Here is a 72,089-nt window from a genome sequence, read left to right on the forward strand (position 1 = left end):
CCTTTCTTCAGTTGATGGACATTTGGGTTGTTTCCACCTTTTGGCTATTACAAATAATGCTACTATGAACATTCATGTACAAGTTTTTGTGTAGACATATATTTTCAATTACTCCAGGTATTTACTTAGGAGTAGAATTGTTGGGTCATATGATAACTATTTAACTTTTAAAGGAACTGCCAAAGTGTTATCCAAAAGGACTGTGTCAATTTACATTCCCACGAGCAGTGTATGTGCATTCCAACTTCTTCACATCCTTGTCCACACTTGTTATTATCTGTACATCTTATTATGCTCATCCTAGTGAGTACAAAGTGGTTTTAACTGTGGTTTTAACTTGCATTTTCCGGATAACTAATAATTTTGTGTGTATATACATGGGCTTATTGGCCATTTGTATATTTTCTTTGGAGAAATGTGTATTCATGTCCTTTGCTCATTTATAATTGGGTTAGTTGGGGGGTTTTTTGAGTTGTTCTTTATTTGGGATTAAGTCTTTTATCAAATATATGATTTGCAAATATTTCCTCCCATTCTCTAGGTTGTCTTTCCACTTTCTTGATATGTCTTTTGATGCACAAAAGTTTTAATTTTGATGAAGTATAATTTATCTATTTTTCTTTCATTACTCATGCTTTTGTTGTTATATCTAAGAATCCATTGCTAAGTCCAAGGTCATTAACAGTCATTCCTATGTTTTTTTCGAAGAATTTTATAGATTTACTGCTTATATTTAGGTCATTGATCCATTTTTAGTTAATTTTTGTATAGTGTCAGATAAGATTCAGCTTTATTCATTTGCATGTAAATATTCAGTTGTCCCAGCACCATTGTTGAAGAGATTATTATTTCCCACACTGAATGGTCTTAGCACCCTTGTTGCACATCAACTGACCAGAGAAGTACGTATTTATTTCTGGAGTCTATATTCCACTGATCTATATGTCTATACTTATGACAGCACCACACGATTTTGATTGGTATAGCTTTGTAGTAAGTTTTAAAATCAGTAAGTGCTGGTCCTTCAATTTTATTCTTCCTTTTCAAGATTGTTTTGGCTACTTAGGACCCCTTGTAATTCCATATAAATGTTAGAATCAGCTTGTCAATTTTTACAAAGAACCCAACTGAGGTTTTGATAGAGATTGCATTGAATCTGTAGATGAGTTAGGGGATTATTGCCATCTTAACAATGTCAATACATTTTTCAGTTCCAGAATTTCTGCTTGGCTTCCTATGATGGTTTCTATCTCTTCCTTGATATTTTCTATTTGTTCATACAGAATTATTTTGGTTTGCTTTAGCTTTTTGCGCATATTTAAGACTTTTGATTTATAGTCTTTGTCTAGTAAGTTCAATGTCTGTGCTTCCTCAGCAATAGTTTGTGTTAATTTCTTCTGTAAATGAACCATACTTCCTTGTTTCTTTACATGCTTCATACCTTTTTGTTTAAAACAGAATCTTTAACTCTGGAAATCAGATTCTTCCCCCTACTCAGGATTTATTTTCATTGCTTGCTATGGGTTGTATCTATTCATTTGCTTAGTGACTTTTCTAAACTATCTTTGTAAAGCCTGTATTCTTTGTCATATGTGATCTCTGAGATCTCTGTTCCTTCAGCTTGTAATCAGCTAGTGTCTTGACAGAGATCCCCTTGAACACCAGAAGCCAAAAATAGAAAAGAAAAGGAGTGGGGGGAAACTCTCCTAGTCATTGCAATGGGGCTCTGTGTTGGGATCCTCCTTCAATGCTTAGCCATGTTATTTACAACGCTGCCTTAGCCTTCACTTCCTGCTGGTTCCAAGTCTAAAGACCAGCCAGAGCTGAAAACATAAGGTCTTCTCAGATGTTTTGTGAGCATTTATCCTGTCCTGGACGTGCAGGTGGCTTTCTAAATTCACAGTGGACACAGTTCAATGCCCTCATTTCCCAATAAAACTCTCTCCCAACTTTTCCTCCCAGCTTTTGGTGATCAGTTGCTTACCTTAATTGTAATCTTTTGGCCCAGGCAGTAGAGGATTGTTCATTTTTCCAGCAATGTTTTCCAGGAATTCCCTGCATATAGATGCTCCTTCACAACGAATAAGTTCTGAGTTAGGTGAAACAAACACAAGAGCTTCGCATTAGTCCTTTAGGTAGCCCATAGACAGGTTAGAACATACAAACACAAAATTCTTTGAGAATAAGCCTTGCTCTTCTCCCTCCAGAATCAGGGACCAAGATCCACACTTGGAATGCAGGCTGCAGTCTTCAGGACTGCTGCCTTGCTGAGGAGGCGGGTGAGACAAGGGTAGGTAAGAATATGGCAAAGCTCTTCTACCATTTTTAAGGTTTTTTTTTTTAAATTTATTTATTCATTGTTTGGTTGCTATAAACCAGTGACTGTTTTCAGAGTTTTGACAAAATTAATACTGACAGTTTTTGCTGCAGTTTTCCATGTTCCTGTGGAGGGACAGACCCTTGGAGCTACCTACTCTTCCACTTTTGCTGGTGAACCTTACTTATTTTTAACTTTAAAATATTCCCATCCTCCTCATTCTATACACTGTGTTGTTTCCTCACGCCACGGGTTTGAGTGACTTCTGTGGTTTTGCCTGTTACTAGAATCTGATCTGAGCAATGCCTACCATATCACTTGAGCTCTAAAAATAAAATGCTTTTTGTTTCCCAAAAGAACCAGGAAAAACAAGAATCCTGTTGATGACCCTAAGACTTGGAATAGAAATAAATTAGTGCAAGGAGAGAAGTCAGCAGAGTTCATTCTCTTGGACCATTTACATTTACCACACTTCACTTTTGTTGTTTTAATTAATTACTCCTTACCTTTCCTAAGGGAATTTGGAGACCATTTATTAAATCATTATTAGAGCATTTACCTGTTATACATGAGAGCCAAAATTCCAGAACAAAATAAAAGAAAATTACCATCACATGGATAACACATTATCATTCAGATATTACATCCACAGTCAGATGTTCACAACTGTCCCACCTTCCCTGTGGTGGCCAGACCCGATGCGCCAGCATCTTCCCCTGGCCTTCGTGTACCACGAAGTGTCACTCCTCAGCAGTGTCAGCCAATTCTGCCTTCATGGAGTCTGGGCAAAGCCACCATGAGTTGCTGAGAAATCATGTACACATCTTCAGGCTGGAATGATCCAAGGCCTGTAACATCCTGCAGAAAGTTCAAGCTCATTCTGCAAGCACCAGCTGAGTATTCTTCCAGAGTCTTTTATTTATGGAATAATTTGCACATCTTTAGAGCTCAGGTGAATCTTCTTATACTAGTTAATACCATAGTAACACTTCCTGATTTTGCACAGATTAGGACCAGTGACTCCTTAGCGCCTCTAGGCTTGTTTAGTCCTGGCTCAGGGAACGTTACATTGATCGTTTGTCTTTCTTTTCCTCTAATGGTGATTAGGATTCTGATGAGTGCATTCCAGCAGGTGCAGGCTCTTGCTGGGTCTTCCTTGCCAGTCGCCTCCAGTCATGTTTGTCCATTTCTGTACCTCTCTTTTATTCTCACACACCCATACTTATCTGTGCACAAGCTTTTAGCTTATCTTTGCACACTGTTAAAAATGGTTTGAGTACGGTAAATATTTCTACCATACCATGGACTGAATTCTTGGTAGACTACTAACTCCTTGATGGAAAAGTGTCTGAATTACTATATAAAATTACAGTTTTAAAAATATTCGGTTGGACTTATATTCAGCCAAAATGCTGTGGACTTCAGCCTTAATGAAGTACACTGATGATGACAGACAGAGAAGAGAATGGAGTGGAGAGGTCCTCGCTTATTTATCATGATGTGCAAAGCTGGAGTGCACTTCCTTGAAGATGGTCTTCATGTAATCCAAACTTTCTCCAGAGTAAAGCATATAGATAGGGATGTCATCTGATTTCCTGGACTCTTTGCATTCTGAGGGGAAGCAGGAGGTGTAGTCTGAGAGGAAGCCACCCACAGCAGGTAGCAATGACTGGAAACAAGAGCCAGGTCCCCACTGCACAACAAGGGAGTGTAGCCAGAGGGAGGATGGGCAGGGTGCAGCCATTTAGCCAGTGGGGCCAGCATCCCCCGTCAGGAGCCCAGCTCTGGGCAGAGCATAGTAGCAGCTACCGTGAGTAAGGCCAGGAGGCAGAACAGGAGCTCTCCAACAAACCTCTTGGCAATTGTTTACACAGGGACTAAGGGGAAACTTCCTATCCCCCTCTGAAAGTTAGCTGGAAATCACTGACAAAAGGTAGATTGATATAAGAAAAGACATACAAATTTATTGGATCACAGTTTTACATGATGCAGGAGTCTTCAGAATAAAGACCCAAAGATACAGGGGAAACTGTTCATTTTTATACTTAGATTCAGTAAAGTACAGACAGCCTTGTAGAAATATGATTGGACAAAAAGGGTAGGATTAATGCTAATAGAATGAATGGGGAGCTCATGCCTGTAATCCCAGCACTTTGGGAGGCCAAGGCGGGTGGATCACCTGAGGTCAGGAGTTCGAGACCAGCCTAGCCAACATGGCAAAACCCCGTCTCTACTAAAAATACAAAAATTAGCCAGGTGCAGTGGCAGGCACCTGTAATCCCAGCTACTCAGGAGGCTGAGGCCAGAGAATTGCTTGAACCTGGGAGGTGGAGGTTGCAGTGAGCCGAGATTACACCATTGCACTCCAGCCTGGGCAACAGAGCAAGACTCATCTCAAAAAAAAAAAAAAATTAAAAATAAAAAAGCAATGAATGGGGAAACCCAGCAAGTCCTGTCTGGATTCTTCTTGGCATCTCTGTGCAGCATGTCTTCCTTCTGGGTTGGGCAGGACCCTCTCTGGAATGGGGGTGTTATGACCCAAAGATGCAGCGGAAACTGTTCATTTTTATGCTTAGATTCAACCAAGTATGAACAGCCATGTAGAAATATGACTGGACAAGGTAGGTCAGATGATTCCTTTATGGCCAGTTCTTACACAGACAGGCAAAGGGGAAATTCAAGTAGTATATGATATCTTTCGGTTTCATGCCTGGCTTTGGGGGAAAGGGGTTCTGGTTTCTATGACCCGCCTTGGGGAAGAGGGAGTCTAGTTTGCATGGCTAGGCTTGGGGGAGAATGAGAGGCCAGAGATAGGAGGGCAGGAGGGCAGACAGAGCTGATTCTGAGACCTTCATTTTGGGGTTTTGTTTTCTGAGACCCTCGGATGTGGCCTGTGGCCTGACCATATGGGAAACAGTGGCAGTGCCTGGGGAACCAGAATTCAGCATACCACCCTTCTGGCAACACCGTTTACAAGAGGCCACCTCTCAGGGTCCAGACTACCTGTGCTTGTGAGGGATTCTCTGATGGGCGGGTGGAGGTAGGAAAGACAATGTCTCCTGATAATAAGCTCAGGTAAGCACAGAGCAGCTCTGGTCTGTCTTACAAGGTGGGAGGAGCATTACATGACCTAGCAGACCCTGCTAATTGAAGAGTGCGTGCCAGATGCTGCCCTGCCCCTCCCCCCGCCACCAGTGTCTCTCCCCTCACTAAGCAAATGTTGAAGAAATATTTTAAATATGGGTCTGAATGCAATACAATTCATTATCCTGCCTCACTCTATATTCAGTACGACACAGTGATTAAAAACAACAGATTTGGAGTCAGAGGACCTGGGCTCAATTGCTAACCGCCACTTACATTGGCTAAGTCTTGGCGTTTCAGCCTCTCCAAGACTCTGTTTCCCATTTGAAATAAAGGAAAGAAAAACTGGCCTCACACCAGTACAGTGAGGACTAAATGTGACAGGCCTGAAAAGGGCCTGGTTTCATGACTTCCAGAACTTTCTGAGCCTACCTGATAGCTGGAGCGTGTCCAGGACTCAGTTCATAGATTCCTCCTCCTTGCACCTCCTGTTTCCGTAGCTGCTCCCCTTTCCAGGTGGCGCCCCTTCCTATCACAGGAGGAGATTCTGCTTGTAAAACATCCCCAGGCCATTCTTCAGGAATGTGTGTGATACTAGTTGTCCCCAGAGAGCCAGTTGGGCAAGTTTGGAAATCTTGGCAACTTCCAATCTGCCACCAGCCTGACGCACTAGAGAGATTATTTCTTCACTGTCCATTTTCTTATGAGAAAGTGTTGAAATGGATGCTCTCCCAAAGAAAGCAGGCGGCCCCCACCTCATAACAGATGAATATCCAAATTTCTTCCCCAAGGCAGGTCATAGAAACCAGAACCCCTTTCCCCCAAAGCCAGGCATGAAACCTAAAGATATGATATACTACTCAAATTTCCCCTATGCCTGTCTGTGTAAGAGCTGGCCATGAAGGACTCATCTGACCTACCTTGTCCAATCATATTTCTACGTGAGAGGAGAGAGAGACTCACTAGAGGAGTCATCAGAAAGGCAGATTCTTGCAGTACTTGTAAGGGAAGGATACAGCTCAGGCTTTAGTATCCATGAAACCAAGTTTAAATCCAAGTTTTTTCACTAAGATGCCTAGTACCTGCCACTTACCTCCTTGCACTCAGCGTTCTCCTCTGCCAAGGACAAATACCTACCATATAGATTATTGTAAAGGTGAAATGAGGGAACATAGGTGAAAGGACTTTATAATACAATTAATGTATTCATCATTATTTTACAATTAAATTTACAAAAATATATATGTAAGTATCTCTGCTGTATAAAGTGAAGCTCACCGACATGAGGAAGCCCAAGACTGTTCGTTTTAAAACTTTTTTAGAGACAGAGTCTTGCGATATTGCTCAGGCTGGTCTTGAGCCGCTGGGCTCATGCTATCCTCCTGCCTCAGCATCCCAAGTAGCTGGGAGGGTAGTCATGAGCCACCATGCTTGGCCAGCCCAAGTCTTTTTTTGAAGGCACTATTCTAACTTAAAAAAGGTGGGGCACATACCCTTGGGACAGAATAGGACAAGATTTATGTCAAGGTGGAAGACACAATTTTGGTTAATGTCTGTGGCAAAGAAGAGCAATCAGGAAACACATCTGTTAGATCTTGTTCGCCCACCCCTTGGTTCTGTTCACTCTGGGTTTCATCAACATCCATAGGTGAATAAAAATGTGTGAATACCATAACGTTCAATCTGATAGTACCTCTGGTACAATTTCCTCTGACTTCTCATCTCCCACCTCTGCCCCCATTGAACAGGAATTGAGGAAAGCTACAAAGTCGTCTTCTCTACCTTCCTCATCAGGGCTCCCCTCCAATGCTGTGATCCCCTGTTCCCAGTGGGTGAGCCTCTGTTCAGCTTCCCTTGGCCCTATACAGAAAGTCTCCCTCTTTCCCTCTCTCTCCTCATTGTGTCATCCAGGTCCCTGACACGCTGAGAAAGCAGAAGCCTGCCAGGTGCTTTCTCCCCCTCCCACTGTCAGGTGGATTCACTCAGTGATGTGAGGTGTGAGAGGGAAAGCCCCTTGGACTAAGGCAAGTGACTTGGACTCTACGCCATCTGGGGCCACTGACAAACTGCCTTTCTGTTTTTCCCATCTCTCATACCTGAGCCTCCCAGGCTGCCTGAAGATTGATAGTTACAATCCTTTAATTAATTAGTTAATAATCCTTGCATTATTTGCAAACTGATTAGGAAATAATCATCTGTCTTAGGTTGGATTCCCCAGGAATTACTGTCTGAGATGGAGATTTGCATGCAGAAGTTTACTGGGATGAGTTCTCAGGACAAACACCTGGTTGGTGTGACCCACCTCCCCTAGCCCCTCCCCACCAACCAGGTGTTTGTCTTTGTGAACTTCTTACAGATGATACTAAAAGCAACATCTCTAAAAGGACAAATGGATAAATTATATTTCATCAAAATGTAAAACTTCCACTCTTTAAAAGACACTAATGTGAGAATGAAATGACAAATAATGAACTGGGAGAAAGCATTTCCAAAGCACTTATCTGATAAAGAACTTATGTCCAGAACTTATATCCATTACATAAAGAATGCCCAACACTCAATAAGAAGCAAACAACCTCCCTCAAAATGGACAAAAGATTTGAACTGATACTTCACCAAAGAAAATATGTCAATGGCAAATAAATACATTAAAATATACTCAGCATCATTAGTCATTAGGTAAATGCAAGTTAAAATACAATGAGGTACCGTGATATATCTGTTAGCATGACTAAAATTGAAAAGACCGACGATATCAAATGTTGGAGAGAATACAGGACAACTGGAATTCTCATACATTGTTGGTGGCAATGTAATATGGTACAACCACTTTGGAAAACAGTTTGGCAGTTTATTTAAAAGTTAAATATACATTCCTTATGATTTAAAAGTTAAATATATATTCCATATACATTATTTAAAAGTTAAATATATATTCCATGTGATCCAGCTATCCTACTCCCAAAAGAAATGAAACTGCATGTCCATACAAAGATTCATATGCAAATGTTCATAGTAGCGTTACTCATAATAACTCAAAACTGGAAACAACTTAAAGTTCATCAACAAGTAAATAGATAAACAAAATGTTATTTATACAGTGGAATACTGCTTAGCAATAAAATGGAATAGATGACTGATCCATGCAAAGACATGGATGAATCTCAAAATAATTATGCTGAGTACAAAAAGCAGACACAAAGGAGAACATACTGTAGATACACTCCACTTATACAAAATTCTAGAAAATGCAACTAATCTACAAGGACAAAAAGCAGATCAGGGACAACCTGGGGAGAGGGGAGTGGGAAGAATTACAAAGGGGCACAAGAAAACTTCTGGTGGTGGTATGTTCACAATCTCGATGTGGTAATGCTTTTAGTTTCGTGATGATTTCCTGTACCAAAATGTCAAATTATGTGATTTACCCATGTGCAGTTTATTGTGTGCCTGTTATAACTCAATAAGAAGCTGTGAGAAGAAGAAGGAGAAGGAGAAGAGGAGGAGGAGGGGAGAAGGAGAAAGAAGCAGGGAGAAGGGGAAGGAAAGAGGAAGTCTACCTTGAAGGAGAGAGAGGCAGCATGGCCAGGCCCGATGGCTCATGCCTCTAATCCCAGCACTTTGGGAGGCCAAGGTGGGTGGATTGCTTGAGCCCAGGAGTTTGAGACCAACCTGAGCAACATGGCAAAACCCCATCTCTACAAAAAATTCAAAATTTAGCCAGGCATAGTGGAGTACACCTGTAGTCCCAGCTATTTGGGAGGCTGAAGTGGGAGGATTGCTTGAGCCCAGGAGGTCGAGGCTACAGTGAGCAGTGATGGCGCCACCACACTCCAGCCTGGGCCACACAGCCATACCCTGTCTCCAAAAAAAATTTAAAAAGAGAGAGAGAGAGGCAGCAGCCAGGGAAACAAACCCCAGGGTTGTGAAGCCACATTTCCAGGACCTTTTTTTGGCTAATATATATTCTTCAAAAATAATCCTATATGGAATTTGGGGCAGCCTAAGCAGGAGGAAGAAGCTCTGTGTATCTAATAGAGGATACAGGACGAATAGTAAGACTGACATCTCTGGCAGGAAAATGAAAATGAAAATGAATTATTGAGGTCATTATGGAATGCTCTCTCTCACAATAAATAGTTGAGGTTTTGACTTCAAAACAAGCCCACTGAAGTTGCCTTGGGAAAATAACCAGGGCAGAAGTAAAGATAATGTCATTTTAGCTTCTCCATTCCGGTGAGATAACCCTGCCTCTGTTCCTGGCCTCAGCCCTTTCTCATGTGGCATCTGTCCATTGCCTCTGGCTATGAACAATTCTTGTGAGTCCAAAACCATCTGCCTCTGGTGAAGGTATTAAACCACATAGCGTGCAGACTCGTCTGGGCTGAGATAATTAGCAAATGGCCCAGATAACTCTGTTCCCTGCTGCCCCAGCTGGCCTCTGGGCCTGAGCCCTCACCTGCTCAGACCTGTCCTAGCTTCCAGAGTCTTCTTGCAGCCCTTCCCCTCTGCACACACACACGCACCCGTATGATTTAAGGAAAGTCAAGGTTAAATGGTATGGATAACCACAGAGGTTTAGGAAAACAAATGACTTGAGCCCTGATTTATATCTGTTTGATTCTTATTCCTTTCATTTACATATTAATCTTTTTTAGGAGAGGCCACCCCCAATTTATAGATAACCCACAGTTACAAAAGAGGGCACCAACACGTCTCTTCACCTCTCTATGGCAACCGTTGCTGCCATGGAAACCACTGGGCATACGCGGGGAGGGACAAATACTGGTGTTTACCGAAAGGCTCTGTAAGTTCAGGAGGGAAGGAATGAAATCAACTGTGAAAATCAGGAATATTTTAGGGGCCTCAATTAGAAGAAAGATTCCCAAGCAGATCTAGCCCAAGAAGATCTAGTAAGGTGGCCGCCCTGCTCCACTGTTTCCCTACCCCAGCAGGAACCTTTCCTTTTGTTTCTTGCTGTTTGTTTGTTTGTTTGTTTCTGAGTTTGCTTGCTAGGGAGAGGAAACTTTCCTTTTGATTTGGTCTACCGCCTCCATGCAAATCAAAGATTAATTTGTATTAACAAATATCTTCTTTAAACAATGCAGACAACTCTGGGCCAGGTAAAGGTCTACTAGCCATTGACAATGTGCATGACTTCAGTTCAGTTACAAGCTCCCAACAGATCCTTCGTGGAAGTCAGCTACACAGAATACCAGAGAGCTGGGGCTAAGGGAGTAGGAAGTCAAATGCATTTGGAAAATGGAGCACTTGAGGGATATGAGGGGGGGAAATGCTTGGAGCCACATGACAATATGTCACAGGGGCCAGGAAAGGGGGCACCAGGGGGCACCAGGGCGGACAGAAAAGAAATGTGGATCTGATGGTCAGCAACAGAGGAACGGCTGACAAAAGGGTAATTGTCCACCTGCTGGATGGACATTTCTGTGGCCTTTTTTTTTTTTTTGAGATAGAATTTTGCTCTTGTTGCCCAGGCTGGAGTACAGTGCCATTATTTAGGCTCACTGCAACCTCTGCCTTCTGGGTTCAAGTGATTCTCCTGCCTCAGCCTCCCAAGTAGCTGGGATTACAGGTGCCCACCACCACGCCCAGCTAACTTTTTGTATTTTTAGTAGAGACAGGGTTTGACCACACTGGCCAGGCTGGTCTCAAACTCCTGACCTCAGGTGATCCACCCACCTCGTCCTCCCAAAGTGCTGGGATTACAGGCATGAGCCACCGTGCCCGGCCCTAAGGAGTACATTTTATTAGCATTTAAATTTATTTAATATTCATTGTTCTATTGAAATTTTCTTATTCTAATTGTGACATTTTTCATTTTTTCAGTTTCTATACAGGTTTTGAATTTATATTTCATAATATCTATTAGCATGATGACTTTCACATGTATACCTTTTATTCAGGTGGAATTCATTTTTGTTTTGGGGGGGTTGATGGTTTTTTTAACTTTTATTTTAGGTTCAGGGGTACGTATGCAGGTTTGTTATATAGTTAAATGGTGTGTCACAGGAGTTTGCTGTACCGATTATTTCATCACTCAGGTAATAAGCATAGTACCCAATAGGTATTTTGGGATTCATCTTTGTTGCATGTTAAAATAGGAATCTAATTTTGTTTCCCTTTATCGGATGAGCCTACTTTCTCATCATCCATCCATTCCTTTCCCAAAGATTAATAGGCCCCTTTTATCATACATAAAATTTCCGCATATATGTGGAAAGGATTTTATTTTATCCTATTCTATTTTATTTTATTTTATTTTGAGATGGAGTCTCACTCTGTTGCCCAGGCTGGAGTGCAGTGGCGTGATCTCAGCTCACTGCAAACTCCATCTCCCAGGTTCAAGCGATTCTTCTGCCTCACCCTCCAGAGTAGCTGGGACTACAGGCACGTGCCACCACACCCAGCTAATTTTTGTATTTTTAGCAGAGATGGGGTTTCACCATATTGGCCAGGCTGGTCTCGAACTCCTGACCTCGTGATCCTCCCACCTCACCCTCCCAAAGTGCTGAGATTACAGGGGTGAGCCACCGCGCCCAGCCAGGATTTTATCTTTGTCTCACGCTGTCCTCTTATCAATTCAAATGTTTACAAAACACGAATACTTTCTTTTTTACCATGTACCTTTAACATTCACAACAACCCTGAGCAGTATTGTCTCTCTTTCTTAAATGAGCAGATAGAGACTCAGAAAGGCTGTGTTTAGCCTTAAGCTCACATAATGGTGGATGACACGCCAAGAATTCTAATGCCAAACTAACTGCTCTTTTCCCAGATTACCTCCTGCATGTTTAAGGACCTAGTTTCTTATATCTAATTTCATCTATTTATTTAAATATTCATTGAACACCCATGATGTTCCAGACACTATTCTAGCTTCTAAGATAATGGCAGAAATCAAGTCAGATAAAAATCTGTGCCATCAGAGAGCTTACATGGCAGAGGGCTCAGGGTAGCTCTGAACACAGAGGTGACACCTGAGAAATACCATATTGGATGACAAAGACTGTTCTAGTACCTACTTTGTATCCATCCTTCCAAGGGGTCTGGGGCTTCAGCTTGTTTGGAGAGTCAAAGGAAGTCCTGTGGAAGTTCCCCTGACTCTAATTAGTAACTGAACCCCCAAGTCAAACAAGGCACTTGAAGTCAACCAGGCTATGACCCTTCCTTTGGGAAATTTCAACAATTTTCTTTAGTATGCCAGAGACACCATTTTCTGCTTTCCTCTGACATCTGAACCAAGTTAAGAACTTACCTCTTATTGTCTAACCCAATTCCCTACAGCCATTATCAAGCCTGGTTTCAGAATGTCCTTGGTAGAGATGGACAGTGGAGTTTCCACCATCTTTAAAGCCCCTTACAAAGAACTTCCTTGTCATTTAAAAATGTTTTCACACTTAAGACCAGAAATAAAGTGAAACTGATGTAATGCATTATACTTCATAGTCATAGATCAATTTAAGATTACTAAAAATTGACTACAGGATTTAATCATTTAGAGGGTACTCTGGTCTATCTCGCTGGCTTTAGCAGAGGAAAATTAATTCCTGATAAATGGATGGCAAGATCCAATTTCCCTTTTAATAAATAGTAATTGGTAGGGGGAAAGGGGAAATAGGGACAGAATTGTTAAAAGATACAAAATTACACCTAGTGGCTTGGTGCGGTGGCTCACACCTGTAATCCCGACAGTTTGGAAGGCCAAGGTAGGTGGATCACTTGAAGTCAGGAGTTCAAGACCAGCCTGGCCAACATGGTGAAACCCTGTCTCTGCTAAAAATATAAAAATTAGCTGGGCGTGGTGGTGCATGCCTGTAATCCCAGCTACTTGGGAGGCTGAGGCAGGAGAATCACTTGAACCCAGGAGGCGGAGGTTGCAGTGGGCCAAGATCATGCCATTGCACTCCAGCCTGGGCTACAGAGCAAGACTCCATCCCCCAAAAAAACAATAAAACAAAAAACACCAAACAAAACAAACAAGATTACAGCTAGACAGGAGGAATAAATTCTAGTGTCCTATACCACTGTAGGGTAAAACTAGAGTTAATAAAATATGGTTTCAAGTAACTAGAAGGAGGATATTGAATGTTCCCAACACAAAGAAATGATACATGTTTGAGAGGATGGATAAGCTAATTATTCCAATATGATCACTATACCTTATATGTATCGAAACATCACTATTTTCCCCACAAATATGTATAATTATTATATGTCAATTTTAAATAAATAAATAGTAATTGAATCTTCAGCAGGGCCCATGGGCACCCTAAAGACTGTATTTCCCAGCCTGTCATGTGACCATGGATTTCTGGCCAATAGAATGTAGGCAACTTCTCAGTCATGTCTGTAAGAGGAGATTGTTCATCGTTTCCCTTTTCTGGCTTTCCATTGGCTGGTAGGGGACCCCTGGGCTGTGGGGATGCAAGGAATACCCTATGAATGGCACAGTGAAAAACTAAGAACCTGCACCCCTCTTGGCCTATAGAATAGAACCTTACTACCAGCTGGGACTTTAACCAATAGAGAAATCAGCTTCCCTCTGGTCTGAGTCACTGATATCTAGTTCCAATTCAACCAAACCTAATAATCTCACTAATGCTCCCCAGTGTTCAGCCATGCTCCCTGTTCTTCCTAACATCCACCTTCAGGCCTTCAAGCTGCTACAACTGAAATAATTTTTCTTCTCGTCTTTAGTGAAATGATGTTCTTGCTCTGGTTCTTTAGTGAATTGCTGTCCACTTCTGCCAACGATGAGTGTCAAGTAAAGAATATGCCTTATATTAGAGTAACTTTTTGTCAGGCTCTAGGTTGGGGCAGCTATAATTCTTTCAAACTTTAAGAATTGGCCAGGCACAGTGGCTCATACCTATAATCCCAGAACTTTCAGAGGCCGAGGCAGGCAGATCACTTGAGGCCAGGAGTTCGAACCCAGCCTGACCAGCCTGGCCAACATGATGAAACCCCATCTCTACTAAAAATACAAAAATTAGCCAGGCATGGTGATGCATCTCTGTAATCCCAGCTACTCAGGAGGCTGAGGTGGGAGGACCACCTGAGCCCAGGAGGCAGAGGTTGTAGTGAGCCAAGACTGCCACTGCACTCCAGCCTGGGCAACAGAGAGAGGCTCTATCTCAAAAAAAAAAAGGAAAGAAAAGAAAAAAAGAATTGAGTTGCCAGACCATTAAGAACTTTATAATTTTTTATTATTTTACTATTTAAAAATTTTAATCCTGAAATTGGTTAACCTTAAGTAAAAACTAACCATATATTTGTTTTTGTACATTATATACACTTGAGAAATAAATAGTCTTCTAAATAGCTTTTTTTAAAAAGCATCATTATATACAATTAAGGCTTCAAGCCAGGTGTATAAATATACAGCCCACTGAAAATTCAGTTCACAAAGCTTCCATTGGTAAAAACAGAAGTCAGAAGTGACCAGGATGTACAGCCAATAATATGAGTTGAGCATCCCTAATCCAAAAATCCAAAATCCGAAATGCTCCAAAATCCAAAACTTTTTGAGCACCAACAAGACAACAAATGGGAAAACCCCTCACATAAGTTACTCACCACAAACTATGCTTCATGTACATAACTATTTAAAATATCGTATAAAATTACCCTCAGGCTATGTGGATAAGGTGTAAATGACACATAAATTAATTTTGTGTTTAGGCTTGGGTCCTATTCCCAAAATATCTCATTATGTATATGCAAATATTCCAAAATCTGAAAATAATCTAAAATTTGAAACACTACTGGTTCCAAGCATTTTGGATAAGGGATACTCAACCTGTACAAGCTTCGCTTTGGCTAGAAAGCAATCACAGAAACAAGAGAAGCACACAATTGGCTTGAGAACATATCTTGAATTAAGACTCAACTGGTTATGTCTTCAGAAGTTTAACAGTGATACAACTTTGGCATGATACAGATTAAAACAATGTCCTTAGAAAACCTAGGTACAAAGAAAATCATTCTTCCTCTCCTGCTTGGTGTCACACTTCTTCCCGAATCTCAGCCATAAAAAGTCCAACCGTTGGCACAGATGTTCTCCTGGTTATACATTAATAAAAGGGCTTAGGATTTTATGGATGGCTCTATAAAAAAAAAAAAAAGTCCTTGTTTGTCTCATGTCTGGGGCATATTGGTGGGAATTGTCTGCAAAAGTCTTCATGGAGTTTCAGAGATAAACTTTGCCTCCAGGAAATCTGAGTCCTCTCCCTGGCTGCACCACTAACTAGTATATAAGTCTAGGCATGTGGCTGAACCTCTCTAAGCCTCAGTTTTGTAAAGTAGGGATAATAATAGCTGCCCTTCTCCCCCTACTCTAATTAGGTAATGCATACACAAATCTTTTGAAAAGTATAAGTGTCTCAGATATTGTGTGTATTAATCCAAATCAAGATCTAGAATTGGTGGCTTTTCCAAGAAGTTCAACAAGAAAAGGCACTGGTATTAAAGCAAAATATTTAAAAGAGGAAAAAAAGCATTGTATTAAATCTTAGAACCAGCTCTGTCTGGCAGGTGCTGGTTTCTGTGTACACAGATGTGTATTACATATGTCATACCTTCTATCACCCTAAACAGAAGAGATTTGCTCCAAAGCAGTTATACCTGGCAACCGGCCATCATTCTGGCCCCAGCATGAATGATACTCTGCTCGCTATTCTGCTAGTGATCAAACATGTCACTCCTAGGGGAGGTGGCACATAATAACTAAGAAGAAATAGAAACCACTTAAAGCCTCAGGGTCCCTGATGCTTATATCCTATAGCCTCCCCCAGGCCCCAAGTGCCTTTCCCCATGCATATACACATATACCATCCAAACAGAAAGAGGGTCTAGAAACCCCAACTCCACTGGGTTCCAAATGGAGAGGCTCAGTAATATGTCCACTGCCACATTCTAATTAATTTTAAGTGTTCAATGGGCATTTGCTCAATTAAAAAATGAACAACAGAAAAATAAGAAAACCAATGATGTGTGCTTCAGAGAGAGAGCTGGGGAGCAGGACGGAATGGCTAAGATGTAAGCAGTATGGTCAGTGCAACCCATGAGAACCCCAACAGCCACGGCCCGAGCAAGGTACCAGGCCTGCCATCCTGACATGAGTCAGCTCCTATCGGAAGGACTTCTCACTAAGGCTCAAAGCAGGCTGAGCAGCTGACAGCCTTCTACACAGGGCCTCTTTGGAGCCAGCATTCCTGGTCAGGCAGAGTACAGGCTCGCCCAGCAACTGAGAAACCAACCCAGTGTGCACGAGAGGCCCCGGGCACCCAGCTGCTTACACACAAATCTGGACTTGGTGCTCTGGAGGTGTGGACAGAGGTTTGGAGTTAGAGCTATTCAAGAGAGGCAGCAAGAGCTATAGCAGCGCACAGTCCCCTCCCGCGAGGAGTCCCGGCCATCACAGGAGACCAGTTGTTCCCGGTGCTCCAGGGTCAAGGCTGAGAAGAATCCTTCCATCGGGTGGGTCCTCAGCAGTAACTTTCCTCCATGTGCTTGGATAGCAGGAAGTCTTGGGGCCTTGCTGGCAAGACTTGCCCAGGCACCCTCAGGGAAGCTCCACAGTGGGACTGAAGGAAACCGTGTGAGAGGGGCATTCGTTAGCTCACGCACCAGCAAACGTGCAAACCTGTATTCAGGGTGTGCTCTGTTGACCTCGAGACAAAGCTTTCTGACACCCCTATGGGATTATTTTACCTGCATTCCTTTCAGAATAAATGGACAAGGTCCCGAGTGCTGCCTTCTCTCCCTAACCTGACAAGCCACAGATGCACTTTGAGAAACACCACACTGCAGCATCCTCTGGACCCTGAGTTGAGTACATCACAGTTCTTGCATTTACATATTATCCACCCACAACATACACACACACACACACAAAATCACGGACACACAAGTGTGGGGAGAACTATCAAAGTGTCCTCTTTGCCTTGATCTAGAAATACAAGACAGACAATGTATTGGCAGAAAGGGGGCAAGACTGAGAGTTAGGAGACGTGGATTCTAGTCTCAGCTACGTGAACACACCACTGAACCTCTCTGAATCTCAGGCTCCTTATCAGTGAACATGTGAACAGCATCCATGTCAGGAGGGAGGATGCTGAACATGTTACATATGATGCTATGACTTCCTAGTATTCATTTATTACTTGGACTCCTATTGTTTTTGAGGGAAAGGAAAAGGACAGCTTGTTTTCTAAAATTAGTAGTGAGAGGGTGAGTCATAGCATTCTCAGGTATATGAATTCCAAAGCGGGAAAGAAGAATAAATACCTTAGCCTTTATCATAAGAATAGCCATCCTGACTGGGCACGGTGGCTCATGCCTGCAAACCCAGCACTGGGAGGCTGAGGCAGGCGGATCACTTGAGCCCAGGAGATAGAGACCAGCCTGGGCAACACGGTGAAACCTCATCTCTACAAAAAATACAAAAATTAGCCAGGCATAGTGGCACATTGCTGTAATCCAAGCTATTCAGGAGGCTGAGGTAGGAGGATCATCTGAGCTCAGGGAGGTCGAGGCTGCAATGAGCTGTGATCATGCCACTGTACTCCAGCCTGGGTGACAGAGCAAGACCCTGTCTCAATAAAAAAGAATAGCCTTCCTTAGCCATCTTTCCTGGGTGTGTCCAATCTACATGGTTGTCTGGAGGATCAATGAAGTTAATACATGTGGAAACACTTTGAAACGTATACATTTAAATACACAAAGATTTACAATTCTTATAATGGTAGAAAATCATACGAGCCTATGCTAGACCAAGTCCCTTAATTAGACGGCACGAGTCCTGTGATGATGGTGCCTGTGGTTGTGTTGAACTCCTAACCAGGAGACAGAGCAGCTGGGGATGCAGCCCAGCCTTGGGGGTGGCAAACGGTTAATCACAGGGGACCCCAGAGCATGGGCACAGCTGCCTGATAAATGATACCCAGACAGACGTGAGGTGATTCATCTGAGCACTTGGAGCTTCGGTGCTCAAGAACACAGGCTTTGGGGTAGACCGACCTGCTTCAACTCCCTCTGCCATTGCTGGGGGCCTTGGGAGAGAAACTTCATCTCCCTGAGCCTCGGTTCCTCATCTGTACACGGGGATAACAACCCCTGCCTAGTGGGGTTGATGATAAACACCATTATGTAAGTCCCTGGTTGCAGGCTGGGCCCAAGCCAAGCGCTAGGTGTGTACCACAGCAGTATTATTACCTAGTACCCTGGTTAGAGCAAAGGGTGGGGACAGGCATGGTGTGAGGAGACAGTCTCCTTCCTCCTCAGCAGGTGTTTTGGCTTAGAGGGCGTGTGGCTATTCCCCAGGATGAGCCCACTGCCTCACACCACAAGATGGGCCTTCCTCACGTCTGAAATAACGGATTGCAGCATGGGACAAGGGGATAGTGAAGCATGACAACCCCTCTGTCTCACTTAGCTCCACATGCATGGGCATTTCTGTTTCCCAAAAATGGGGAGGATTGGGGTCGGGCACTGTGGCTCAAACCTATAATGCCAGCACTTTTGAAGGCCAAGGTGGGCAGATCACTTGAGATCAAGAGTTTGAGACCAACTTGGCCAACATGGTAACTTGGCCAACACGGCGAAAACCCATCTCTACTAAAAATACAAAAATTAGCCGGGCGTGGTAGCAGGCACCTGTAATCCCAGCTACTCGGGAGGCTGAGGAAGGAGAATCACTTAGACCCAGGAGGCGGAGGTTGTAGTAAGCCAAGATCACTCCACTGCACTCCAGCCTGGGCGATAGAGCTTTGCCTCAAAAAAAAAAAAAAAAAAAAAAAAAGTGTGTGGGAGAATTAGGCCCACACTCACCTGCATTCTAGAAAACCTAAGAAAGAACATGCTTTGTGCTTCTCTTTATCTCCCACCCCATTCCCAAACCTGACCTGGTGGCCAGAAGGAAGCTAGGAGCCCTTAGGCACCTTCCCACAGCTCTAGTTATTATAGAGAAGATGTCAATCAAAGATGGCAGGGGCCAGGCACAGTGGCTCACACCTGTAATCCCAGCACTCTGGGAGGCCGAGGCAGGCGGATCACTTGAGCCATGGAGTTCAAGACCAGACTGGGCAACATGGTGAAACCCCGTCTCTGCAAAAAAAATACACAAATTAGCTCAGCGTGGTGGCACGTGCCTGCGGTCCCAGCTATTCAGGAGGCAAAGGCGGAAGGATCACCCAAGCCTAGGGAGGTCGAGGCTGCAGTGAGCCAGGATCATTCCACTGCACTCCAGCCTGAGTAACAGAGTAAGACCATGTCTCAAAGGGAAAAAAAAAAGATACTTCAAAGATGGCAGGCATGGGCACCAACCTGGGGACTTAGTTACAGAGAAGATCTCATGCCAGTAGGGTCATGTGCAATGAACCCCTACAGGTTGAGGCAGGACAAAGAGCAGAAGAGACATTAACACTTCCAACATCCTATCTACAGTATTTCACTTGCTTCTTTATCTCCTAGCAGAAGGTCAGCTTCTTTCTTTCTTTTTTTTTCTTTTTTTTTTTTGAGATGGAGTCTCACTCTGTCACCGAGGCTGGAGTGCAGTCATGCAATCTCAGCTCACTGCAAGCTCTGCCTCCCGGGTTCACACCATTCTCCTGCCTCAGCCTCCCGAGTAGCTGGGACTGCAGGCACCCGCCACCATGCCGTCTAATTTTTTATATTTTTAGTAGAGACGGGGTTTCACTGTGTTAGCCAGGATGGTGTCGATCTCCTGACCTCGTGATCCACCTGCCTCAGCCTCCCAAAGTGCTGGGATTACAGGCGTGAGCCACCGCGCCTGGCCCTTTCTTTTTGAGACAGAGCTTCATTCTTGTCACCCAGGCTGGAGTGCAATATTGCGGTCTCAGCTCACTGCAGCCTCCACCTCTCAGGTTCAAGTGATTTTCCTGCCTCAACCTCCCAAGTAGCTGGGATTACAGGCACGCACCACCATGCCCGGCATTCTTTTTTTTTTTTTAGTAGAGATGGGGTTTCACTATGTTAGCCAGGCTGGTCTCAAACTTCTGACTTCAGGTGATCTGCCTGCCTTGGCCTCCCAAAGCACTGGGATTACAAGCTTGAGCCACCGCGCCCAGCCCAACTTCTTAAAGGAAGAGATTTTTATCTGTTTTGTTCATGCTATGTCCCTTGCACCCAGATCCATCCCCAGCACATGCTAGGAGATCATCATGTCAACATGCCCCGGGTGGAACGTGTGAGAAAGTCCTGGTTACCTGGTTTCATTTTTCATCCTCCAGCCATCCCGACACTTGCGAAACCAGAGCTCCCGGCCTGGGGATATGCTGGTGTTCTCAGGGTCTTCTGCACAAAACGTCAGTCTAGGAGGGAAAAGAAACCACTGATGTAGGCAGAAGTTTAGGGGGAATCCAGCTGTGCTTTCTGGATTCAAGGCAGGTGTGTGAGGAGGCAGGGGTGAAATTTTCATGCCATGCCTCGACTCAAAAGCCTTCAGAATTCCCCATCACTACTGCAGGGACTCTAACCTGTATCTCACTTTGAGGCTTCCATGATTCAGCCTCATGCAGCCTCCGCCAGACCTCTCCCACCTGCTTCCCTCTGTCTATCCAAAAGGCCACCTGCCTCTCAAGGCCATAGCCTCTCAGAAGCCTTCCTGACTGCCTGAGCCCTCATTAACCTAACCCTCCCTTGGCCTTTCAACTGGTTACAAAGTATGTCCTTATATAAATATTGCTTTTGTTAGTGTTGCTACTTCTTGCAACATGGAGTTAAAAAAGATGTTTTATTTTAAAACGTTATGCCCTATGTGAAAATGCTTGTTGATTTCTGTGGTTGACTTCTCCATAAGCTTGAACGGAGTGATTCAAAGTACCTCTAGTCCAGTGCTCTGTAAATATCCACTGACAAGAGCAACTGCAACTCAGCTGCAAGTCAAAACCAAAGATTCAGCAAATGGACAGCCAAGACCACAAGAAAGAATCAGGGCCTAATAGCCATTTCCATGTAACTTATGGCTGCCCCACGCAGCCTCAGGGGCATGTGATTAGCGTGACCACGTAATCCTTAAGGGTGTGGGGCACCTGACCCTGGAGCCGAGGCAGGACAAAAGCCCCATTCAGAACAGTTTAAGAACCTTTCCCAGGAAGCCCTAAGGACCTTAGGACCTATATGTTTATACACATATAAAAACATGACCTATCTCACGCACAATCAGGAAATGCAAATTCAAACAACAGCAGGGGGCCCATTCACACCTAACAAAATGACAAGAATGTCCCACCAGACATGGGTGAAAAGGAGGAAAAAGGGAACTCTTCATCCATTGTTAAGATGGAAGATTAGTTCAACCACTCTGGAGAGAGATTTAATAATATCTGTTCAGGCTGGAGAATGCATATACTACAACCCAGCAATTCCACTTTTTAGAACACATGCTGAAAAACAGCCCTTACACACATGTGCATAAGGAAAATGCAGAGGATGTTCATCTCAGCATCATTTGTAACTACAAAAAAGCAACAACAACTTAACTATTCAGCAGAACAATGGCAAAACTATTTGTGCAATAGTGATTTACGTACAGGAGTTAAGCAAGAATAGATTAGATCTTTATGTTTTGGATAAATTTCACAAACAATATTAGAATGAAAAAATCAAATTGTAAAATATTATGTCCACTCATGTAAAATTCAGAAGCATCCAAAACAATTCTATACATTGTTTATGTATACAAACAGAAGTACTAAGGCGGCCGGGCATGGTGGCTCACACCTGTAATCTCAGCACTTTGGGAGGCTGAAGCAGGCAGATCACCTGAGATCAGGAGTTTGAAACCAGCCTGGCCAACATGGCAAAACCCCATCTCTACTAAAAATACAAAAATTAGCTGGGCATGGTGGCACACACCTGTAATCCCAGCTACTCAGAAGACTGAGTCAGGAGAATCACTTGAATCCGGGAGGCGGAGTTTGCAGTGAGCCAAGATCGTGCCACTGCACTCCAGCCTGGACAAAAGAGTGAGACTCAGTCTCAAAAAAAAAAAAAAAAGAATAAGTACTAAGGGTATAAAAACATGATGGAAGGAAACACACTAACATTTGTTAATATTGAAATATTAGTTATATTTGGTTTGAAAGGAGAAGGGTAGAGCAGAGAAGGACACAGGGGCTTCAACTCTATCTATAATGTTTTACTTTTTAAAAATCTGATATCTAAACCCATATGGAAAACTATGTACATTTGTAAGTCTCGATGGTGATTTAATAGGTGTTTACTTTATTTGAAATATTTTATTTATAAATGATCATCTTTCTGCTATCACACCCATAGGTATAGTTTGTACCTGCAAGGGCCCAGAGAAGTAAAAAGATACACAGTCTAGACCACAGGCCGGCATGCCCAGTTCACAGGTTTCTAGACTAGAATCGTTCAGCTGAGGGCTCCAAGCCTCCACCTCACTTCCCTCTGCTGCCAAACTGTGCCATAGATGACGAATGTAAACCAGACATGGCAGGAATTATAATGGAGAAAATGCCAGAGGAGGGACAAAGAGGGAGGCAGCTGCCTCCTCCCATGCCAAGGCTGGCAGTGATCTCTCTAGAGGTCAGCTGAAGGACTTGGTTAAGGAAATTCTCCCTTCTTGACAAAGGTCTCGCAGGCTTCCCTGGCTTCTGTTTAGAAAGAAGCCTGCTCAGGGAATCAAGGCACGGTGTTAGGAGCTGATAGAAAGGTCTGGATCTTTTATGCTAGGCTTGGGGTTAAAAGAAATGGGAAACTGCCAGCTAGCGTGGCACAGAGGATTCTCTGTTACTTGCAGTTAGGACTACAGCCCCACATCCTTGACTTAGAACCTCTGAAGGACAGAGTTAATAATGCTCTGAAAATCAGATGCTGGGGAAAACCAGCTCCTCCCACAGACCTCATCCATGGGGGCTCCCTGGAAGTAATACTCCAGTCTGCCCTGCTCAGAAGCAAGCAAAGCCTTTTGTCTGCTGGACCCCACAGTAAACAGATCAACAAGGCAGCACTCCTAAAAAGCCCGGTCCAGGAGAAGTCCCCCTCCTCCAGGCTGACACAAGGCCTGGCAAACAGAGCCAGGGCTGAATTCCTGCCTCCACTGGCCCACCCCTCTCCCCGAGGGCCTATGTTCAGGGCATGAGATGCATAACAGTTGATAGAAGCCTTGATCTGGAAGTCACTTGTCCTTGCAAAGGTGTTTGAAGTTTTACCTGCATGCTGGAGGGAAGGATTGAGGGTGGATGCAGCAAAGGAAAGGAAATGTCAGAGGCACAGCCTTCTGTTCCCCACCTACACCAGGCAGAAGAAGGAGCAGGAGGCACTTACTTCTGCTGGGTTTCCCCAGACTTCACCCGGATGCGCCTGATATTCAGCTCCCGTCCGGGGTTGCGGGGTTGAGACAGGTAGCTGCGAAGCTCCTTCCACAGGTTGTACCAAGACTGAGAGGCCCCCTCCCAGGTGAGCTGGATCTTCAAGAGGTCTCCCAAGTCCTCCTCGGTGTAGACCAGGAAGGTGTTGGTGGCATTCTGCTCGATCCGCTCCACTCTACAGGTGGGAGAGAAGCTGAACTCACTCCCCTGACAGCTGGAAAACTGCCACACTATGTGGGGTGACACAGTGGCAGTAACAACCCCACACAGACAGGAGAGAGACAGTGTGAGTGCTTTCCCCACCTCTAGCCCTTTACCTCCTACCAACAGGACCAAGATGGAAGCTCAGGTGTACTCCACATGGGCCGAACTAACTTGGCTCACAGCACCCCAGCTTCTTATCAAAACCATTCCTGGGCACCCCCCTTCCCCCCACTTATGCTACTTCCTGAAAAGACAGAACCAAGGAAGAACACAATAAGGAAACACAAAGAAGTCACATCCCCACTCAAGTGCGCTGTTCCACTCAGCCTTAGAACCTCTGAAGGAGAGAGTTAATGCTCTGAAAATCAGATGCTGGGGAAAACCAGCTCCTCCTACAGACCTCATCCATCCCACAGACAGGCATCTGTCTCCCCCAAACTCCTAGCTGCTTCCTGTCTGTCCCTCTCATTTGGCTTGGCCTCGTCTGCCTTGCCCTACCTGTGTGTAAGTGTGCATGTGCATGTACAAACATGGTCTCCCAGCTAGACCGTGAGCCCTGAGAAGTGAGCTACTTTGATGATGTTTCATCACAATCCCAACATTACTTAGCATGATGCTTTGTCCCTGGTGGATACTCAACAAACATATACAGATTGCTATGCACCCCTCCCATGGCCACATCATTAGGAAAGGCCCAGGGATGATGTTTATGAAGCTACAGATTGCCTGAAGCCTCGTCAGGCGTGGCCTGGAATGAAACAGCAGTTTCTGCCCAGCTGATCCAGCTGCTGACCCAGAAGCTTCTCATGATGCTGATTCATCCCAGGAACCTTTCTCCCCGAAATGCTGAGTCAGGGCTTGGTAGAGAAGGTGCAGCGGGAGAGATACTGCAGAGGCCAGCCAGACCACCTGGCTCCTCCCTGAGCAGTCAGACTCCACTCTCCTGCGTGCTGCACTTGTTCACACGCTCCCTTGTGCTCTCTCATTCTCAAACCAACCTGTTATCTGTCCCAAACCCAGCAAGGGAAACTGATGACTTACATTTCCAGTGGCAGAGTCTGGGAATCTGCATTAGTGCCATAAAGGGTGACGTAAAAGGTGGGCTCAATTTCTCCCATGTTCTTGTAACTGAAGACATGGATTTTCATCTGATAATGGTAAACTGCAGCGACAGCAGAACAAAGATGCTTGTAACCCTTGCTTGTCATCACAGGAGACCCCTGACCCAAACTGAGTCACCCAGCACAGAGATTTTAGGGCTGGTGTTCTTTTGGTTGAGCCCAGCCTGCAGCCCACATCTGCTCTTGTTCTGTCCAATGCCATAAGAGGCCACTGCACTATGGAAGAAGGAGCCCTGCACTTGGGGGTTAGATCTTTTGAGGATTTTCATTTAGCTACTTTCTAACTATGTGCCCCTGGATTAAGGACCAAGGTATTAACCTCTCTGAGCCTCAACTTCCTTATATGTAAAATAATACCCAGAAAACCTTGTGATTTTACAGCACATTATAAAAATGTAACACGTCATTTTGGTCCCCTGTTCATCTGCCTCAGGTTTCTTGTGATGGTCAAATGAGAAAACAAACATGAAACAGCTTTGAAAGTTAAAGGCAAGATAGAAATTTAAGATGTTGATATTGTGATCATGGACTGATAGCCACATCACAAAAGTGGTCACCACTGATTATTTTGTAAAGATTCCCTTTCCTAGGACATGCACAGTGTAATCTGATTTGCAACAATTTGATTGGATTGTGCTGGCCACTTCTCCTGGGCTAGGACGTGCCCTGCTCTGCAGCATGGTATTAAGAAGGAGGTATTAAGGGCCTTCCTCAGGGGCACTCCAGGGACTGAAGGTTACCTCTGAAAGGCATGCCTGCCCGGGTTTTTAGGTACATTTTGCTGTTCCTCTTGTTCCTCATTTTCTTGGCATTGTAGCCAATGCTATTACAACGGTTCTTGCGGCAGCTCAGACAGATCCCCTTTTTGAAGCGATTGGAGTCAGTGCACTGGAAGGCAAAGCTCGGCTTGTCCTGATTCACCAGAGAGTCAACAAAGAGGTGGACGGCCCGCTCATGCTCACATTTTACCACCTCTGTGATTGCTGGGGGTGGGAGAGACAGAAAGCATGCAGGATGAGCCCTTCTTGATGATTAGACACTCAAATAATAAATACTGTACTCCTCAACAGTGATAGCTGTTTATTGTTGCTGTTAGTATTTTCATGTAATTCTTTTGCTTGTTTGTTTATTTGTTTTGAGACAGGGTCTCACTCTGTTGCCCAGGCTAGAGTGCAGTGGGACAATCATGACTCACCGCTCACAGCAGCCTCAACCTCCGAGATTCAGGTGATCCTCTCACCTCAGCCTCCCCAGTATCTGGGACGACAGGCACGTGACCACCACACCTGGCTAATTTTTGTAGTTTTTGTAGATACGGGGTTTCACCACATTGCCCAGGCTGGTCTTGAACTCGTAGGCTCAAGCAATCTTCCCACTTTCGCCTCCTAAAGTGCTGGGATTACAGATGTGAGCTGCTGCGCCCAGCCTGTGTAATGCTTCATTGATGTCCAGCAAGGTGCTAGGCTCCCATTAAGATGTAAAAGAATTAAAGGCCATTCCTGCTGCCTAACTGTTCACTCTCTTGGTGGGAAGACAGCACGAATACACACAAAACAATGAAGAGCAAGAATGCCCATATAATAAGCGCTAAGTAGGGTGATGCAGACCAGCTGTGCAGCAGGAGTCACTACCTTCTAATAGGGCTATACAGCCACAGAATGCTGCAAATGGATCAGATCCTAAACATCATCTCATGCAGGGCTCAGCAAAATATGGCTTGCAGGTTTGCTACCTCTTTTTTTTCTTTGCTTTGTTTTGTTTTTATAGACAGTGTCTCATTATTTGCCTGGGCTGGCCTCAAACTCGTGGGCTCAAGTGATCCTCACCTGGGCCCAAGCAGTCCTCCTGCCTCAGCCTCCCAAATAGGTGGGACTACAGGTGCACCACACCATGCCCGCTGGCCACCTGTTTTTGTAAATAAAGTTTTATTGGAACAGTCACCCTCATTTGTTTATGTATTGTCATGGCTACTTTCATGCTACATCAGCAGAGCTGGAACAGGCAATATGGCCCGCAAAACCTAAAATATTTACTGGCTGATGCTTTAAGAAGATGTTTACCAACCTCATTCTAGTCTAATCCCTTCAATTAACGATTATGACCCAAAGGTCCATAGGGGTGAGGTAATCTGCTCAGGGTCATAGAGACAGTTGGTTACAAAGTTAGGCATAACAATTTGGATTTTCTGGCCCAAATAATTTCTGGGATCTTACGAAAAATTTGACAAAGCCAACCCCAACCCTGCCTCATTGGCACCAGCAGCCTTAAGAAATGCCATCATCCAGCTGGGCACAGTGGCTCACACCTGTAATCCCAGTACTTTGGGAGGCCAAGGTGGGTGGATCACCTGAGGACAGGAGTTCGAGACCAGCCTGGCCAAAACGGAGAAACCCCATTTCTACTAAAAATACAAAAAATTAACCACGCATGGTGGTGGGCACCTGTAGTCCCTGCCACTTGGGAGGCTGAGGCAGGAGAATCATTTGAACCTGGAAGTGGAGGTTGCAGTGAGCAGAGATCGTACCATTGCACTCCAGCCTGGGCAACAAGAGTGAAACTCTGTTGAAAGAAAAAGAGAAAGAAAGAAAGAAAGAAAGAAAGAAAGAAAGAAAAGAAAGAAAAGAAAAGAAAAGAAAAGAAAAGAAAAGAAAAGAAAAGAAAAGAAAGAAAGAAAGAGAGAGAGAAAGGAAGGAAGGAGGGAGGGAGGGAGGGAGGGAAGGAAGGAGGGAGGGAGGGAGGGAGGGAGGGAGGGAGGGAGGGAAAACTTGGTCACTGCCCTACACCTCAGTTTTAGCAGCAAATTCAGTTCAGCCCAAATCTGCTGAGAATAGGCTCAAGCATTCAGAAGATAAATCTTGGAGCCAGGTGTGGTGGCTTACACCTGTAATTTCAGGCTGAGGCAGGAAGATCACTTGTTTCCAGCCTGGGAAACATAGTGAGGAAGAAGGAGAAGAAGAAAAATGTTAAGTGAATGGAAGAAACCTAAGTGAAATTGTTTTGCTTCTTTAAAATGTTACCAAAAAATTAAAAGAGTGTATCCATGCTATGGAATATTATACAGCCTGTAAAAATAATGTTAGTAAATCTGTGTGCTCTGATATTTAAGAATATCCATAATAGCAAGATGCAGTGGCACATGTCTGCAGTCTCAGCTATTTGGGAGGCTGAGGCAGGCGGATAGCTTGAGCCCAGGAGTTCAAGGCTGTAGTAAGCTGTGAATAGCCACTGCACTCCAGCTTGGGCAAAATAGCAAGATTCTGGCTGGGTGCAGTGGCTCACACCTGTAATCCCAGCACTTTGGGAGGCTGAGGCAGGTGGATCACCTGAGGTCAGGAGTTCAAGACCAGCCTGGCTAACATGGCGAAACCCCATCTCTACTAAAAATACAAAAAATTAGCCAAGCATGGTGGGGGGGACCTGTAATCCCAACTATTGGGGCTGAGACAGGAGAATTGCTTGAATCCGGGAGGCAGAAGTTATAGTGAGCTGAGACTGCACTACTGAACTCCAGCCTGGGCAACAAGATCAAAACTCCGTCTCAAAAAAAAAAAAAAAAAGCAAGATTCCGTCTTTTAAAAAAAGAAAAGGAAAAGAATATCCGTAATATATTATTACAGGAAAAAAAAAGAAAGTTGAAAAAAATTAAAATAAAAATAAAGTTGCAGAACAATGTGATTTGGGGGAAAAATATGCAAGCAAATAATTTGCAAAGAAAAAAGACTAGAAGGATACACACAAAAGCATTCATACTGGCTACATCTGAAGAGTGGAAGTAGGGGTGGGAGTGGGAGTGCACTTTTGCTTTATGCAAGTCTATAATGCTTGATTTCTTTTTCAACAAATGTGTGTATTCCTTTTGTCACAAAAAGAAATTAATCGGCTGGGCACAGTGGCTCATGCCTGTAATCTCAGCACTTTGGGAGGCCGAGGCAGGTGGATTACTTGAGGTCAAGAGTTTAAAACCAGCCTGGCCAAATGGTGAAAACCCATCTCTACTAAAAATACAAAATTACCCAGGCGTGATGGCACACGCCTGTAGTCCCAGCTACTTGGGAGGCTGAGTCAGGAGAATCACTTGAACCAGGGAGGTGGAGGCTGCGGTGAGCCGAGATTGCACCATTGCACTCTAGTCTGGGCAACAAGAGCAAAACTCCCTCTCAAAAAAAAAGAAAAAAAAAAAAAAAGAAATTAATCAATAACAACTGTGACCTTAAAGCATGAGAAAGCAGAGCAGGAACCACTGGATCGGTTAGTCTTGGGGAACAATGAGAAACATTAAATACAGCTTTGGAGGCCTCTGTGGTGGGAGGTAAAAATAATGAATAAATAGTGCCTGCAGCGCTAAAGGCTCTGGCTGATTTAGAAGCAAAGGAGATGGGATAAACTGAGTCAAACACAAAGCAGAAAAAAGGGAACTCACTTCCATATGCAATTGATCCCAAGACATCGTTGAGTCCACAGCCTGGCTGGAAGTCACCCCCATTGGGGTAGATGTCAATGTGGCCCACAGGCATCTGAATACCAATGCTCAAGCCAAAGGCACGTGTGTAGGTGTGGAGGACATCCACAAAATCTGCATCGTCGGGAGACAGCCTCTTGTGGATGTCGGCCCCTTCAAACATGGGCCCGGCAGGATCCAAACCTGCAGCAGAAGGAGGCCCCAAAACAGTTATGTCAGGTGCACCAAGTCAGTGAGTCCTGATTACAAGTTAAGTCTGAGTGTGCAGAATGAAGATGCCTTCTGAGACCAGCTGGGAGAATCAAGACATGGAAAGCATGGAAGAAAATAAGAAACCCATTTCCATATGCAATTGACCCCAAGACATCATTGCAGAAATTAAATCCTGCTGTTACGGAATTCATACTTTCTTCTGAAGCCTTCACGTATCCCGACACCTCAGCCAAATCCCGTCAACTAGCCACAAGGTTCACGCTGCCACACAGCTCCAAAGAACTGCTCCTGTTAAAACTGAAGCAGTTCTAGAAAGAACTCAGACTGCCTGAAACGAAGTCATTTGTCCCATTCATTCTGCCACTGAGCACCTTTCATGTTATTAATTTTAGCAGAATTTTTACAGAATAACTAAGCTGCCTACATCCTTCTGGAAGGAAAATCCAGTCTTCCCAGATTGAGCTATTTGTATCTGAATTTATTCTTCCCCTTCCTTTAGTCAGGCCCAGGGGTGGAATGGTGAGAGAGAAGAGGACACCCAATACACTGAGAATTCATACATCAGGCCTCCAGAATTCCTCTATTTTGCAGCTACAGTGAGAAAACCTTTCTGCCTCCAAACATTTCGCGTTGAGCAGGCAAGCGGCACTGTTGAGAGCACTGGTTCTCATATTTGAAACTGGGAGCTTGTTAAATTTAAATTCCACCATACAGCTACAAAAAAATCTGGAAGGACACACAAGCAACTAGTTACCTGTATGCATGTGCATTGGGGGAGAGAGTGGGTAAGGGAAATGGACAGGGAGCAGAGCAGTAAGAGAGACTTTCACCATCTTTTGTTTTGAAAACTGCATTAATGTAAAACCATTCCAAAAGAGAGCTTGCAAAGTATAAAATGCAGATTCCCAAGTCCCTGAACTCCTAGTGGGTAGATATGAATTATGGCGCCTAGAAATAGATATTTATTCCCCAGATGATCCTAAAAGTAGGTATTCTGTGGGCCAAATATTGAAAAACTTCCCTGTGTTTCACTATCATTTATAAAATGGAACCTGAATTTATACCTTAATTCATAAAATCCATGTGAGATCTTAAGAGATTGAGTGCCCGTCAGTATTAGCTACTATTACCAAGCCCAAGTGATTATGGGAACCAGATTTATCCCAACCAGAACGGCTCTTTGCCTCCCAGACACACAGGAAGGACCTGGAGAAAGTTAAGAGATGAAATGTGCCAGAAAGGAAGGGTCGCTGGAACAGTGGTTCACCACTACAAGTGGCTTTGCCCCCCAGGGGACATCTGGCAATGCCTAGAGACCTTTTTGTTGCCCCCATTCTGATGGAGAGAGTTGCTAGCATCTAGCAGGGCCAGGCCAGGAATACAGCTAAACATTCTACAGTGCACAAGTCAACCCCCCAACACACACACACACCCCACACCAAAACCTTACCTGGCCCCAAATGTCAATATTGCCTAGGCTGAGAAACCCTGGCATCGAAACACCAAGACTGGGAGGAGATGTGACCAATAAGAGTCCTGAAAGGAGGACATGGGTAACAACCGTGTTCACCAGACCCCAGCACATTAGAACCAGGGAGCCTATCAGGAGACTTGAGATGGTAGTTCCAGGATAAACAAGAGGCAGAGCTACCGTCTAGAGTGGATGGTCAACTTGCAGAACTCATTACTCATATGAAAACTGGTAGAGGCTGAAACACTAAATAGTTTCCAAAAATTTAGATCACACTTTTTTCTTTTTTTTTTTTTTTTTTTTTTTTGAGATGGAATCTTGCTCTGTCACCCAGGCTGGAGTGCAGTGGCGCGATCTCGGCTCACTGCAGCCTCCGCCTCCTGGGTTCAAGCGATTCTTCTGCCTCAGCCTCCTGAGTAGCTGGGATTACGGGCGTGAGCCACCGCACCCAGCCAAATTTAGACAACTTTATGTGCGACCAAGACAGAAAGGGAGCCCAGGCTGCTTGAGGGTTCATCCCTAGCCCAGGACCCAAAAGAAAGATGGCACAAAAGCAGTGTGCTCCCAGAATAGCCCACGACAACCCATTTCAGAGGCCGCAAGGACAACAGTACTGACACAGCAGCCTGTCCCTGCCTCTCACCATGTCCCCTGGAGGAAAGAGAAAGAGAGAGCAACATTCTGCTTTGCAATCAATACAAGAGAGAGGCTCTTTACTTGGTGTGAACAAAGGTCCCCACCAGACGGTCAGTGCCATGGAAACCAGGCTGTGCTGGAGGAATGAAGGCAGCTGATGGGGTTTCACAGGCTGGCTGGCAGGCAAGGCTGGGCCTTCACCTACCCAGCCAGAGCCTGCCTGCCCTGCTCTGACTGTCCCTGACACATATCTGTGGCCCACAGATTCAGGGGTGCAGTGGCACATTTAACTTTTTTAACTAGGGATGAATGACAGGGAGAACTGCCTCCTTAAATAAAGAGGAGATAGAGAAACTCCGCTGCTTCTTCCATTCAGTCATAGACTCCTCCAAAGTTGCTTTGTCCAGCAAATGGAGCACACACACATGCACACATGCAAAACTTCCAGGGTTGTGCATTCTGGCCTGGCAGAGCAGGGCCTGCTGTAGTTCAACAGCTACCTTTTTTTTTTTTTTTTTTTAAGACAGGGTCTCGCTCTGTTGCCCAGGCTGGAGTGCAGTGGCCCAATCTCGGCTCACTGCAACCTCCACCTCCTGGGCTCAGGTGATCCTCCCACCTCAGCCTCCCGAGTAGCTAGGATTACAGGCATGCACTACCATGCCTGGCTACTTTATCTCTACCTACAGAAGAGAGGCGGCATGGCACAGCAGTGAGGTGCATGGGATCTGGAATCTGACAGCATGCGTTTGAGTCCCAGCTCTGCTACTTATAGGGCCCAGGATATTGGGCCCTTTACTTAATCACTGAGTCCTAGTTTCCCCCTCTGTAGAATGTTCAGGGTTGCTACGTGGCTCAGAGACAGCATAAAGTAGCTGTCATATATGAGGTGGTTTTTGTTTGTTTTTTAATTTTGTTTTTGTTTTTGTTTTTTTGAGACAGAGTCTCACTCTTGTCACCCAGCCTGGAGTGCAGTGACGCGATCTCCGCCCACTGCAACTTCCACATCCTGGGTTCAAGAGATTCTCCTGCTTTAGCCTCCTGAGTAGCTGGGATTACAGACACCCACCACCATGCCCGGCTAATTTTTGTACTTTTAGTAGAGATGGGGTTTCATCATGTTGGCCAGGCTGGTCTTGAACTCCTGACCTCAGGTGATCCACCCACCTCAGCCTCCCAAAGTGCTGGGGTTACAGGCGTGAGCCACTGCGCCCGGCCACACATGAGGTATTTGACATTAGCTAGCATCTAGCCTGCACATATATACACATTTCTTGAATAAATTCATCTGCTTGCTTACCTAATTATAGCAAACAAGGCACAGGTTCAATTATAAATATATGACCTCTTTCCTAGTATATCACAGGCTTCTCTCAGAAGCCTAAGAAAGTAAAACTCTAGCAAACCCCCATCCACACCCTCTGGTCCAAGCAAGATTGGGGTTCAGATATACCCTTGCAAGGCCCAGGCTAAAGACTGTCTGGTGGCCTTGGCGTAGTGGCATCACTGGACGCAGGACCCCATGCAAGTCTCAATCTGTCCTCTTACCAGTTGCGATCACCTTGTCCACAGGTCCATGAGAAGTCTACCAAGGGGAGAGGAGAGGACACAGCCTTCCCTATCAGACATACACAACAGCGTGTGTCAGGGGTGCTGCTTGGCAACTGGACAGAGGCCAGGCCCCTTCTCTACAGAGAAAGGCCAGAGGGAAGGGGCTATTCTCAGGGCATGTGGGCATCATGCTCCATGCAAACATCCCAGAGCACTAATTAGCATTCTGCCTGGCTCCCCTGCCATCCTCAGGAGAAAAGCCCTCACCCCAGAAGATGCCACGCAAACATGCAGGGGTAAAGAACTGGAAAGTTCCCTCCCTAGCCCCATCTCATTTCAGATATAGAAATAGAGAAAGGCAAGATCTGCAGTTTGTCATCGTTACTGACATCCTGGGCCTGACTCTGGTGTGTGCTACAATTTGAACTCAGCCGCCTGGATCTGAAACATCACACCTCTCATTCAGGGGCTAGGAAGAGGCGCTCAGACAATGGAACCCGAGCGGCTTCAAGTCAAACTGCTTTGCACCAGCAAGGGGTTAATGAGCAGTCATGGGTGGCCACACAATCATAGCCCACTTTGGGCAGCTCAAGCCCCACAGTCTTGGAAATCAAAAATAAAGCTCTGAAGCTGGGATGAATCAAGTCATTGGATTGACAGGCATGTGCATGCATGCATGTTCGTGTGTGTGCACACACATACTAGACTCAAGCCCAGGGATAGGATTCAGGAGAGCCAGGAAACCTTCACAAATATTCTTTTTTTTTTTTTTTTTTTTTTTTTTGAGACAGAGTCTTGCTCTGTCGCCCAGGCTGGAGTGCAGTGGCGCAATCTCGGCTCACTGCAAGCTCCACCTCCCGGGTTCACGCCATTTTCCTGCCTCAGCCTCTCCGAGTAGCTGGGACTACAGGCACCCGCCACCACACCCGGCTGATTTTTTTGTATTAAATATTCTTTTTAAAATTCTACCATATCGGCTTGTCACCGAAATCTGAAATTCTACCTTTACCAAATCGTTATTTAGCTAAGGACTCTCTTCTACCTGAGTTTTGTTTTGTTTTTTGAGATGATGTCTTGCTCTGTCACCCAGGCTGGGGTGCAGTGGCACCATCTCGGCTCACTGCAACCTCCACCTCCTGGGTTCAAGCGATTCTCCTGCCTCAGCCCCCCAAGTAGCTGGGATTACAGGCACCCGCCACCACAGCTGGCTAATTTTTGTATTTTTAGTAGAGACAGGATTTCACCATGTTGGCCAGGCTGGTCTCGAACTCCTGACCTCGTGATCCACCCACCTCGGCCTCCCAAAGTGCTGGGATTATAGGTGTGAGCCACCACACCCAGCCTGAGTTTTGTTTTAAAATGAAAACACTGCAGGGAAAGGAATTGTTCAGATCTTTCCTTCTAGGTGATCACCCTGAGAATCTTGAGAGTAAGGGGGAAGCTAGGGGTAAATATAAATAAAATAATGCTGGAAGAAGGATAGAAGTTCAGGGCAACAAATTTACCATTAATTGTAGCATAGAGGAAGCTCTGTGTATATATTTGAGGGGCCCAAAAATGAGAAAGAAAACCTTTTACACTTTTCATAATCATTAAATGATTTAATCCAAACTCTCATGTTAAAAGCTCACTAAGATGCAGTTCTCAACATGGAAAATTCAATTTTCTATTGACCCCCTGGGGACCAATATTAGAAAGGTTCCTTTTATTACAAAGTTGAACTACCCGTTCCAAATTGGTAGCTCTCATTCATAAATATGCTACCTTAACATGGGAAAGAGGCTATTGGGAGACAAGATAGAAATCAGAGGCAGAATTCAAACTAAAATCTACTATTCATTCTTTTTCCCTGAGTCCTTGGGTGGAGACCTGAAGGGAACACCCAAAAGCTTTGGGGCCAGGGCTCCATCCAGCTTCTGCTCTTGAGTTATTAGCTGTTTGTCCCTGGGCAAGTTACCTCACCTCTCTGTATTTGTTTCCTCACCTGTTGGACCGGACCCATGGTTTTCAAACTGTGTTCCCTGGTGCTGTGAGACTCTGAGATGCCTCTAGGGAAGGGGAATGCCCACATTGGCAAGACTAACACAAGCTGCCATATACCCACCCCACTTCACCCACAGCACCCCCCTTTCTGTGTCTCATATATTGCGGGCCTGTGCAAGTTCGATTTGAAAAAAAAAAAAAAAGAGGTTCTTGTGACTAAAAAGAACACTTGGGAAGTTTTGAATTAGATGCTTTCCAGGTTCCTTCCAAAGCTAACTTTCTATGACTCACTCTGCTGCCTCATTTGGGAGCATTCTGGCTTAGCGTAGCTGAGGGAGCCCTTTGGTGATGGAAGCGGAGCTCACCTGTGATTCGGCCCACCGTTCCTTTCACGAAGTTGCCAGCATACCCAGCCACGTGCGCTCCGAGGCTGTAGCCGATCAAGTGGACATTCCCGAGAGAAAAATCATCCTTCTCCTATAGAAAGTCACCAAAGTATGTGAGCAGAAAATCAGGGTCCAGAGCCCCCAGAATCACCAGCAGTTCAACAACTCAATCACGGAACAGGAGGAGATGCAGGGGCTGTGGGCACAGAGACTCCCCAGGGCCCCACTGGCTTTGCTGGTGATGTCACATGTGTGGGTCACAGCCAGCTTAGGCGAGGCCAAAAGGATTTGGTGGCACTGCAAATGCCAAGTGCGGGGACAGGGTGGAGGGTATGACTGGAGGCTGCATATGTGGCTGTTCCCTACACGTTTCTTGTTCTTTCTGGCAGTATCTAAGAGAGGGGAGGGTGGTGGTGAGGAGGTCAAAGCTGCCGTACTCACTGGAGACTGCAGTGCCAACCACAGCCCTCAGCAGAATGCCCTCTAAGGCCTGGCCTCCACCCAGCCCCAGGAGCTGCCAACCTCCTCCTCACAAGCCCATGTGGGACCCCAGACGTGACGTATTGTCCTGTCAGAGCACTCATCTGGGGGGTAAGGAGGTAACCCCATGGCTCGGGAACCAAACTCTATAGAAGAGCTTAGGCAGAGGACAGAGGGACTGCTCAAGAATCCTGACCAGAATTCTGCCAGAATTCATCCCATTCCATGGGAACAAGGAAGGCCAGGCTGGAATTGCTGAGATAATGGTGCCGCTTTGACAGTGTACCCTGCCCTGCCTTCTCCCAGCTAAATCCACTGATCTCAGGCAGATTATTAACCTATTAAAAGTAAATAGGCTGGGTGCGGTGGCTCGCGTCTGTAATCCCCGCACTTTGGGAGGCTGAGGCAGGCAGATCACCTGAGGTCAGGAGTTAGAGACTAGTCTGGCCAACATGGTGAAACCCCATCTCTACTAAAAATACAAATATTAATTGGGCATGGTGGCTCACACCTGTAATCTCAGCTACTCGGGAGGCTAAGGCAGGAGAATCACTTAAACCCAGGAGGTAGAGGTTGCAGTGAGCCAAGATCATGGCACTGCACTCCAGCCTGGGTGACAGCGAGACTCTGTCTCAAAAAAAAAAAGTAAATATAAGACTTCAAGATCTGTTTTCCACACTTCATATTTTAAAAGAGGTATCAGGCAGGCCGGGCACAGTGGCTCACGCCTGTAATCCCAGTACTTTGGGAGGCCTAGGCAGGCAGATCACAAGGTCAGGAGATAAGACCATCCTGGCTAACACAGTGAAATCCCACCTCTACTAAAAATACAAAAAATTAGCTGGGCATGGTGACACGCGCCTGTAGTTTCAGTTACTCAGGAGGCTGAGGGAGGAGAATCGCTTGAACCTGGGAGATGGAGGTTGCAGTGAACCGAGATCGCACCACTGTACTCCAGCCTGGGCAACAGAACAAGATTCCATCTCAAAGAAAAGAGATATTAGGCTGCATTTTTGAAATAACCCCCTCCCCACCCTCAGCACAGCCATGCTTCAGAGACGAGAGCAGGCTTTGTAGGAATTTCAGATCACAAGCCTGGCCTGGTTCCTGGCCATCCCCAACCAACCTAAGGGCATCTGTTTCTAAGATCAGGAAGAAACAACCTATAAGGCCAATTATCAGCAAATTAAGTAACAGGAAAAATCCAGAGATCTATCAATAATTAAAAGGCTCTCGAAAAGTCCCAGCTATCAAGTATTCCAAATAATACTTAATTTAATAAAACTTTTAATCTCAAAGATTTTTATCAGACTCCAGAAGTTCATGGCAACAGATGCATGACCTGCATTTCTTAAGAAGATTGGGTTTGAGATCCTGCTGGTGACAGGAGACTCCCTCTCATCCCCCGGTACCTGCAGCCAGTCGAGCATCCTGGCAATGCTGTGTCCCACCACCCTGGTATTATTGACCGCATCCGTGTAAAGCTGGTGGGCCAGGGGGAGCCAGTCAACCACAACTACATTGGCGTCTTTCTCTCTTGTGTGCAGGGCTGACACGAGTTTGTGCAGCCAGTTTTCAAAGATACCGCTCATCTGCAGAGAAAAGTGGAAGTTATTTTTTATTCTTGGTTTCAGAAATCCTAAAAAGTATGGAATTCCTTTCTATATGACCCTCTCCCCATTTAATTTTTTTTTTTTGACTCAGGGTCTCACTCTGTTGCCCAGGCTGGAGTGCACTGACAACAGTCTCAGCTCATGATAGCCTCCAACTCCTGAGCTGAGGCAATCCTCCCACCTCAGCCTCCAGAGTGACTGGGTTACAGGCACATGCCACCACGCCTGGGTAATTTTTAAACTTTTTGCAGCAACAGGGTCTCACTATGTTGCCCAGGCTGGTCTTGAACTCCTGGGCTCAAGCGATGTCCCACCTAGGCCTTCCAGAGTGCTGGGATTATAGGCATGAGCCACCATGCCCAGTGCCCCTAGACAATTTTAGAACCTGCACATTGGCTGCTCAGGGACCAAACATTTGCACATGAGAAGGACCAGCACAGGCAGAATCACTACGCAGGTATTTGTCTTCCATTGGTCTTTACATCCCCAGTATTTCCCATCAAAACTTTCCTAGCGAATGTCCTATGCTGTTGCCCCACTGTCTGTTGCAGCCACTATGAGACACGTGTTAAGGGTGATACTGGCATGAGGCTGGTCTGAGTCCCAGTTACAAGCAGGCAAGTGGCCTGCTCCATCCTTCAAAGGCAGCTGGGGAGGGTTGCCCTGGAGAATTAGCTTCTCAGAGATGCAGGGAGATGCCGTCTCCTAGGTGAATGCAGAGTTAACAAATGACCCCTTCCCACAACCCATCTCTGCCATCCCTCTTGACCCCAGAGTAGGGAAAATCATTCCCCAGAATCCCAAATTACAACTCAGAACATATTTTCCCACAGAAACAAAGTTATAGATGGTGACTAGGTCCAGTTGTAAACCTATCCACAAGCCCATTATCAAATAAATAGATTTTCTGTGCCTAGCCTGGGAACCCAAACGCCATTGACAACCTTGCTTCTATGGGAAACTGCTGTTCCAAGTTCCAAACAGATTACAAAAGAACTTTCTGGAATGCAACCCACTTGTAAGTCACAGGCAGCTTGTATTTGCATTTTGACAGGGGGCCTTAAAAAGATTCACACATATGATTCTGATTGTAGGTTGTGTGATGAGCAGGGTTAGACAGGCTCTTAATCATCTCTTCATTCAACTAGGTAGGCAGGCACCTACCCTCTTCTGCCCCTGACCTCAACCATGGATGACAGACTTAAAGACCCCAAAAGCATGTAACAGATATGAATTTCTCATCATTAAGAGGAGGACTGTCCCCTTCCAATTAGCCCAGGCAGAAATCTGCTCACTTAATAGTGCCATTTCCCTACAGACTGTCATTATATGAATGAATGAATCCCTGGCTGGTCAAAAGCTTCTCAAGCTGAGAACTAAAGCCCTTTTTTGTTGAAGTTTGTCATGGGCTTTTCAACGTGAATTGCTCAGCTAGGGCACATAAAGAGCCCCAGTGCCTTTAAACGGGGCTATCTCTATGCAAACAGGAGGGCACTATGCCAAGGGCAGCCAGCAATCCAGGCCAGCTGGCTACTCATAGGTTCTCGGAGCCAGTCAAGTTGCTTTAGTTAAGCTCAGCTCTCACGGCAGGACAGCCCCCTCCAGGCAGTGGTTGACCAGCGTAATTAAGTGTAATTAGAGGGGTCCTTAAGAGCCAGTGGAGCTGGGCTGCTGCCCTCAGGAGAGCCACTTTCTGAAAGCCCGTTGTGTGCCATCATTAATACCACCCTGCTGGAGTCCAGATTGCCCCTTAGTGAATGCCCGTTACATTCTTCACAGCTGTCTGAAATACAAGCAGCCCACAAGGAAAGGGGGGAAGAGGGTTTGGAATCTGGAAACACCAGAATTCTTTCTAATTGGCCAAAACAAAGGGAATCAAATCTTGTATAAAGCCACAGAGCTCCCTCCCCGGGCTCACCGTCCATCCGTGAATGATGAAAAAGGTTTTAGCTGTCATGTTGAAACTGCAGTCTTCTAAGGGCTGGCTGTGGCCAAGGGAGAGGTAGCATCCTTCATGCTCTGGGTCCTTGGAGGTGCGGAGGTTAAACCTCACAGATGGTTTGACCTCAGTCTGTATAGCTTTGGGTTTGTGGAGCTTATCTGGGGAGACAGAACAGAGCCTGGGTGCATCTAGCAGACTTGAGGAGTGAGAGACCTGGGGTCTGATTCTAGTTCAATCATGAGCAAATTGCTTAAGCCATCTGGGTTTCCGTTTTTACATCTGCTGAATGTTCCCTTTTCGCCTCCCAGAAAAACTGTGAAAATTTTATTAAAAAGGACATCTCATTTATACTTAAAGAGTATGAATTAGTCACTAGTATTAATTACTGTCACTCTGAAATAAATAGATCTCTCTCTTGCATTTCCCTCTTCTTTCCTATCAAAAGGAGTTCTACTTCCTTCCTACTTTTAGAGTACAAGTTCTCAATTCTTTTTCTGAAATGCTTGGGACCAGGTGAGTTTCAGAATTTAGAAGTTTTCAGATTTTAGACAGGCATTATGGAGCATACACCATATATTATATAATGCTGCCAGTGGGGCCTGGGCTATTCCCCCCGGATCAAACACCCTAATATTTCTGCAGAGAAATACATAACCACTCACATTTGAGGGCAAACATAAAGATAACCAATAGCCTCCTGTTATCTCAGGCCAGGTTTTTGCTGCCAAATAAGTTCAGATCAGGTAAGGCCAGGTCTTGCTGCCAAACAAGTTACCAAACACATTTTCCAATTTTGAGAGATTGTGGATTTTGGAATTGGAGGCAAGAGGCTGTTGACCTGCTGGAAAATAGGCTTCCCCTAGTGTTCCCATCTAGGGAACCTCGGGCATCCTCAGTGCCCTTTCTAGTGGTGGCATGTGCCAGGCATTCATCCAGTTTGTTAAGTAAATGACTAAAGCCATGGAGAAACTCCTAAAAGCAACAAAAATCCCCCCTTCCAGCTTCACTGCTCATGCACAGTGCCACCTAGGAGACAGCCCTGCTCCCAAAGTGCAGCTCATGTCACTGATGGCCACTGTGGCTTAACACTAAGTAGGTGCTGTCATGATGACACTGTTTCAGAAAGTCATAAATGGACCCCACCCAGCACTCTTTCAGCCATCCTGGGATGCATCACTGGATAACTGGCTAGGAAGTTAGAGTGTCAAACTCTCCTATCACCCAGCAGGGAAAGATGCCAAATGACCATCTTGGAGTTAATTTATCTCAGAGTTAAGAAGCAAAAGGAAGAAGATACCAAAAGGAAAGAGATATAGTGGTGGAGAGGGCGGAGGGGACAGAGGGAGAGGGGGGAAGAATGCAGCAGATGTAAGAGGGATAAGGTTCCAGAAAATGCTGCTGAATGCACATGAGCGTAAATCAGGTTAACCGTCATGAAAGTAATAAACAAAAGCCCCAACCAGCAGAAATTTGAACCACGGACATAATGAGTTCAACAACTCCCCACCTTCTACCCAGATAGCCACTCACGCAGAGGCCAGATGGGGAAACCTAGGAGAAAACAAGGCTCCTGGATTCCTGAGACAGATCTGTGGATAAACCCACATATGGACAAAGACTCTTCCTCTTAGTGTCTGAGCCGCTCTGACCCCAAAGTTCTCTAGGTGCATTCCTACTACTTTTGGCCTGGGTCACTGCAGCCTCTGGGACTTTCTGATTGTTCCTCACCCAGATGTCCTCATGGCTCCTTCTCTCACCCCCTTCAGCTCTTTGCTCAATGGTCAACTTCTCCAGAAAGGCCTTCCCTGATCACATCATAAAATCGCGCCACCTTCCCCCACCAGCATGCCCCACCTTCCTCCTCTGCTTGATTTTTCTCCATAATACTGAGCACCACTGATATTTTAATCAGTGCACTGTCTGTCTTCCTACCACTGAAATGTAAGTGTCACAAGGGCAGAGATTGCCATCATTTTGTCCACTGCTCTCTCTCCTGCTCCAGAATAGTGTCTGACACTAAGTAGGTATGCAGTAAATACTTTTTGGAATGAAGGAAATGACTCACACATACTCAGAGGCCCAGAACACAGAAGTTAGAAGGAACTTTAGCATTTCACAGGTGAGGAGCCAGAGATGAGACCTGCCCTAGGCCATGCTTCTAGTTAGCACCAGAGTTGGAAACATGTTGAGTAAAGCAAGGCTTTCCATTCATTCACAGTAACCCTCCCACACATACATAAGCCCACACAGACCATTTGGCACAACCTCAGCAGACTAGAAGATGAGATGATGGGGTTCAGTTTAGAGGCTCCCCAGCCCTCCACTGCTTATCAGCTGACTTAGTTCTCACTCTGATTCTGATTCCCCCAGAGCTGACTGACTCTGGCTCCCCCAGGGCAAGCTGCCTCCACTGGAAAAGGCTGCCATACAGAACCCAAGAGGAAGAAACGCTAAAAGCCAGGAGAAGGAAAGGGAGGAGGAGTGGGAAGAGGAAGAGTCAGGGGAGCACAAGAGTGTTGAAAAGGAAAAGGCTGGCAACCTGGGGGAACAGGCCCTGCAGCTTCTAAGCACAAGCGACCCACCAGACGCTCCCTGCAAGCACGAATCAAACCAAAGCCAGCTACCCTGCCACCTGAACTTTCAAGACACCTACACCAAGACTAAAAGGCAGCTCCAGGAGACACAGCTCTAACAACCTTCTTGCCTCTCAAACCTCCAGGTTCAGGCATGAGGACAAGGTTTCAGAGCTGCTGCCAGGCCGCTCGGCTGGCTGGACAGCACCAGCACTGCCTGAGGGAGCCATATAAGGGAAGCAGGTGGGGGTGAGAGGGCTGGCAAGAGCCAGCGCACACTGCCAGCCTTTGCCTTTTGCATGACTTGCCGGGGATGCCCCCATCAGACGCGCAGAGAGACAGGTGGACTCCAAGGTGGATTGGAGGAGAAAACGGGCAGCGCAGTGGGAAAGGAAGAATTTCATAGGAACAAGGAGGGATTGAAGAATCAGGAAGACAGAGGGGACCCAGCACAGAGAAGTGTCTGGGGGGAATAAAAATAAATGCACGTTACCTTCCAGCCGTCCCTCTGGACCAAAAGGTGCGGGGCTCCCCGCAGCAAAGCAACAGCAGAGGCTCCAGAAACAGAGCAGAGGAACGGAGGTGCTCATCCTGCCCCGCCACACCCCCTCCCCAGAAATAGGAGTTTTAAAAACAAAAACCACCTCTCGGTGTTTCCAGCAATCCGGGCGGTAAGACCCTTCTCTCGGTCAGGGGCTGGGGGACTGGAGGCGGAGAAGGTGGAAAATGAAAACTTGGCGGCACGGACCCGCGGGCGGTGGCAGGGAGCGAGCGTGAACGGCTTGCACCAGAACCAGATCTGCCCTCGTCCTGAGCCGCCGGGAGGCAAGAGCTCGCTGCTGTCACGCTCCTATAGAGGTAGTTTTTAAAAGTATGGGAGTCATCTGACCCATCGCCAGATGGTGATTTGCATAATTTATTCCCGTCTCTGGGCTCTGATTGGTCACACCTTGCTGACGCCGGAACCGAGACTGGAGAAAGTTTGAATGAAAGTGCTGCACACTCACCGCGTGGACGCCGCACGCTCGGCCCCGCTTCCTCCCGGGCCCGCTCCGCAGGCAGCTGCGACTCCAGCAGCCCCAGCTTTCTCCCACTGCCCTCCCCCGGACACCCAGATGCTCCTCTCGCCCCTGCCATCCCAAGTGGCGGAGGCGGACATTTCCCTGAAACCCTGCGTCCGCTGGGGACGCGATCCCTGGAGAAGGAGAGCATCCTCTCCAAGGCGCAAAGCCACACTCTCTCTGGGAGTGGTCTATCCGCTCCCCGGGCCGGGAGTCCGTCGGGGGAGAGCCACCTGGTCATCCCGTTTGTCCTCCTCTTCTCCCTCCCCTCCCGCCTAGCGAGGGCCGCAACAGGTGCAGAAGGCGCGGCTGCACAATAACCCGGCGGAGCTAAGGGGCTGTGAGCTGCGGCCGGCGCTGGAGGATCGTACAGTACCTGCTCGGAATCCTCGCTCCGCCACTAGATGCAAAACTCCAGGCGAGCCAGCCAGCTTCTCCGAGGCGGTTCTCTCGTCCGCAATACGTGGGTAATAATGTATCCGCGGCTTAGGGATGTTGGGAAAACTAAGAGTTCACGTAGCAAAGCACTTAGCGAGGCGCGGAGCTCGTGGCAGGCGCTCTCCTACGGTGGGGTGGAGGGCTACGGGAACACCAGACGACCTCCTCAAAGGGACCAGTGAGCCGAGATTTAGAGTCTAAGACGCGTGGCCAGCGTCCAGTGTCTGCCGATGAGCACTAACTCCTTGGCGAGTGAAATCAAGCACCTCCTTTCTCTCTGTTCTCCATCATTTCCTCCTGGCTCTCCTTCCCTTTATTGATCCGGGTCCTGGGGCAGAAAGCAGCGAGCGGAGGGATAACTTGGCCCGGAGTCTGAGTCTGGCGCTGGGGAGCGGGGACTGAGCCCGGAACACCGACTGGGCGGCTGCGCCAACAACCACTGCGGGCGCAGGGCAGGTGCGAGAGGCTGAGAGGCTGCGCCCCGCCATCCAGCCTCGCTCCAGCCGGGAGGATCCGGCTCTTCAAGACGATACCCTTAACCCTGCAGTCGCCCGGAACAGGTCCTGCCCCTGCCTGGGGAGGGAAAACCCCCGCAGCAGCCCCGCGCCCCTTCCTCCCTAGCGTGGAGGCTCCAACTGGAGAGACCTGTGTGAGGAAACCGACCTGGAGCCAGCAGATCCTGTTCCGACCTCGCCTCATTACTTTTGTTACTCCAGCTGCCAGCAGAGCACGCTTTGTCCCTCCCGTGTGCTATCATTCATTAACAAGCCGCAGACGGGCTTTAGTTTTTGAGTACAGAAGTCAATGGTCTGTATGCGATGGTAAATGTCGCCCCCAGATATGTTGTTCCCACTCTCTCTCTCTCTTCATGAGGAAACTATACAGACATAGGTCTAATGTTATCTCCATTTTACAGATGGGAAAACTGAGTCATGGGGACAGGCTGCAGATTTGAAGAAAGTCTCAAGACAACCAAGTCTCTCTTCTCTGCTCTAGGTTCAATTTGGCCAATTGACCTTTAAATGTGAGCCCTTGGCAACCTGGTCTAGTGGCTGAGGCAGGGGGTAAGCTGTAGTCAAAAGTCCTCTTCCCTAACCCTGGCAACATAGACACTCATCTCTACCAAAAAAATTTTTTTAATTAGCCAAGCAAGGTGGTACACCTGTAGTGCAAGCTATTAATACTTGGGAGGTTGAGGCGGAAGGAGTCCTTGAGCCCAGGAGTTAGGGCTGAAATGTACCATGATCACACCACTACACTCCAGCCTGGACATCAGAAGAAAAAAACTCCTTCCCTGTTCTGAGTTTCTCACAGCCATGGTCCCTAGAACATTAACTGGATAATGTGGAGGGTGTGTCTTGAGAGTCTGTCATAGGTGAGATACCCCCACGGAAGCTAGGGTATTTTGCAGGGTATTGTTGGAAAGTAGTCCTGCAAAGTTAGTTATCCTGCCTAGAAAAAAAGAAAAACCTGGCCGGGCGCAGTGGCTCACACCTGTAATCCCAACACTTTGGGAGGCCGAGATGGGCGGATCACCTAAGGTCAGAAGTTTGAGACCAGCCTGACCAACATGGAGAAACTCCGTCTGTACTAAAAATACAAAAAAATTAGCCAGGCGTGGTGGCGCAACCCTATAATCCCAGCTACTTGGGAGGCTGAGGCAGGAGAATCGCGTGAACCTGGGAGGCAGAGGTTGTGGTGAGCCGAGATGGCGCCATTGCACTCCAGCCTGGGCAACAAGAGTGAAACTCCATCGCAAATAAATAAATAAATACATGAAAAACCTGTGTTTTACAGGTTCAACAACTCAACATCCATTTTTTAACTGCCAAGGCTATGAAACCATTTAGGTTTCGTTGCTAGTTGGTTAGAGTGCCCTCCTGTGTCTCCACGTTAAAATATCATGCAAGAACTTTCAAAGGACATCGTGAAATTATAATTGTAGCATTAGAATGTATGATGTCAACTGTTCTGCTTCATACTTCCCAGAAGAACAAGGAGATCTGAAGAGCCTCTCGCCTGGAGGAGTTCCAGCTGAGGAGTCTCGGTGGAACTTCTGCTGTGTTGCAGTCAAAATTTCAAGGTCTCAGGCAACACAAGGACAGGGTTCCAGTCCTTATTTGGCAGCCCAGCATCTAAAGACCCTTCCAATGTTAAAGGAATAAATCTTCTGCTTATGATAAGACCCCACTTTCCACTAAAAAAAGCTCAAAAGCAATTGCTCACCTTCCCATCCCCAGCCTCTCTTGCAGCTAGAGTCCCCGATTCAAACTCAATCAACTGAACTCTGAACTGGAAGCTAATGAGGCTAGAAGCACATACCCACGCCACTCTGCCAATGGGCAGCCAGCTCTGGTTCTCTGGGGCAGCAGTGGAGTCACTCCCAGACTAGTCTGCGGTGGGATTTGGGACATTGCTGCCTGCCTGAGTATATCCTCCAAGCCTGGTTCTTCTGCCCTGCAGAGATTCCAGTCGTTACCCAATATTCTCTTAATGAGGTCCTCTTTTACATACATTATCCAGAGACTGTTTATATTCTTACAACCAAGAAAATGACTTAATTGCCAGAAGCTTATTGAGCAGCTGCTAGGGAGGAAACACTGGCCTGGAGACCATGCCTGTGCTCTCACAGACACAATACAGAAAGTTAAAAGTGCCAGAAGGCTGGCTGGTATGTAGAAGTTCCCAGATATCTGGACCAATGCTGTCCAACAGAAATATTTAATACAAACCGCATGTCTTGGTCAGTTTGGGCTGCCAGAACAGAATACAATAGACTTAGTGGCTTTAAACAACAGAAATTTATTTTCTTATAGTTCTGGAGACTACAAGTCCAAGATCAGGGCATCAGCATAGTCGGTTTCTGGTGAGGGCCCTCCTTCTGGCTTCTAAATGGCTGCCTTCTCACTATGTCCTCACATGGCAGAGAGAGAGAGAGAGAACATGCTGATGTCTCTTCCAATAACAACTCTAATCCCATCATGGTGCCTCAGCTCATAACCTCATCTAAACCTAATGATCTCCCACAGGCCCTATCTCCAAATACATCATAGGGAGTTAGGGCTTCAACATAGCAATTTGAGGGGGTCCCAATTCAGTCCATAGCGGCACATATATAATTTTATGTTTCCTAGTAGCCCTATTATAAAGGTAAAAAGAAACACATGAAATTAAAATTAAGTGGCTGGGCATGGTGGCTCATGCCTGTAATCCTGGCACTTTGGGAAGCCAAAGTGGGAGGATGGCTTGAGGCTAGGCATTTGAGACCAGCCAGGGCAACATAAGGAGACCTCATCTCTACCCAAACAAATAAGCAAAAACATTTTTAAAAAGAAATTAATATTAATAATATATTTTACTTAACCCAACATATCCAAAATATTATTTCAACATGTTGCCAATATAAAAAATTTATTGAGATATTTTACATTTTTGTTTTGAAATCCAGTGTGTATTTTACACTTACAGCACATGTCAGTTTGGACTGGCCATATTTAAGGGCTCAATAGCCACATGTAGCTGGTTGCTACCATATTGAACAGCATAGATCTACAGTGTTAAATCTAAAATAAACCTTAGAGATCATTTAGTACAACCATCTCACTTTACAGATAATGATCCCAAGACCCAGCCAGATTAACTGACTTGCTCAAGGTCACACAGTTGGTAAAAAGGCAGGGATGGAACACAATGTTGGGTTACCAATTCCAATTTTTTTTTTTTTTTTGAGATAGCATCTCACTCTGTCACTCAGACTGGAGTGCAGAGACAAAATTGTTGCTCACTGCAGCCTCAAATTCCTGAGCTCAAGTGATCTTCCCACCTCAGCCTCCCAAACTGCTAGACTACAAGTGCCTGCCACCATGCCCAGCTAGCTATTTATTTATTTATTTATTTATTTTTTGAGATTCAGTCTTGCTCTGTCCCCCAGGCTAGAGTACAGTGGCGTGATCTCAACTCACTGCAGCCTCCACCTCCGGGGTTCAAGCGATTCTCCTGCCTCAGCTCCCAAGTAGCTGGGATTACAGGTACGCACCAACACACCAAGCTAATTTTTGTATTTTTAGTAGAGACAGGGTTTCACCGTGTTGGCCAGACTGGTGTCAAACTCCTGACCTCAGGTGATCCACCTGCCTCGGCCTCTCAAAGAGTTGGAATTACAGGCGTGAGCCACCATGCCTGGCCTTATTTTCTTTTATGTTTTTGTAGAGACAGGATCTCGCTATGTTGCCCAGGCTGGTCTCAAACTCCTGGGCAAACGATCCTCCTGACTGGGCCTCCCAAAGCGCTGGGATTACAGGTGTAAGCCATGGCACCCAGCCTCTAATTACAAGATCGGTGCTTTTCCCATGGCCTCTCCGCATTCGAAGACAGAAGAGATGATGAAGGACTGAGAGGACCAGACTTACTGGAAGACCTGAAATAAAGACATACCATTGCCTGAAAAAACGAATACAAACATGACCCCTTCAAATACTCACTGAACACCTACCACATTCCTGGCATTGTGCTAGGTGCTGTAGAAAACTCAGAAAGAAATGACAAATATAAATGAACACACAGTTTACTCAACTCTGAATTCCAAGTGCAGAGAAGAGAAAAAGTATTAAGTGAAGGAAATTGATAGGACAGACCATTAGATGAAGGTAAGACTTGGGAAGACTTTAAAGGAAGAAAAGCCCTTGCTTTTTGGCTCTTGGCTAGCACTTGGATCCTCCTGAGTTATTTGCTGCCTACAAAGTTTAGAAAGGGAGTGCCAAGCTTCCACCAGGCAGCATCTCTATGCTTACCTGGTCTCATGGATAACATGTAGCCTTGGCTATCCCCTCAATACGTTGAGAGGCCTGAAACCTCCAACTGCTTAAGGGTTTTTCTGGGTTGTTTTTTTTTTTTTTTTTTTGAGACAGCATCTCATTCTGTCTCCCAGGCTGGAGTGCATTGGTTTGACCATAGCTCACTGCAGCCTTGAACTTCTGAGCTCAAACATTCCTCCCGCCTCAGCTTCCCAAGTAGCTGGAACCATACGTGTATGCTGCCGCACCCAGCTAATTTTTCTCTTTTGTTTTTTATAGAGACAGAGTCTCACTATGTTGTCCAGGCTCGCCTTGAACTCCTGGCCTCAAGCCATCCTCCTGCCTCAGCATCCCCAGTATCTGAGACTACAAGCGTGAGCCACTGTAACCAGCTCTTGCTTAAGTTTATATTAGCAGCAAGACTTCCTCTAAGTGTAGTCAACTAGAGCAGCATTTCCCAATGTGTGGCCCTAGGATGTTGTTAGGTATTACATGGAATAAAAATGGGAACACTGAGTTAAACAAGCAAGAATGGGCTTTTTCACTGCAGAACTTCTCAGGACTTTTAATATGTTTCATGCCATCAGTGGCTCAGCTTCAAGGTCAAGATCCTTAACATGCCTACACCATCTTCCATGGACTGGCCCAGGTGAGTGGCAGAACCTCACACCCTCGTCCCTCTGCCTTCCTGCCACACTGGCCCTGCCACCAGTTTCTCTAGATCCATGTCATTGAGTGCAGCATCCACGGGCCTCCTGTGGCTACTGAGCACTTGAGATGTGGCTAGTCTACATTGAGATGTGCTGTAAGCAGAAAATACCCACCAGATTTTGAAGACTTATGACAAAAAAAAGTAAATTCTTACATTAATAATTTTTATGTTGAATGCATATTGGAATAATACTTTGGACAGACTGAGTTAGGTAAAATATATTATTAAAATTGTTTTCACCTTTTTCTCTACTTTTTATAATGTGGTTGCTGGAGAAATTGTAATTACATATGTGGATCACAGTATATTTATATATAAATTTTTTTTTAATTTTTTTTTTGAGACAGAGTCTCGCTCTTATTGCCCAGCTGGAGTGCAATGGCACGATCTCAGCTCACTGCAACCTCTGCCTCCCGGATTCAAGTGATTCTCCTTTCTCAGCTTCCCTAGTAGCTGGGATTACATGCCCAGATAATTTTTATATTTTTAGTAGAGATGGGGTTTCATCATATTGGTCAGACTGGTCTTGAACTCCTGACCTCAGGTGATCCTCCCACCTCAGCCTCCCAAAGTACTGGGATTACAGGTCTGAGCCACTGTGCTCAGCCAATCACAGTATACTTTTATTGAACATCCTAAAGCCTCAAGATCTGGCCACTGGCCTCGTTAATGCTAACTCTGCAAGCTTCAGGTATCTGTTTGCATCTTTTCCTCAAAGCCACTTTCCCTCACCCCTTGCCTAGGTTTCCTATAAGCATATTCCCTTCTTTTATAGAACTTACCTTAGTTTGTAATATACATTATTTGTTTGGCTATTTGATTAATGCCCATCTCCCTATTAGGGTAAAAGATCCATGAAAGCAGCAATTTCATTTGCTTTCCTTTATTACTATTCTCCCAGAGCCCAGAATAAAGCCTGGCAGATAGAAAGAGCTTATTACATGATTACATAAATGAAGTGTGTTGTGAATCTTCAAGAAAGGGACAGAATTTTCAGCTTTTACTAAATTGATCTGACCACAGAACCATCGCCCCACAAAGAGTTTAGTGAGTGTTACAGCAAACTAAACCTGGCCTGAGAAGCACCCCTACATCTTTTTTTTTTTTTTTAGACGGAGTCTCACTCTGTTGCCCAGGCTGGAGTGCAATGATGCAATCTTGGCTCACTGCAACCTCCATCTCCCGAGTTCAAGTGATTCTCCTGCCTCAGCCTCTCAAGTAGCTGGGATTACAGGTGTGCACCACCATGCCCAGCTAATTTTTGTATTTTTAGTAGAGACACGGTTTTACCATGTTGGTCAGGCTAGTCTCGAACTCCTGACCTCGTGATCCACTCTCCTTGATCTCCCAAAGTGCTGGGATTATAGGCATGAGCCACCACACCCAGCCAGGACCCCTACTTTCTATATTTCTTACTTCTATATTTCAGTCCTTGTGGACAAACCATAACCTAACTTAGTAGATATACAAGATTGAATGTCGGGGGGAGTCAGGAACCCTGAACGGAGGGACCAGCTGAAGCCATGGCAGAAGAACATAAATTGTGAAGATTTCATGGACATTTATTAGTTCCCCAAATTACTACTTTTATAATTTCTTATGCCTGTCTTTACTGCAATCTCTGAACATAAATTGTGAAGATTTCATGGACACTTATCACTTCCCCAATCAATACCCTTGTGATTTCCTATGTCTGTCTTTACTTTAATCTCTTAATCCCGTCATCTTCGTAAGCTGAGGAGGATGTATGTCGCCTCAGGACCCTGTGATGATTGCGTTAACTGCACAAATTGTTTGTAGAGCATGTGTGTTTGAACAATATGAAATCTGGGCACCTTGAAAAAAGAACAGGATAACAGCAATGTTCAGGGAACACGAGAGATAACCTTAAACTCTGACTGCCAGTGAGCCGGGTGGAACAGAGCCATATTTCTCTTCTTTCAAAAGCAAATGGGAGAAATATCGCTGAATTCTTTTTCTCAGCAAGGAACAACCCTGAGAAAGAGAATGTGTCCCTGAGGGTAGGCCTCTGAAATGGCCGCTTTAGGGGAGGCTGTCTTTTACGGTCGCAGCTGTAGGGATGAAATAAGCCCCAGTCTCCCTTAGCGCTCCCAGGCTTATTAGGATAAGGAAATTCCTGCCTAATAAATTTTGGTCAGACCAGTTATCTGCTCTCAAACCCTGTCTCCTGATGTTATCAATGACAATGCCTACCCGAAACTTCATTAGCAATTTTAATTTCGCCCCGGTCCTGTGGTCCTGTGATCTTGCCCTGCCTCCATTTACCTTGTGATATCTTATTACCTTGTGAAGCATGTGATCTCTGTGATCTACACCCTGTTGGTACACTCCCTCCCCTTTTGAAAATTGCTAATAAAAACTTGCTGGTTTTACAGCTCAGGGGGCATCACGGAACCTGCTGACATGTGATGTCTCCCCCAGACACCCAGCTTTAAAATTTGTCTCTTTTGTACTCTTTCCCTTTATTTCTCAGACTGGCCAACACTTAGGGAAAATAAAAAAGAACCTACGTGACTATCGGGGGCAGGTTCCCCCAATAATTGAAAACCTAATTTAGGAGTATGCGCCTATAACAATAGCTGAGTCTTGGCCAATCCCAGCAGCCGCACTTCAACCACTCATAGGCTGCTGAATATTCAAACTGTGTTCAAATAAGGCAAACACCAACCTGTAACTAATCCAGTTGTTTCTGTACCTCCCTTCCGATTTCTGTATGTCACTTTCCTTTTTTTGCCTGTAAATTTGTTCTGACCACGAGGCATCCCTAGAGCCTCTCTGAATCTGCTGTGATTCTGAGGGCTGCCCGATTCGTGAATCATGCATTGCTCAATTAAACTCCTTTAAATTTAATTTGGCTGAAGTTTTTCTTTTAACACGAGGGATCAGAATTCTCCAGGAACAGTCTGAGAAGCACCAGGTGACGGACTACAGAGCAAGGTAACTGAGCCTAAATTGAAATCTCTACTTGCAGTATGTCCTCAGCTCTCCTGAATGCTGAAGGTAGCTTCTGATAGGTGTATTTTGGTTTATTTCTTTTTTTTTTTTTTTTTTTTTAGAAATGTGGTTTCACCATGTTGCCCAGGCTGGTCTCGAACTCCTGAGCTCAAGGGATTTGCTCACCTCGACCCCCCAAAGTGTTGGAATTACTGGTGTGAGCCACCATGCCTTTCCTGGTTTCTTTAATTTTTATGCTTCCCCTCATTTGCAAATCATGAGCTCCAATTTCTTGAAGCCTTCCATTCAGAAGACATCTAGGGGAAACTGAATAATTTATTTTCATGCAACTTCATGCATGCTATTCATGCATGGTTGTGTTTTTCTCCTGCATTTATATAGGCAAGAAGCAGGTGAAAAATTAGCTTTAACCAGCATTTAGGGAAGTTCAAAGGGATTTATTTGAGAGACCAGCCAAGCCTGACACATTTCTTTTGGGAGAGGTTGTGCATGGTAATTGGCCACATTATGAGAGGCTCAAGGAATGGTTGTGGGGTTCCACTCACCCCACCCTCCCCACTCCTATAAAAAACAAAATATACCAGAGTGGTTCAGCTCAGAGTGTTTTTTGTTGTTGTTGTTGTTGTTTGAGACAGAGTCTCCCTCTGTCGCCCATGCTAGAGTACAGTGGTGCAATCTTGGCTCACTGCAACCTCCGCCTCCTGGGTTCAAGCAATTCTCCCACACCACAACTGGCTAATTTTTGTATTTGTAGAGACAGGGTTTTGCCATGTTGATCAGGCTGGTCTTGAACTCCTGACCTCAGATGTTCCTCCCAAAGTGCTGGCATTACAGGCATAAGCCACTGTGCCCAGCCCAGAGTGTTATTTTAATTTACTGGATTAATATTCTTCTCCTACTTGTCCTATATACAAAAGCTAAATGACCACCTATGAGATCAGCCAAGAACTTCACAACTCTGAGCAAGCCTAGAGATTAGCAGCTCCTGTTGACAGCTGATATGATACCTTGGTTCTTGTCTTCTTGGCTTAAAATAATTTAAACAAGGGACACACAGCAAAGGAGGTGTAACATAGAGTAATCTGTTGCAAAAGAAAAATAGTATTTTGAAAGTTAGGTGCAGAATAGACAGTTGATATGGTTTGGCCCTGTGCCCCCACCCAAATCTCACCTTGAATTGTAATCTCCATAATCCCCATAATCCCCATGTGTCAAGGGCAGGACCAGGTGGAGACAATTGAATCATGGGGGCAGTTTCCCCCACACTGTTCTCATGATAGTGAGTGCGTTCTCATGAAATCTGATAGTTTTATAAGCATCTGGCATTTCCTCTGCTGGCTGTCATTCTCTCTCCTGCCATCCTGTGAAGAAGTGCCTTCTGCCATGATTGTAAGTTTTCTGAGGCCTCCTCAACCATGTGGAACTGTGGGTCAATTAAACCTCTTTTCTTTACAAATTACCCAGTGGTGGGTATTTCTTCATAGCAGCGTAAGAATGGACTAATACAATAGTGCACCCTGAGATAGTTCAGGGGAGGCTGCATGTAAGGATGAGACAGCAAAAACTGGCACTAAGGAACTCCCTTTCTGGAAGTCTTACATGATTATTCATAAGGTGGGAAAAGGTGTTGCTAGTAAGCACATTCTGGGAGGTCATCTGGGTGCACATGTGCAGTAGCCATACGTATTCATACGTTGCATGTCTCATTAGCATCTTAAATCTCCACCCAAGGGTGTGTCTGTTACTATTATAATGAGCAAAGGGTCAGTCTGAGGACAGGTAAAATCAAAATGTACACGCTTTCTAGAGGGGAAAGTCCCTACTGAAGATAGCTTTGCTTGAATAACCTCAGTTACAATGCAAATGCTGAGGCTTATTGTGTTGGCTGTATGGTCATTGCGGTTGCTGCCTCCCAAGAACATGGTTGCTTCCTTAACTACATATCCTGCCTCACTCCCAGGGACAGGACTGTAGCCAGCACTGTACTGATGAAACATGGCTGAACAAACCATGCAGCCCACCTGCTGGCGTGCTTCTCTCTCCCATCACTTCCACAGACTGGAAGAGAGCAAGGCAAATGGCAGACTGGAGGCCTAGATCACCAAGTGAAGTTCAATTTTAATTGCTCTGGGCATCTCCAAAGTTCTGTGAGGGAAAATAACAAAACAAAACAAAAGAAAAAAAACCTGATCCAAAATAGTCCATTTTCTAGCAAAATATGCGATAAAGAACTGACGCTAGAAGATATAGAATATCTAAATGAACCAATAAACACAAGAAAAAAATTAATAAAAATGACTATCCTATTCAACCTCCCACCCCAAAATGTCAAGGGCATATGGTTCCTCAGGTACACTTTTTTAAACCACCAAACTTTTGATTAAATCCAATTTTTCACCTATTCTGGTACCTATACCACCAGAGCAGAACAAACTAGAAAAAAGCACTGCTATATTCAGTTAATGACCACTAACCTCAACAGGTCTTTTAATTCTGCCTAGCAATAAAATTCTATTTCCCTGGACCATGTACCCCATCTACTCCTCTTTCTAGACAACCCTCTCACATCTTCCTTCTCCTCAAACCTCCATCGTCTCTCCCATCCTCACCCTCAGCAGATGACCTGACTTCATATTGTACTAGAAAAATAAAACAACCAGAGAACATCCATGAGCCCCCTCCTCTATCACACCCATCCAACTATTTGTATCTGTACCATGTCCTCAGCCTTCCTTCCTGTTCAGACTGTCTGTGCTTCTATCTAAACTCACACCCCCTCCATTTACACACCATTAGTCCATTAGATTCCATCCCCTCTCACTTACACAAGGCCACCACTCCAACTATTTTTTGCTGTCTACTGGATCATTCCCATCAACATGCAAGTCAGTTATAATTTCTCCCTCTTTAAAAAAATGCAATTAACTTCCCTCTCTAGACTTTTCTGCTTCCGTTTACAGTAAAATTCCTTTAAAGAGTCCTCTGTGCTCCCTGGTTCCAATGCTTCCCTATTACCTCCTATTAGGCTACAACCAGCTTCTCCCCCAACCCCCACCACTCTCATCAAGGTCCCTGTGGCCTCCACCACACCACAATCCTCTGCTCTCACCCCCCACTCATGAACCACTCCCTCCTCCATGAAGCCCCTTCTGGTTTCCCTCCTCTCTCCCTGGTCCCTCGTCTCAGTCTCCTGTGTTCACAGATTCCTTGTTGCTGAAGAGCCTGGGGTTCAGTCCATGGACCTCTTCATTTTTGTTTACCTAAAACCACTCTTTTGATAATCTCATCTGCTCTTATGCTTTCAAAGTCATCTTTATGTCATTCTCAAATCTTATTTCCAGCCTGAACCTCCTCCCTGAACCCCACACTTGCCTATTCCCTTACATACATGAAAAGCATCCGAAATGCATCATGTCCGAAACTGAATCACTAATCATCCCCAGAAATCTACTCCCCCCTCTGTCTTCCCAATCTCAATAAATGGCAAACAAATCCTTCCAGTCACTCCAGCCAAAAACTGGAGTCAGATTTGACTTCTCCCGTTTTTTTCTTATCCCACATCCAATAGCCAACAAATCCCAGTGGATCCACCTTCAAGATTCGACGGGAGTCTGACCAACTCTGAACACCTCCATTGCTCCCACACTGGTCCAACCACCCTGAGCTGTCACCTGAAATAAGCCACTAGAAATACCCTCCAGTGACTCCTCAATTCATTCATTGTAAAGATGACTCCTTACTCTCAGGGCCCCCTCTACCTCTGATATGAATTCACACTTCTTTCCCCCTGGCTTAGTCCTCCTCATTCTGATCATCTTATTGTTCTTTGAACACCCCGGGCAGTTCCCATCTCAGGGCTTTAGGACTGCTGTTCCCTCTATTGACCTCTCAGTACATACACAGCTCATTCCCTCACCTCCTTCACGTCTTTGCCTAAATGTCACTGTCTCTGTGAGGCTTCCTGACCTCCCCCCGACCTTTTTTTTTTTTGGGGAAACTGAGTCTTGCTCTGTTGCCCAGGATGGAGTGCAATGGTGCAATCTCTGCTGACCGCAACCTCCACCTCCTGGGCTCGAGCAGTTCTCCTGCTTTAGCTTCCCAAGTAGCTGGGATTGCAGGTACCCACCACCATGCTTGGCTAATTTTTAGTAGAGATAGGGTTTCACCATGTTGGCCAGGCTGGTTTCAAACTCCTGACCTTAAATGATCTGCCTGCCTTTGCCTCCCAAAGTACTGGGATTACAGGCATGAGTCACCATGCCTGGCCTCCCCATTTAAAATGGCAACCCCTGCCCTGCCTCCTAGCACCTCTGTCTCCCTCCTCTGCTTTATTTTCTCTAGAACACTTACCACCACCTGACATATTATATGTCTTAACTATTTCTTTGTTTACGGTCTGCCTTCCCCTGCTAAGATGAAAGGCATTCTTGTCTATTTTGATCATTGCGGTATTTCCAGTGCCAGTACTTAATAAATACTTGTTGAATAAATGCATGATAAATTCTGAAGCTATTTAAACTTTTTCAGAGACAGACCAAACAATAAAAGTGTCAAAATTTCGACAAAGACAGAATAACACTAACAACAAATCCGAAAAATAATTGAAATGCAAAGCAAATCATAAATCAATCTCATTTCAAGTATTTTATATCTTTAGCATATAAAACTCAACAGTGCATTAGAAGGTCATGACCAATTGAGGTTCATTCAACCCAGAAATGCAAGCAAGCGGGGCTCAGTACAAGGAAATCTACACACGTAGTTTACCACATTTACACATCAAAGGTGGATCAAAAATTTTTTCAATAGGCATTTGAAAAACATTAGAAATGAAATACTTTAATAACAAGGGTGATTATATACTTAATATACAAATGTCTCTACTTTTTTAACTCAGTGGTAAGAATTTACTTTTTCAATCTCAAAGACGGGCTCTCTAAGCAAGATATAAACACAGAAAATAAAAGGGAAACATAATAAACTTGGCTATACACATTTTTTTTTTTTTTTAAACAGTCTTGCTCTGTCACCCAGGCTAGAGTGCAGTGGTGCAATCTCAGCTCACTGCAACCTCCACCTCCCAGGTTCAAGCAATTCTCGTGCCTCAGCCTGAGTCACCTGCCCCACCCCCACCCCAACCCCACCCCCAGCTAATTGTTCTATTTTTAGTAGAGACAGGGTTTCACCATGTTGGCCAAATTTGTTTTCAACTCTGATGAAAATGAGTTAAACAAAGTCAAAGATAATTTAAAACTAAGTCACAAAATATTTGCAACATATAAGAACTTGTTTTCTTAGTTTTCAAAAAATTTTCACACTATTTTTTTAAAAGACAAAAATCCCGTATGTCACTTTGATGCAAATTAGAAAAAGGACCCCCTTCCTCATCATACTTTACCTCCACTTTTTGGAAAAACTATCACAATGTGCTAATTTTATTAGAGCAAGACACTTCACTGGCATCTGCCAGAAAAATGGCATAATAAATATTAAAATCTATGATTTCTATGATGTGAATAGCATCTCCTAGGTTGGACAGAACTGAACAACTGTTAACATGTATATTCTAGATTAGATCATAGTAAACAGGGTTTTTCACTCATATGAACATCCACCAGGATTAAAGCATTGTGTTGGATGCAGGTAAATTCTTATTTTTTTTTTTTAAGATGATAAACATTCTTTACCACTCCCCCAATTCCATGATACCTGCAATCATTGAAACAATCAAAAATACTCCCCAACCTTTCCAAAGTGTCCCCAGGAAATGGCACCCCCCTCCCCTTTGAGAATCAGGGGTCTAGAAGTCCATGGGGGAGGCAGGTACTTTAACTCTTAATTTTATGCTTTTTGATGTGGTTTGCATGTTTGTCCCCTCCAAATCTTATGTTGAAATGTAATCCCCAATGTTGGAGGTGGGGCCTGGTGGGAGGTATTGGATGATGGGGGCAGATCCCTCATGAATGGCTTGGTGCTGTCCTCGCCATAATGAATGAGTTCTCTGGAGATCTGGTTGTTTAAAAGTGTGTGGCACCTCCCCCTCCCTCTTGCTCCTGCTCTGGCCATGTGATGATCCTGATCCCTATTCGCCTTCCACCATGAGTGAAAGCTTCCTGAGGCCTCCCCAGAAGCCTATGTGGCACCACACTTCTTGTACAGCCTGCAGAACCATGAGCCAATTAAAGCTCTTTTCTTCATAAATTACCCAGTCTCGGGTATTCCTTAAAAGCAACACAAAAAAGGCCTAATACACTTTTCTGTACAGCTTGAATTTCACCATGTGCGTACATAAAAAATGAATAACTAAAATATAAAAATATAAATAAATGAAATTAGTACTCTAAGGAGGAGATCAATATCAGGGATGGAGGGGTGATTCCAATAAAAGACACATAATATTTATGCCGGTATATAATGGTAACAGAGGTCTGAAGTCTATCTCAGCAGTAACTAGTTGAAAAGCCTGGTCCAGAAAGCCAAAGGCTTGCATCTCATGGTATCTTGCACCTCTAAACAGATGGACCGCCCGGAGTGCAGCAGTGCTCAGACCCATTCAGATGGGAGAGCACCGCGGGTAACGATACTTTCTGCTGAAGTGCATTAAATGTGAAATACTTCATTTTATCACATAAAAATGATCTGGCAAACACCATTCATTTAGCTAATGTGCCTTGCTTTAAAATGTCGGCTTAATTAAATTTGCATGCTTTCAAAGATAATGGAAAACATGATTTTAAAATACAGAAGAAAAACCAGCTGTCTAAGCATTATTGGCAACTTTTGAGTCTTTTCATTACAACTCCTCTGTTACTTGTTTATGTGTTCTTTTATCTTTTGAAAGCATGAAAGTTGTAGAAAGTACAAAAGCTTTTTTAAAAAGTAAGGTTTAATTTTCCATAACCCTGGCCGGGCACAGCAGCTCATGCCTGTAATCCAGCATATTTGGAGGCCGTGGTGGGAGGCTCACTTGCAGCCAGGAGCTGGAGACTAGCCTGGGCAATAAAGCGAGGCCCCATTTCTCCAAAAAAAAGTTTAAGTTAGCCAGGCGCGGGAGTTCAAGGCTACAGTGAACTCCTAGAATTAATAGAAAGCTATGGTCACACCGCTGTACTCCAGCATGGGCAACAGAGCAAGACTCTGCCTAAAAACATACAAAATCAAAATAACTTTATATAAGCCTAAAGTAAGTTCAGAATAAGTTTTTTAACATGATAAAATTGGCCAGGCATGGTGGCTTATGCTTGTAATCCCAGCAATTTGGGAGGCCAAAGTGGGCAGATCACTTGAGGTCAGGAGTTCGAGACCAGCCTGGCCAACACAGTGAAACCCCGCCTCTACTAAAAATACAAAAATTAGCTCGGTGTGTTAGTGAGTGCCTGTAATCCCAGCTATACAGGAGGCTGAGGCAGGAGAATCGCTTGAACCCAGGAAGCAGAGGTTGCAGTGAGCCGAGATCATGCCACTGCACTCCATCCTGGGTGACAGAGTGAGACTTTGTCTAAAAAATTAATTAATTAATTAAAATAAAAGGATAAAATTCAAGTAAGTTCTGTAGTTTAGTTAGTAGTATTGTGCAAATATTGAGCTCCTAGTTCTGGTCATTTTGCAGTGATTATGTAAAATGTTAACATTAGGGGAAGCTTGTGAGGGATATACAGGGCTCATTATATGATTTTTGCAACTTTTTTGTAAGGCAAAAATTAGTTCAAAATTAAAAATTAAGAACATTATGGGAGAAAACTTGCAATTGAAAATGATACTTACATTACATTAAGTTTTTTTGCAAATTGGGAAAAGGCAGTTATTCCATTGTAGTTAAGAATGTTTTATTCCTGCTTGAAATGCGCCAGAGGGAGTACAGTTTGGAAAACAAGGTCTGGGGCTCAGCAGAGACCTGAGACCCCAGCCTGTCTCTGCTGCTAATTCAATCAGTGCAACATCTTAGTTTCCTCATTTGCAAAATGAAGGGATAAGAACAAATGGGTTCTTTCCCAAGAAGCCCACACATTTGTGTGTTGCCAAAGCTCCTCAATTGATTTGAACCCACGCTTGGTAAGAAACACAGGGGGAGGTGCTCTTTAAAGTCTTTTTCCAATCCCTTTGTCTTGTCCATTTGGCAATGTCCTATTTATTCTTAAAAACCTAAGTCAGAAATCACCTCCTCTATGAAGTCCTCCTGCCAAGAAAAGACCAACTGGAATTCTGGAGATGCTGTTCCCAGGTGAAGTAAATTTATATTATAAATCTGGTGGAGCTGACTGGCTCAAGGTTATACTGCAGTGGGCGTAGTGGTGCATGATTCAAATGCCCCTCTCAGGTCCAATAGACTCATTTTCTCAGTTGATGGAGTGTTGGCAGCTGAGGATTCAGAGCTGAATCCCTCCCTAGGAGTTAGTCTTGGCTTGAGGGAACAGACCACCTACACACAAATCTCTTCATCAAAATCCATTTTCAGGGCCAGGCGCAGTGGCTCATGCCTGTAATCCCAGCACTTTGGGAGGCCAAGGCAGGTGAATCACCTGAGGTCAGGAGCTCGAGACCAGCTTGGCCAACATGGCAAAATCCCATCTCTAACTGAAAATACAAAAATTAGCTGGATGTGGTGGCGCTCACCAGCTACTTGGGAGGCTGAGGTAGGAGGATTGCTTGAACCCAGGAGGCAAAGTTGCAGTGAGCTGAGATCATGTCACTGCACTCCAGCCTGGGCAGAGTGAGACTCCATCTCAAAAAAAAAAAAAAAATCCATTTTCTAGAGAATCCACCTTAAGACAATTACAACTACCAACACCCTGCACTGTGCAAAGTCACATATGTGCAGGAAAATTTATTACAGCATGTTTGCAACAGCAAAACATTATAAACATTGTCCATCAGCAGGGAGCCATAAATCATGGCACATCACACAACAGAATAATATCCAGCTGTAAAACAGAATGAGAAAGCACCTTATGTCATGACATGACACAAACTTCAATGTGTAAAGTGGCTGGACACAGTGGCTCACACCTGTAATCCTAGCAACTAGGGAGACTGAGGCGGGAGGATAACTTGAGGCCAGGAATTGGAGACCAGCCTGAGCAACATAGCAAGACCCCATCTCCAAAAAAATAAATACATAAAAATAAAAAATTAAAGTGAAAAAGCAAGGTATGGAGGAGTGTAATATGCTACCATATTTTTAAATGAGAAGCTTTGACAAATAGAAGTAGCTAGTTTTAAAAATGAGAAGAAGGCCAGGTGCAGTGGCTTACATCTGTGATCCCTGCACTTTGGGGGGCCAAGGGGGGCAGATCACCTGAGGTCAGGAGTTTGAGACCAGCCTGGCCAACATGGTGAAACCCCATCTCTACTAAAAATACAAAAGATTAGCTGGGCGCAGTGGTTCACACCTGTAGTACCAGCTACTTGGGAGGCTGAGGCATGAGAATCGCTTGAACCCAGGAGGCAGAGGTTGCAGTGAGCCAAGACCGAGCCACCATACTCCAGCCTGGGCGACGGAGTGAGACTCTGTGTCAAAAAAAAAAAAAAAATGAGAATATATATAGTCATCCCTCGGTATATGCGAGAAATTGGGTCCAGACCCCCTGTGTATACCGAAATCCACACATACTGAAGTCCCACAGTCAGCCCTGCAGAACCCATAAATATGAAAAGCAGCCCTCTGTATACAGAGGTTTCCTATCCTGTGAGTACTGTATTTTCCATTTGCATCTGGTTGAAAAAATATCTATGTATAAGTGGTCTCTCCATTTCAAACCCATATTATTTGTTTGTTTGTTTGTTTGTTTTTGAGACAGAGTCTTGCTCTGTCGCCAGGCTGGAGTGCAGTGGCGCAGTCTCTGCTCACTGCAACCTCCACATCCCAGGTTCAAGCGACTCTCCTGCCTCAGCATCCCGAGTAACTGGGACTACAGGCGCACCACCATGCCCAGCTAATTTTTATATTTTTAGTAGAGATGGGGTTTCACCATGTTGGCCAGGATGGTCTTGATCTCTTGACCTCGTGATCCACCCTCCTCAGCCTCCCAAAGTGCAGGGATTACAGGCATGAGCCACCATGCCCGGCCTCAAACTTATATTGTTTAAGGATCAACTGTATACATGTTTATATTCATATTTCCAGGAATGTTTAGAGGAAACTAGGAACATTAGTTGCCTCTTGGGAGGGCATTTTGGATGGCTGGGGGAAGAGCTGAAAAGAGAATTTCTTTTCATTGTAGAGCTTTTTGTACCTTTTAAGTTTTGAACCATGAGTACTTTAGTCAAAATTAAGTGATTGAAAAAAGCAAAATAGAATAAATGTTGAGGAATGAAGAGAGACCTTTGGGCTTGGAGAACAGGAGCCATGGATGGTCTTCAGGAAAGTTTCAACAGAGTTATAGAAATAGAGCATTTTGGCCAGGTACAGTGGCTCACACCTGTAATCCCTGCATTCTGGGAGGCCGAGGCAGGCGGATTGCTTGAGCCCAAGGGTTTGAGACCAGCCAGTTCAATGATGCAAAACCCCATCTCTATAAAAAATACAAAAATTAGCCAGGCATGCTGGTGCCCATGCCTGTGGTCCAGCTACTTGGGAGTCTAAGGTGGGAGGATCACTTGAGTCCAGGAGCTCGAGGCTGCAGTAAGCCATGATCATGCTACTGCACTCCAGCCTGGGAAACAGAACAAGACCTTGTCTCAAAAAATAATAAATAATTTTTTAAAAAACATAAAGGAAAAAAAAGAAATAGAGCTCCTCCTGGGGCGGAGTGTGTGGAGAATAGGATTAGAGGAAGTGAGAGGATACACTCAGGCGACTCTTCCGAGATGTCTGGGAGAGCAGGGGAGGTTTCCTCTCTGTGTCCCTGGCCCCGTCTTCACAGGTGGACACCTGAGCCAAACACAGCTACTTCCTGGGCTGGCCAGCAGCCTGTGAGGTGGAAAGCGCTCTAAGCTCCGCCCTTTCAGGAACAAAATTGGCTGATCAAGTTTCTCTCTATTCAGCCTTTAAACTGGGGAATATGTAAAGCATCAAGGAAGAGCCAAGAGTGAAGCCAAAGAGATGCACAGAGACGGGCAGTTGGATGGCTGGGCGCGGTGGCTCATGCTTGTAATCCCAGCACTTTGGGAGGCCAAGGCGGTCAGATCACCTGAGGTCAGAAGTTCGAGACCAGCCTGACCAACAAGGAGAAACCCTGTCTCTACTAAAAATACAAAATTAGCCGAGTTTGGAGGCACAGCCTATAATCCCAGCTACTCGGGAGGCTGAGGCAGGAGAATCACTTGAACCTGGGAGGCAGAGCTTGCAGTGAGCCACGATCACGCCGTTGCACTCCAGCCTGGGCAACACGGTGAAATTCCATCTCAAAAAAAAAAAAAAAGAGAGAGAGAGAGAGAGGCAGTTGGATTGAGGAACCCTGTTAGGCCGTGCAGAGTCAAAACCACCAGTGAGTAAAACAAGCTGAGAGGTAAAGACACAGGGAGCACGAGGTGTGAACAATCCTGAGAGAATAAAAGCACCAAAAATAGAGAAAACAGGCCGGGCATAGTGGCTCATGCCTGTAACTCCAGCACTTTGGGAGGCCAAGGAGGGTGGATCATCTGAGGTCAGGAGTTTGAGACCAGCCTGACTAGCATGGTGAAACTCTGTCTCTACTAAAAATACAAAAATTAGCCGGACATGATGGCGGGCACCTGTAACCAGCTACTTGGGTGGCTGAGACAGGAGAATCGCTTGAACCTGGGAGGCAGAGGTTGCAGTGAGCCGAGATTGCGCCACTGCCCTCCAGCCTGAGCAACAAAAGTGAAACTCCATTTCAAAAAAGAAAAAAGTAGAGAAAATACACAAGGTAGCTGCACAACCAACATGACTCCACACAACTCGGGCCAAGATCCATGGGCGTCTGTGACTGAGACTGCCAGGCCTGCTTTAGACAGGGGGAGGTCTCAAAGTGTGGGGCCTGGACCAGCGGCATCAGTATCACCTGCAAGCTTGTTAGAAATGCACATTCTCTGGCCTCATCTTGGTCCTACTGAATCAAAAACCCTGGAGGTGAGAGGCCCTGAAATCTGGGCTTTCGCCAGCCTCCAGGTGATTCTGGTGCACTTTAGTTTGCAATCCACTATCTTATACCCAGTCTCCACAAGGGCCAGCTGTAACAGGACCCCTGTGCATAGATCCCTGGCTGTGTGTCTTTACAACAAATGCCACTGCTAAAGCTAGCATAAGCTCTCTAGCATAAGATCTCGTTTCCTTCACCAAAAGAGCCTAACACAGCCATGACCTGCTAGTCAAGCTAACTTCTATTCTTACTCTGAGTCACCTCCTCCAAGAAGCCTTCCCTGCAGATCTATCCCAGTCTAAGATAGACATCACTCCTCCGTGTTCCTGCAGCCATCCTTGTTGTGCAGAACCCCTATCAACACCAATGGGGATGGCACCAGGTTCAAGAGGCCAAAGAAGAGACCCAAAGCCAGCCAATGAGACATGAGGTTTTTACTGGGTACTTACGTATGGGGGAGAATGTCCAGCGCAGTGGACTGAGCAGGAGAACTGCAACCACTTGCAAAAGGCACACAGTTTCAATAGCATTTTCACATGGTATCATCCCTCTGACAACCTCCACCTGGCACCCTTCATTTAACCCCAAAGGGCCTGGGTCCCCAGTACAGCCTGAATTCCACGGGATGGGGATAGGGTCGGGGGCTCAGAGGTTCTTCATAGACAAGGAATGAATCTCCGGGTAAGCCATGCCTGTATTCCTTAGCTCACAACTCCCAACCACATGCAGGGGCATCTGTCATGCGAGGTCCTTCTCAGAGTATGCTTAAGTTATGCTATCAGGTGAGTTTACCATATACCGCACCCACCCCCAACCCCCTGCAACTTCCAGCATAACACTATCACCCTGTCCGGTCAGCAAGGATTTATTAGTACACCTCCCACTAGAGTGGGACTATGTCTTCTCTGTATCTCCAGCACTGGGTACTCAACTAATACTAGCTATTAATTATTATTATTATTAAGCAGTCTATACATAAAAGAGGGAGGAGAGAATGCTTATTATTTTACATAAACCATAGCAGTTTCTTTAAATGTCTAACTGCTGTCTCATGGGTTTGTCCAGCAGGACAAGCCTGCTGAGCCAAGTGATAATTATTAGTAATCCTAAATTGAATTAAACCCATTGTTTCTGTGCAGGAAATTCCAGGTGGTCAGCAGATGATCACTGGGCAGAAGCAACGGAAGAATGCCAGGTGGCATGCCCAGTGGACTGGGCCTATGTTCGGTGTATACATAAAAGGTCCTTCCCTCAAGGATCCTGCCTACCAGGGAGGCAGACACATATCAGATCACTATAGCACAAATGGTAAGTTTTACAGGGATGGTACAATAATGAGATAAAGGGAGAGAGGGGCTGGGCGCAGTGGCTCGCACCTGTAATCCCTGCACCTTAGGAAGCTGCAGTGAGTGGATTGCTTGAGCCTAGGAATTCAAGACCAGAATGGGCAACATGGCAAAACCCCATTTCTACAAAAAATACAAAAATTAGCCAGGAATGGTGATGTGCATCTGTAGTCCCAGCTACTCAGGAGGCTGAGGTAGGAGGATAACTTGAGCCTAGGAAATGGAGGATGCAGTGAGCCGAGATTGCACCACTGCACTCCAGCCTGGGTGACAGAGCGAGTTCCTGTCTTAATGATAATAATAATAATAATAATAATAATAATAATAATAATAATGGGAGAAGGAGAGGGAGAAAATAAGAGAGTACTGAATATAGACACATAGCATATACATGTGAGCCAAAACCATGAGTGGATAAAGGGAAAATATGCATAGCTGCTACTATCTTCATTTATTTTCTTTTTTTTTCTTTTCTTTTTTGAGATGGAGTTTTGCTCTTGTTGCCCAGGCGCAAGCTCGGCTCACTCCAATCTCCACGTCCCAGGATCAAGTGATTCTCCTGCTTCAGCCTCCCAAGTAGCCAGGATTACAGGCATGTGCCACCAGGCCCAGCTAATTTTGTATTTTTTAGTAGAGATGGGGTTTTTCCATGTTAGTCAGGCTGGTCTCGAACTCCTGACCTCAGGTGATCCACACGTGGCTCAGCCTCCTAAAGTGCTGGGATTACAGGTGTAAGCCAGCGTGACCGGCCTACTATCCTCATTTCTATGCTAGTTACAAGGCTGCAGTTGATAAGCCTTTCTTCTTCCACTAGTCATTCCATGTTCCATTTCCTTAGCCAGTACCTCAGCTGCTCAAGTTCTGTACTTAGGGGGTGACTCAAACCTTCACTCCCAAAGGGGCTGAATCCTTGGTAGGCCTGCCTTTTTTACTTACTATATTTTTACATTTAACTTCTCTTTTTGGGTATGGTAGTACTAAGAGGTGTTCCAGAGACTGCTCTGGGTCCCGGACATGGCCCTCCTTGCCTCTATTGTGTGACAGCCACCAAATTCCCCCTGGTAATTGAAATCAATCACTCCAGCCAGTAGTTCATGGCCAAGAGGCCATCTTATCTCCAAATCAATGGAAGCATCATGGTGTCTCCTAGTAGAAGAATTCCCAAGACCTCCAAACCAACAGAGCCCAAAGTTGCAGGAATAGCAGGCAAAAATTCTATGAATGGGTTAAGTGTGTAAAAAGAAACATCTAAGTTACAATGAAATTGTAAAGACTTTGAGTAAGAAGCAATTTACAAATTGGGGAACACCAAGCCAAAAGAGGTTTAGTATTCCAATGACAAATCATCAGGGGCAAGTATTTTGGGGGTAAATGTGGAAGCAAAATTTAAAAATTATTTGGTTGCCAGTAATCAAATTGCATTTTTTAGTGGAAAGTCCCTAGTCACATTAATTGGCTGCTTATGATTGATTGAGCTTAAGTTTTCTAACATAAGCATTCACCGAAAATGACGAAAGTTAAGTTTCGCTTACCTTCATAGTTATGACCCAAGTTAAATTTTGCCTGAGTTTGCAGTGTAAGCAAGGTTACAGCTATTTTAAGGCCTAGCTGGTTTTGTTTGCTCAGGAATTTTTTAGGCTCGATCTCCATTTTAATTTTGCTTTAACAATCCCCCGCTTTTGTTCATCCAAACAGCAAGCTGAGAACGTGACCAAATAGCACAGTGTTACTCTTGTCTGTCACTACTGACATAGACAGAAGAAAAGTTAGGTAGATGCTGTTATCATCAGTAGATACGCTGGGCTTTGGAGACTTGTAGCTGCTGCTAGGAATTATAGTCAGTGTTTATTAGTTTACTCAAGTTGTCTGAGCCTGATAGCAATTATTTGATGTATGAGTGGCTGCTGGAAAGCATTGAATACCCTCAGGAAGCATATGACATGCCAGGGGGGTAAATACAATAACTGTAAGGAGAATGGTGGCCGTGGATTGAAAGATTCCTCTGAGCAAAGATTCCTGGGAAGCAAGATTTAACCAGCTGAGTCAATGCAGGAGACAGTGCTTATCTGACGAAAAACTGTTATTCTTAAAGACCTTTTAAATTTTGGTCAACAATGCCTGACTTGTTAACATCAAAACGACACTTTTCACCAATTAGGTCACAAGCTCCTCCTTGTTGAGCAATCGAAGTGTTCAGAACTCTTCTAGTTTGGAGTACTACTGAGGCCAAATAATTCATCTCAGATTGCACTGCTTAGCGAGAATCCAAAATATCAGCAAAGCTTTTTTCAGGAGTTGCTGAAATATTAATAAATCATTTTTCCAATTCAGAGATTCCCAGCTGAGGAGAAAGGACTCTTAAAAAGGAATGAAGGCAAAATGCTTTTATATGATTGGGTTTGGGAGATGGGGGTAGGTGTCCTTTTGTGAGGGGTCACTTCATGTACAAGTGACCCTAAATTAAGGATTTAACTAGCATATAGGAGTCTCATTATACCCTCTTCCCTTTTGGAATTTGGGAAAAACTGACCAGCATTTAATATCAACAGACCTTAAGTCTAATAAGAAACACAATCTATTCTCTCTGAAGCCTGCTACCCGGAGGCTTCATCTGCATGATAAAACTTTGATCTCCACAACCCCTTATCGTAACCCATATATTCCCTTCTATTAATAACAATTCTTACAACAAATTGCCAGTCAGAAAATGTTTAAATCTACCTATGATCTGGAAGCCCCTACTTCAAGTTGTCCCACATTTCCGGACTGAATCAATGTATATCTTACATGTATTTGATTGATGTCTCATGTCTCCCTAAAATGTTTAAAACTAGGCTGTGCCCCAACCACCTTGGTCACATGTTCTCAAGATCTCCTGAGGGCTGCGTCACTAGCCATTGATCATTCATATTTAGCTCAGAATAAATCTCTTCAAATATTTTAGAGCTTGAGTTTTTGTCAACCATTTTAAGAGCAGCATGTTTAACAAATGAGATTCTCAATCTAGCCCTGAAATCTCAAAGCAACTAATCTTTTTTTGGCTTACACATGTAAGCAAAAAATTTATTTTGCCAAGGTTAATGACATGCCCAGGAGGCAGGTTCTGTGCCTTTCTCCAAAGATAATTTTGAAGGCTTTAGTATTTAAAGGGGAAAAACAGGCTGGAGAGGAAAGAGGGAGGGTATGGTAATCCACATGTTGCAAGAGAAAAGGAACAGGTAAGGGAATAGTCAATTATGTATTCATCTCCTGCTCAGTAAATCATGAGATAAGATGAAGATAGAGGAGCTACCTGTTGAGATATTCAACATTTTATCTGTAGCTATCTGCTTAGAGACAAAAGGAAAGGTAGTTTCTTAGGTACTCAGCTTTCAGCTTGATTTTTTTTCCTTTTGTCATAGTGAATTGGAGTCCCAAGTTTTTATTTTCCTTTTATATTCCTCCCCTATTTTCTTTTGAAAATCTTTTGGAGAAAACATTTTAGAAGAAAATGAGTCTCTGGTCTTGGATTTTGCCTGATCTTTCATGGCTAAGAGAGTTTATTCCTAGACAAATAGGTCCTATGTTGTTGGGAAAGCTCATTTGGAACAGGTTGTGAACTCTCATGTCCCGTGAAGAAAAAATAGGAGAAGGAAAAGAGAAAACAGAGGGGAAAAAGGAGGCAATAACCAAAAAAAAAAGGAAGAAAAATCCCAGAAAACTGATACGGGCCATATTACTCTGAAGTCCACACATCAGTAGGCAGATATGAAAAAGGTTTATGTATATAAATAGGTTGCTGTCATTTTCTTCCAAAGTTTAATTTGTCTAGCTTCAGTATTTCAAATCAGGAAAAATGGGGAGGAGGAAAAAGAAAGAAAGAAAAAAAAATTGAAAACATTATTTTAAGACTTGTGGACAGGAAAAATTTCTGGATTCAGTCCAACTTGTAGAAAATAATAACAATTGGAAAACACTGCACAAGGCTAGAATCTAATAACATGTGTACTATACATTATTTTGAAACATAATTTTTCTGTCTCCAATTTCCCAATTTTATTGAAGACAAAATCATAGTAGGACCAGCTTATTTGTAAAATAAGTCTTAGCCTTATTATACTTGGCTTGATTATTTGCATAAAGTGCAGCAAGAATAATCATTTGCCATGTAGACTCTCTATTTTTTTTTTAAATTGACTTTGCTGGAAGCTTTTCCTCAAGGCATCTGAGACTAGACCTTTTTAAAAACCTGAAGCTCAGCCTGGGTGACTTCCTCTTTTCAATATCCCAAGAAAACTTGGGATTCCTGGGCCTGTCAGAAACCGACATTCTTTGTTGGTTTGTCACAGGTCAGAACCCTATGAAGGACAAGGTATGGGGCCAGTTTTTCTGAAAGGCTTTAATTGGCTCTATAGGTCAACCTCATTTCCTCAGGCAATCTGAAAATATGCCATTCCAGTCAAAGACTTGGGAAAATAACCAGTGTCTCCAGGTATGGCCTGTAATAAAAGAAAGCAGGTTCTTATGGAACTTACACAAATAAGTATATTGCCATAAATTAAGAGCACTCACAAATAGTTTCTGAATTTCAGAGAAATTAGGTAGAGAGAAATAAATTATGTTGTAAATTTTGCTTGCTAGAATGCACTTTACTCAACTGTTAAAAACTGTAAATAGCTTAAAAGAAGAAAAAGTTTTCTTGACTCTGAAAAACAAAACAAAAAGAATCAGCAAATGTTTTAAACAAAAAGTAATGAAAGATTATTTCAGGCTTCTGTTAGTTTAATCCATGCGGTTAACTTCTGTTCTTCCAATATTGGATCAACAATCCTCGTGAATACATAAGCTCTCCATGAGAGTCCTGGAAGTTTTTCTCTCTATTCCAGTGGCGCAGTCTCTAAAATTATCAGAGTACTCAGAGTTCTATAGTTGATTATAAACCACTCTATAAAAGGATCAAAGTAAAACAACAATTGTGGATGACAAAGTCTTAGAACAGGCATGGTTAAAGACACAAATGACAAGGAAATTTGGTTACTTATGTGGCATGCAACAATTTTAAATAATAATCATAATTACTACCATAATGCATACTAATATGTATCAGAATTATAGGAATTTCATACAATTTTGGAAGGTATACTAATAATACATTTATATAAATATAATCCAAAGAAGGTTAAACACCATTTCATATTTAATAATGTTTTCTGTATGCTTTTGTTATACCAAATAAGCTGAAAATGTCTCTTTTGGACTTCAGAGGACCTAAATTCAAAAAATTAATGAGGTCAAAAGGATTGAACTTAGAATTTGATTTTGGAAAGTTGGTCAAGCATAAAAAGTTTTAAAAACACTTGATATCACAAAATAGGATCACAAGTCATTGTAAAATAAGTCATTTATTTAGACCACATTATAACTCAAAGATTTCCCAAAAAAAGAGGCAGAAATCTTTATTCTTTGAGAAAGGAGACTTAATTTCCTAAATAATAAGGCTTAATAAAGACAACATGAGGCCAATTATATCTCTCTTAAATCTTATCAACAAATCTATTACATTTTAATCATCTTGACCATCAGATATAATTTTCATAAGCCTTGTTATAACTGTTTGTAATTTTTTTTTTGAGACAGAGTCTTGCTCTGTCACCCAGGCTGCAGTGCAATGGTGCAATCTCAGCTCACTGCAACCTCCGCCTCCTGGGTTCAAGTGATTCTCCCGCCTCAGTCTCCTGAGAAGCTGGGATTACAGGCATCTGCCACCAAGCCTGGCTAATTTTTTGTATTTTCAGTAGAGACGGGGTTTCACCATGTTGGTCAGGCTGGTCTTGAACTCCTAACCTCAAGTGACCACCCGCTTTTGCCTCCCAAAATGCTGGGATTAGAGGTATGAGCTACCACACCCAGCCTAGTTCCCATTGTTGTAATTTATCTATAATTTATAAAGTTGTAAAATAGGCTGGGCGCAGTGGCTCACACCTGTAATCCCAGCACTTTGGGAGGCTGTGGCAGGCGGATCACCTGAGGTCAGAAGTTCAAGACCAGCCTGGCCAAGAAGGCAAAACCCGTCTCTACTAAAAATACAAAAATTAGTTGGGCATGGTGGCAGGAGCCTGTAATCTCAACTACTCGGGAGGCTGAGGTGGGAGAATTGCTTGAACCCAGGTGGTGGAGGTTGTAGTGAGCTGAGATCGCGCCACTGCACTCCAGCCTGGGCAATACAGCAAGACTCTGTCTCAAAAAAAAAAGTGGGTTAATTCTCCAAGAAAACATTGTTAATCTGACACAGGGACCCAGATGCTGGTATTGTATCGGTGTGCCTTTGATATT

The 72,089-nt window shown here is 44.6% G+C and overlaps 1 protein-coding gene across 1 annotated transcript; it reads right to left on the bottom strand.

The window, feature by feature from the left end:
* Positions 1-14,606: 14,606 nt before the first annotated feature.
* On the bottom strand, positions 14,607-43,277 carry LIPG (lipase G, endothelial type). Its single transcript, XM_003267582.4, has 10 exons — positions 42,904-43,277; positions 39,814-39,995; positions 37,695-37,874; positions 35,782-35,893; positions 29,527-29,748; positions 25,847-26,089; positions 25,027-25,147; positions 23,738-23,956; positions 20,650-20,754; positions 14,607-17,007 (listed from the first exon to the last, which is right to left on the bottom strand). The coding sequence occupies exons 1-10, from the start codon at positions 42,998-43,000 to the stop codon at positions 16,986-16,988; spliced, it is 1,503 nt and encodes a 500-aa protein (XP_003267630.1). The 5' UTR covers positions 43,001-43,277; the 3' UTR covers positions 14,607-16,985.
* Between the last annotated feature and the right edge of the window lie 28,812 nt (positions 43,278-72,089).

This window comes from Nomascus leucogenys, chromosome 4 (assembly GCF_006542625.1).
Source record: "Nomascus leucogenys isolate Asia chromosome 4, Asia_NLE_v1, whole genome shotgun sequence".
Lineage (NCBI taxonomy): Eukaryota > Metazoa > Chordata > Mammalia > Primates > Hylobatidae > Nomascus > Nomascus leucogenys.

Excerpts from the sequence above, each read along its gene's own strand:
- LIPG (XM_003267582.4), bottom strand. The coding sequence starts at position 43,000 with ATGAGCACCTCCGTTCCTCTGCTCTGTTTCTGGAGCCTCTGCTGTTGC. Across the intron at positions 35,894-37,694 it reads GGATGCTCGACTGGCTGCAG|GAGAAGGATGATTTTTCTCT; the intron begins GTACCGGGGGAT and ends GACTTTCTATAG. Across the intron at positions 26,090-29,526 it reads GGGATCAATTGCATATGGAA|CAATCACAGAGGTGGTAAAA; the intron begins GTGAGTTCCCTT and ends TCCCACCCCCAG.